Source organism: Drosophila bipectinata, chromosome 4 (assembly GCF_030179905.1).
Source record: "Drosophila bipectinata strain 14024-0381.07 chromosome 4, DbipHiC1v2, whole genome shotgun sequence".
Classification (NCBI taxonomy): domain Eukaryota; kingdom Metazoa; phylum Arthropoda; class Insecta; order Diptera; family Drosophilidae; genus Drosophila; species Drosophila bipectinata.
This window is the reverse complement of record NC_091740.1, coordinates 11,002,195-11,072,811: the sequence shown is the minus strand read 5'-3', so window position 1 is coordinate 11,072,811 and position 70,617 is coordinate 11,002,195. Positions and strand designations below refer to the sequence as shown.

At 37.7% G+C, this 70,617-nt stretch overlaps 2 protein-coding genes across 7 annotated transcripts; both read left to right on the top strand.

Annotated features, from left to right (window-relative positions):
• The first annotated feature begins 21,521 nt into the window (after positions 1–21,521).
• LOC122322076 (high mobility group nucleosome-binding domain-containing protein 5-like) lies at positions 21,522–22,320 on the top strand. Its single transcript, XM_070282516.1, has 2 exons — positions 21,522–21,593; positions 21,865–22,320. Exons 1-2 carry the CDS (start codon positions 21,522–21,524, stop codon positions 22,318–22,320), a joined length of 528 nt encoding a protein of 175 aa, XP_070138617.1.
• Positions 22,321–42,835: 20,515 nt separating this feature from the next.
• On the top strand, positions 42,836–61,443 carry LOC108120614 (uncharacterized). Of its 6 annotated transcripts, XM_070282302.1 has the most exons (6): positions 42,846–42,945; positions 49,212–49,346; positions 49,398–49,947; positions 56,426–56,643; positions 56,706–59,292; positions 59,364–59,524. In XM_070282302.1, the coding sequence occupies exons 2-6, from the start codon at positions 49,319–49,321 to the stop codon at positions 59,380–59,382; spliced, it is 3,402 nt and encodes a 1,133-aa protein (XP_070138403.1). In that variant the 5' UTR covers positions 42,846–42,945; positions 49,212–49,318; the 3' UTR covers positions 59,383–59,524. The 6 variants fall into 6 exon arrangements, with proteins under 6 accessions (XP_043069252.1, XP_070138403.1, XP_043069248.1 ...); XM_043213317.2 differs by having other exon boundaries at positions 42,836–42,945; positions 49,251–49,346; positions 56,706–61,443; XM_043213313.2 differs by having other exon boundaries at positions 56,706–61,443.
• The last annotated feature ends 9,174 nt before the right edge of the window (positions 61,444–70,617 follow it).

Sequence of the window (70,617 nt, the reverse complement as noted above, 5' to 3'; positions counted from 1 at the left end):
TAGGGTGCACTTCGTATATCTTTAGGAGCATAATTCCTGGTTCGAGCTCAACCTTAAAGAGTGGCTGCGGCTTTCTATCCCTGTTAAGGATATTGAATACTGTCTTAGCGCTAAATCCCTTCTCTTGTAGCGCCTTTGTTATCTCTGCAGGCGATACTTCGGACTCTATGCCCTTAAGTACGACTTGCAGGCCCTTGCTGCTTTTTAGCTGATACGTGTAAAAGTTATTTTTTTTAACGGTGAGGTATTTTGATAATACTCTGTAATTTTCTTCAGATTTCGTTTGTACTTTTATTTCCTGGATGTTGCCCTTTACGAGTGGTATTATGTGGAAGTTATCCTTGCCAATATAATGGCAAGCTCTATAATTTTGTTGGCAAGAACGTTGGAACTTTTTTCTCGTATGTAAATTGGCGGGGGCTTAGGCTTCTTTTTTTCGACTTCTGTAGATTCGGCGTCATCCTCATATTCTGCCAAGATTTTAAAGCATTTTTATTTCGTGGGCGTTTCTATTGCAGCTATTTTAGCATTGCCACGGGTTATTTTGCGTTGAGAGTTTAGGGGGCTCAGCTTTTTGATTTAGATGTAGCGATCCATACCAGTCTGCACAGCCGGCTTAATATTTTCTTTGTTTTTGTTCTCTTTTTCGGGCAGCGCAGCGGCATAAGTATTAATGATTGCGCTGCTACCTGATGATTAGGATCTTTCCCTACACAAGTTGTGTTTTTAACTACTTGCGCCGCATCGCTTTGGAGATCCGATGGCTGAATTCCAGTCCAAAGATTTTTTTTAAACCTTCCGATGTAAGGCCTCGGACAGTGCTGCGCTAAACAAAAAACGCACTTATTGCTCGATGGCAATTCTCACTCTCTGTGTCCCTTATCACTTGGGGGGAAACAACAGAGAACTACGATTTTAAACTAAGCTCTTTTATGCCCAGTTCGCAGCCAACTAAGCTACCTTGGACTGAGTGTGTCAATGCATATCTAGCCACTATTTAGGTGCCAATTTAAATAGAAGTCCCAAAATACGGTTGAGAATACTCCATGAGCCTTTTTTTTTAAACATTTTTATTATTGTTTTCATACCCTTGCAGAGGGTATTATAATTTTGTCCAAAAGTGTGCAACGCAGTGAAGGAGACATCTCCGACCCATACTTTATAGGGTATTATATATTCTTGATCAGGATCACCTCCTGAGTTGATATGAGCTTGTCCGTCTGTCCGTCGGTCCGTCTGTCCGTCTGTCTGTCTGTTTCTACGCGAACTTGTCTCTCAGTTTTAAAGCTTACGACTTGAAACTTTGCACACACCCTTCTTTCTTTTGCACGCAGTATATTAAGTCGGAACGACCGGGATCGGCTGACTGTATCCTATAGCTGCCATATAACTGATTGATCGGAAATGATTTAACTTTGGTGTTTTTAGAGTTAAAGAGTTCAAATTTGACACGGGAGCTATATTTGGCAACACATTACGACATGACAAATTTCATAAGGATCGGTCTAATTTATCTACTATATTATAGCTGCCATATAACTGAACGATCGGAAATGACCCAACTTTCGTGTTTTTGAAGATAGAAAGCTGGAACTTATTACAGATTCTATTTTGATCAGTTGATCCAACCTACCAAATTTTATAAGGATCGGCCGACTATATCCTATAGCAGCCATATAACTGAACGATCGGAAATGGAATAACTTTGGTGTTTTTAGAGTTAGAGAGTTTAAATTTAACACGAGACACGAATTTTTTCGGCAAAACATTACGAAATGCCAAATTTCATAAGGATCGGTCGACTATATCTTATAGCTGCCATATGACTGAACGATCGAAAACGACCAAACTTTCGTGTTTTAGAAAGCTGAAATAAATAGGTGAAAGCTGAAATTTAGTACAGATTATATTTTTGGTCAGTTGATCCAACCCACCAAATTTCATTAGGATCGGCCGACTATATCTAATAGCTGCCATATAACTGAACGATCGGAAATGGTTTTTGGTAAAAATACCAACCTTGGTATTTTTGAAGATAGAAGGTTGGGACTTTTTATACCCTTGCAGAGGGTATTATAATTTTGTCCAAAAGTGTGCAACGCAGTGAAGGAGACAATTCCGACCCTATGAAGTATATATATTCTTGATCGTAATCACCTCCTGAGTTGATATAAGCATGTCCGTCTGTCCGACTGTCTGTCTGTTTCTATGCAAACTAGTCTCTCAGTTTTAATGCTATCGTCTTAAAGCACCATAAGCTGGTCTATCAAATTTGATCATACCGTTTCAACTGTATGCAGAAAAAAACATTCTTATAAAGATTAGACAAATTAATTTGAATTTTTTTTTTTAACGGGCTGTCATTGAAAAATCTCAATGATCATTTAATTGGTGACCCCGACGTGATCTAGTTAATATAATGAACTATAATTTAAAAAAACTTAAACTGAACCAAGCTAGCCCCTTTAAAATATATGTGGTGTATATGAAACATTAATAAGTAGTGGCTAATAAGCAATCAGTTTTGTTTATAATAATAAATAAATTATCTATTATATAAAAATGGATTTTATATCCTGTATGACGGTATAACTCCAGAACGCACGAACCGATTTTCACGGTTTTGCATTCGTTGGAAAGGTCTCAGGCTTTAACATACTATACTATAGCTACTCATTGTTCTCTGCTGATTTCATGTGACAAGCCGTCATTGTGTTTTCCGTCAAATTCTGAACAAATTTAAAAAAATAAGTTTTTTGTTTCCTAACATTTCAATTGGAAAACATCAAATCAGTCACGTGTATTTTTATTCAATTTCAAGGCATTTGTCTTTAAGGTGGTAAGTTGAACTGTGTAAATTATGTGGATCGTTCATTTGAGGTTAAATTTACCACCATAGTCCAAAATGCCTAGAGGACCACAGTCGAACATTGGCCGCCGCGCAAGACATGCAAGCCAGCAAGGAGTGTATTTACACAACTTAAGCGAAGAAAGACGAAATGTAATAAAAGAAAATGCACGATTGAGACAGCGCGTGGACACACGAAGATCATTGGCATCATACAATCGCTTGGCATTCCAATATGATCCCACTGAAAACTATTGTGATGATAAAAATTTAGATATTGTGGGGTGGAAATCTTTACAATTCCTGATTCCTAAATGATTCCTCAGTGAATACCCTACAAATCACTGCTATTTTCTCAAAGATTCCTCAGTGAATACCCCTACAAATCTCTGCTATTTTCTCAAAGATTCCTCAGGGAATACCCCAGCGATTCCCAGGGGTATTTAGTTGAAAATTCTCTTCGAACTAATGCAGGAATTCTGCAGTATTCTCTGGGAATTTCTTGGGGAGTTCGAATTCCTCGATTGGAGGAACTCTTCTATGGAAATTCCTTGATGGTTTGTATAAAATATACGCCGAGGATTCCTTGGGTGACAATTCCCTAAGGTTTCCCTAGGTTCCTTGAGTAATCCTTGAGGAATGGTACTGGAATGGAATGGTAGGAGTGGTTTAGCAATTATGTGTATGTGTGTACATTTTTTTAAAATTAAACATCACGTAACAAATAAATAAATCGCTAGGGCTAATATATAAAGATTTTTGGTTATATTTTGGTTTTTGGTTATGGATTTTGGTAATTTTGGTTTCCTTTCTGCAGTGCTATGAATTAATAAAAGCTGTAAGCTTATAATTCAACTTGGGAAATCTGTATTGTCTAAGTGGATGGTTGTAAGGTATAGGTTATGTAACTGGGTGTAGTCACAAACCAGATTTTATTTTTTGACACGTCTTATCGGACCGGGCCATCTTTTCCCGTAAGAAGCTCGTAGTTGATTCCCCTTTTCCAGAACTCTTGCTTTCGAGTCTCGTCTATCATAATTACTAGGTCGCCTAATAGGAGCGAGTTCGCTGGTTGACTGTGCCATTTGCGTCTATATATGAGACTAGGTAGATTCTCCTTCAGCCATCTCTTCCGGAACCTGTCTGCGATCTGACCTGCAATTCGATAGCTCGAATTCCAGCTCGATGTGTACTGCTATAACTGTCAGGCACGTGAAGCGCACTCCCCATTGTTTCTCGCGGCGCCAAACGATCCTTCGATAGAGCGCCCATCTCGGGGCTCTCTGGTGTCACTCGATTTTTCCTGCATCACTGGTATGTCCTCGCCATGTGGCGTTCACTGGCTCTCAATCCAAGAATGCAGTATAGTATAGACCTCACTTATTTGGTGGTGAAATTTGCGGTGGAAGTGGTCGATTAACAAGCTCGTATTTATGTGTAATTTTGGTAGAAACACTGATTTTTTCACAAAAAATGGTGTATATCCGACTCGATCGACGCGCCCTCGTACTCGTAGCACGTTGTCGTCGACTAGGTAGGGTGAAAACTTGAAGATTCTGCTCCTTCTTTGACGACGGTACCCGTCTCCACTCCTTGGGCTCGGAGCTCTCTCAAATGTTTCCTTTCTGCAGTGCTACCAATTAATGATACTTTCGTGTTTCGGAACGCAACCAATACGATTCGTTCTTTAATCGGTCCAAAACACGCGTTTTCTTCGCTTCGAAAGATAGCCTTTGTGCCATAAACTTGGCTAGTCCTAGTTCTAAGATGGCTGCGATTAGTTCCAGTCGTAGAATAGATAATAGTTTCAACGGTCCGACTCCTGTTTTTGATGCTAGTAGTGTACAATTTACAGATCCTTGCCATCCAGTTCGTAGGTAAGCGACTGCTGAAAAGGCGTTTAAACTACCATCTACAAAGATATGTAATTGAGAGTCTTCTCCATTTTCGACTGGTTCGTTCCAGCCCATCGCGGATCTTCATACTGATAATCTTCTTCATACTAATCTTCTGATCTTCATACTTGCATAATTAGTTTTGCTTGTATAATGTAAAATTCTAGTAAGCCGAGAAAAAGTTTCGTAAATCAACAACAACAAATCAACAATATTGATTAATTAATTAATTAATATAAAACATAACATTTAAAACTCGAACAAACTTAACCTCGATTGCAATGAGTCTAAACGACGTTCCCACACAACGTCAACGTGAGCAAGACGAGAGACGCCTCTCAGTACAAAGAAACAACGCTTACTTCTCTTTCAAAGCAACCGAAAGTGATGCAAGCTCTTCCCAAACACGGTCAATTACCCCCAACTTGACCGAATTCTTAAACGTAGAGAGTGAGAGAGTGCGTTTTTGCTCCCCTCTCCCCCCCCCCCCCCCCCACTCCCCATCGATGTCTCTGCAGCCAAAGAGCGCAGTAACTAGCACCGCAACTTCTTTGACAACGTCAACCGTAACAACAACAACAACCGCAACTGTAACGACAGCGCATTTAACGATTTCATCAGCTAGCAGCGCAATCATTAATACTTATGCCGCTGCGCTGCCCGAAAAAGCGAACAAAAACAAAGAAAATATTAAGCCGGCTGTGCAGACTGGTATGGATCGCTACATCTAAATCAAAAAGCTGAGCCCCCTAAACTCTCAACGCAAAATAACCCGTGGCAATGCTAACATAGCTGCAATAGAAACGCCCACGAAATAAAACCGCTTTAAAATCTTGGCAGAATATGAGGATGACGCCGAATCTACAGATTTACATACGAGAAAAAAGTTCCAACGTTCTTGCCAACAAAATTATAGAGCTTGCCATTATATTGGCAAGGATAACTTCCACATAATACAATTCATAAAGGGAAACATCCAGGAAATAAAAGTACAAACGAAGTCTGAAGATAATTACAGAGTATTATCGAAATACCTCACCGTCAAAAAAAATAACTTTTACACGTATCAGCTAAAAAGCAGCAAGGGCCTGCAAGTCGTACTTAAGGGCATAGAGTCCGAAGTATCGCCTGCAGAGATAACAAAGGCGCTACAAGTGAAGGGATTTAGCGCTAAGACAGTATTCAATATCCTTAACAGGGATAGAAAGCCGCAGCCACTCTTTAAGGTTGAGCTCGAACCAGGAATTATGCCCCTAAAGAAATACGAAGTGCACCCTATATACAATCTTCAGTTCCTGCTGCACCGCAGAATTACAGTTGAGGAGCCGCACAAAGGCAATGGCCCGGTACAATGTGCGAACTGCCCAGAATATGGTCATACAAGGTCTTACTGTAAAATGCGTCCGGTGTGTGTAGTTTGTGGTGAGATTCATGTCTCCGCACACTGCCCAGCGAAGAAAGATGACCACAACTCGAAAAAGTGCGGCAACTGTGGTGGAAATCACACTGCTAGCTATAGAGGTTGCCCAGTTTATAAGGAGCTGAAAAGTTGCATCCACCTGAGGCGAATTACTGCCCACACCTAAAATAATCAGTTGATAGCCTCCAGGTCAAACCCTGAAGTCTTCTTCTCGACTGCAGCGAGATCCTCACTAGGACCCATAAACTCTGCCAAAAATGTCACATACGCAAGCACTTTAAAATCAGGACTGGCTACCCCAGCCTCAAAAAGCTCACTGCCGCAATCAGCACACCGAACCGAACATGGCTTAGCAGCATCAGCCGCCGGAGCAACCAAAAAGTAACTTTGAAGCTATGATATGCAGTCTACAACAAAGCCTTACGGAGTTTATGTCGTTTATGCCTACAACTATACAAGATCTGATGCGAAACCAAAATCTATTAATACAAATGCTGGTTTCACAACAATCAAAATAATGACTTTCCTACGGATATCTACGTGGAACGCTAACGGCGTTTTGCAGCATAAACTCGAGTTAGCGCAATTCCGACTAGACAATCAAATCGACGTAATGCTCCATTCAGAAACACATCTTACAAACAGATACAATTATAATCATATTATAATCATCTTCCCCATAGCACACACAGGCGGGTGGGCGCTCAGCGACGCAGACAGAGCCAGCACGTTTGCCAAACACCTTAAAAATGTCTTTCAACCAAATCCTGCCACCAATGCGTTTAATTTGCCGACTCTATCATATGAGCCCCAGCCTCAACATGAGCCAATTGAGATTCGCCCAAACGAAATCGTTAACATCATCAAAAGACAACTGAATCCGAAAAAATATCTGGCTGCGACCTCATAACTCCCAAAATGATCATTGAGCGCCCATTCTGCGCCGTTTGCACTCTCACCCAGCTCTTTAATGCCATCGCAAAACTGGGCCACTTTCCAGTGAGATGGAAAAAGTCAATTATAATAATGATCTAAACTCTTTGAAAAATGCCTAATGACTCGGATAAACATACCTGAGAATCCAGGAAGGAATCCCGTCACACCAATTTGGGTTTCGTAAAAAATATGCAACAATTGAGCAGGTCAACCGAATAACATCAGAAATTCGGAACACGTTCGAAAAACGAGAGTACTGTCTAATGTACAAGATCAAGACAAAGCTCCCCTACAGCACCCACAAGATTTTAGAGTCTTACCTTTACGACAGAAACTTGGTTGTGAGGTGCAACACTGCTATATCTGATGATTACACTGTTGGAGCTGGAGTTCCTCAAGGTAGGGCCAATGTTACATGTCCTCTACACAGCAGACATCCCGACAAGCACACGACTAACAACATCTACGTTTGCCGATGACACAGCTATTCTTAGCCGTTAAAAATGCCCGATTCAAGCAACTACGCAGCTAGCTCTTCATATGGTCGATGTTGAAAAATGGTTATCAGACTGCCGAATTAAAGTGAACGAACTAATATGCAAGCACGTTACGTTCACTCTGAACCGGCAAAACTGCCCGCCAATTACATTAAACAACACTCTACTCCCACAAACAATCGAAGTAACATACCTAGGAGTACATTTCCACAGAAGACTTACATGGCGCCGGCACATTGAAGCCAAGAGAACACACCTAAAGCTAAAAGCCTGCAGCTTTCATTGGCTTATAAAGGCTCGGTCACCTCTTAGCCTTGAATATAAAGTCCTGCTGTACAACTCGGTACTAAAACCTACATGGATGTACGGCTCCCAGTTATGGGGGAACGCCAGCAATGTCAACATTGACATAGTTCAGAGAGTTCAGTCGTAGATCTTGAGAACAATCACCGGGGCACCGTGGTACGTTCGCAACGAAAACATACACCGCGACTTAAACATTATACCATCAAAGAAGTGATCGCAGAACAGAAGGTAAAGTACTTAACCAAGCTATTGGTGCACACAACCACCTGGCGAGAGGTCTAACAAGGTTGAGCAACCAAACACGCCTTCGTCGCAATGACTTACCCACCCAGCGACCGACCTGAGGGAGGCGCAACCAGAATGCAGTTTTAGTATACCGTTAGTTAAATTTTAATGTTAAGATTCTTCAACTTATTGTTAGTCTCAAAATTAAGAAAAAATTCAATAAATAAAAGCAAAGCAAAAAAAAACCCTGTCGTCAACGAAAGTATTCGTAGTATCACGTCTGATGCATCTGGATACTCTTTCCATGCGCGACTCTAGGCACGCAAGTCGACGCTTTGCCATCTGTAGCGAGGACGGTAGCTCTATTTTGTCGTAGCGCTAAAGAAGACCTGTTTTCCATCGCTTTTCGTCTGGAATGTGTCTGGTTGTCTTGTCCAGGATTGAGTTAGCTGTTCATCTTTTGGATCTAATGGTCCCGTTGTTGGCACACACACCAAATGTGTATTATGAATAGGTCCCCTTGCTTAATATTTAAGAATAAACTGGGCGAAAACGAAAACGAAAGGTCTTGTCTCTTGAACGTTATAAATTCGAGTCTATTTTCTAATCTTTCTCTAATCTTAAGCCTAACTTATCTATTGCGGCGAAGCGGGGCGAATTCGCACAAGAGCGAATATGAGCTTTCGCTCCCGCTCCGCCCTAAGCTATCTAAGAGTAAATTTACAGACTAACAACTAACAAATACAATTCAGCTATAACTATAATTCAAATTTTTCGACTTCAATAAAATACAAATTTTCGACTTTAATAAATGTAAATCAATTTACACCGGCCCCGTTGAAGGCCTCCATCAGGCTTCAACTAACTGGCATCCGCGCCAGCTTGTGGACCGCTCTCTTATATTCCGCTCCAGAGCTAGTTCGGACGACGGCGACCCTGACCCTTCCGTCCGCGCCGGCGTGTGTTGCTCCTACTCGTCCCGTGAGCCACTGTTGTGGCGGCTGGTGATCCTCTGCGATCAGGACCAGCTCGCCCGTCCGGATGTCGTCCTCCTGGTGCTGCCACTTCGACCGCGCCTGTAGGCCCAAGACGTACTCCCGGGACCATCGCTGCCAAAACGTTTGCTTGATTGACGAGACAAGCCGCCATCGCCGCAAGCACGTTAGACCCTGCTGGTCCGGGGTCCGCGGTGCTGGTGGGGCGATGAGCGGCCCGCCTGTCAACAGGTGCCCGGGAGTAAGCGCCTCGCCGTCGCTTGGGTCCTGACTCAGAGCCCCCAGGGGTCGTGAGTTCAGGACGGCCTCGACTCCAACGAGGACGGTCTGCAGCTCCTCCGCGGTCAGTCTGGCGTTCCCTACCGCTCGTAGGAGTAGGTGTTTTGCAGTCTTCACACCTGCCTCCCATAGTCCGCCCATGTGTGGAGCCCGCGGCGGTATGAACGCAAATACGCATCCGCTTTTTGATGCGTATTGCGTGACCGCGTCGACCTCGTCCTCGATTCTCCGACGAAGGTCTGCGAAGTGGCGACTCGCTCCGACGAAGTTCGTCGCGCTGTCGCAGTGCACGATCTGCGGACATCCTCGGCGCCCAACGAACCTTTGAACAGCCAATAAAAAGGAATCAGTTGAAAGGTTGGAAACTACTTCTAAATGAACTGCCTTGGACGCAAAACAAACAAATAAGGCAATGTAGGACTTATAGGGTGGCCTACCACGAATTTTCAATGTCGTATCTATAGGGCCACAAAAATCAACACCACATATGGAGAATGGGCGGAGAGCACGAATTCTATCTATGGGTAAATCACCCATGATTTGAGTCATCAGACGAGGCTTGCATTTGAAGCAGCGAATGCATGACCGTACTGTCTGACTGCAGACTTCCTGCGCATTTACGATCCATATGCGCTGTCGCAAAAGACTCACAAGTGCTCGTGGACCCACATGAAAATTCGACTCGTGCAAGTATCGGACGTAGCTCTGAACAAATTGAGAGCGTTTTGTCAACAATACTGGAAACTTGGCATCGTACGATATAGGAGCATTAGCTAGTCGCCCCCCAACCCGCAACAACGAAAAGGTAAGCCCAGCCTCTGAAGATTCGTGTAGAAAGGGATTTAACTTTTGTAGGCTAGGGCTAACACTTAAATTTTTTCGGATCTTTTCTATTTCATCTTGATAGTCGTGCTCTTGGACTATTTCGACTATTTTCTTAAATGCTTCATTATATTCGACAGGTGAGGGAACAATATCAGAATTCACTACTAATTTCTTCGATTTCCTTATAAAGCGGAACATATAAACGAACACTCGCAGCAGTTTTAGGTGAGAGGAATAACCTTCTATCACTTCCAATAAATCTGAGGTAGATACGATTGCGGTTAATCCGACCGCATTCTTTTTCGCTTCCATCTGTAGAAGTTCTGGTGACAGATCAAACCGGGGGCTCGTCGGCCACTTATTTTCCGGTTCCTTTAAAAACGATGGACCTGTAAACCAGATCGTTTCTACAGTCTCCTTTACGTCTCCACCTCTGGACACTATATCTGCCGGGTTCTGTTTAGTTGGTACATGCCGCCACGTGCTATCCTCTGACCACTCTTGAATTTCAGCTACTCTATTCGATACGAACGTTGACAACGACGATGGATGGGAACGAATCCAATGAAGAATTACTTCTGAATCCGACCAAAATACACTTCGTTCGATCGGAACTTTTATTAGAGGCTTTATCTTGCGGCAGAGATCTGCGAGAAGGTGAGCGGCACATAACTCAAGACGGGGGAGCGTCTTTGTCTTGAGCGGCGCTACTTTGGACTTTGCCGTCAACAATGAAACTTTAATACCTTCTGCAGATTTGCAACGAATATAGACGCAGGCTCCATAGGCTCTCATCGATGCGTCAGAAAAGGCATGAATTTGAATCGGTGACATCGGCTCGGTAATCACGAATCTCGGAATTGAGATGTCCTCTAATTGCGACAGGGCAACTTGTATTTTATTCCACGCTGTTTCTAAGTGCAGTGGAATTGACTCATCCCAATCTAGCTTATTTAGCCAAAGTTCCTGCAATAGGATCTTTCCTTTTATAAGTATCGGGCTTAATAGGCCAAGGGGGTCAAACAACTTCGATGTCACCGAAAGGATGTTCCGCTTGGTCGCCCTTTGACCCATGACTGAAGCATCAATTTCAAATTTAAATGTATCTTCTTTAGGAACCCAAGCGATTCCTAATGCTTTAGTCAGTTCTGAGTCCGAAAGTGTTATTGGCTTAACCGTGCTCTCGGATGCAGTAATTTCAGGCGAGTTTGAAAACCACTTGCTCAATTCAAACCCAGCGTTTTGAAGAACCTGAGTTACTTCAGACTTAATTGTCTTTAGCTCCTCAATGCAACCAGCACCCGTTAACATGTCGTCGACGTAAAAGTCGGACCCAATAACTTCGGCAGCTCGAGGGAATGTATTTTTCACAGATTCACTCAACCTCTTCAAACACCTTATGGCGCAAGCTCAGCACCGTTACATATGGCACTGCGCCAACCATCAACAGATCGTTAAGACACTTATGTGTTGATGTCTTACAAGACGCATCAAACACGACTCGTAATTTGGTCGATGTGCTTTGAGGCCGTAAGACACACTGATGGGGTATGACGTAACGTGGAGTAGCAAGAACATCATTCTTCCATGAATTCCACATACATTTTCTTTAAATTCGGATCTCGAGATAATCTTCTCTCGAGCGACAAAAAACGGCGTTTGGCTACCTCGAACGAGTTTCCCAAAACGCTTGGATCCGATTTAAATGGAAGCCTGACTTCAAATCGACCTGAAGGCAGCACAACTGTATTTTTCTGATAATGTTCCTCACATAACTCTTGTTCAGGTGACAAAAGCTTTTTGGAAGTTGGTACTTCTTCCAACGACCAGAATTTTTTCAAATTGCCATCTATCGACTCGAGTAATTCTTTTTGGCAATTCAGGCTAGAGACAGGCTGTTGAGGAGTTGAGGTATTTGCCTTATATTTTCCCGATACTATCCATCCAAGGAGAGTTTTTTGGAGGATGGGATGGTTTGGCCCTTGTTTTATTTGGCCAACGGACAACAATTCGAAAAATGACTCAGCTCCAATTAACATATCTATCCGCTGAGGTTTGTAGAAATATGGGTCTGCTAGCGGCAAGTTCTTTGGTAGGTCCCAATCTTTCACGTTCACTGACTGGTCATGGTGATAACCCGAGATAGTTCTCAAAATCCAAAAGTCGAACGGAAACTCACTACCATTAATCGTTGACTTCACCACAGTGTGTATCTTTTTCTTAACCTGGGAATTAGCTTGACCAATTCCAAGCAAGTTGATACACGATTCCTCCCTTCGGATCTGTAAGCGTTGAGCAAGTTCTTCAGTAATGAAGTACATTTGTGACCCAGAGTCAAGTAGTGCTCGGGCCAATATATGCTCGCCATTTTAAGTTCTAACGCTTACGATCGACGTCGCTAAACAAACCCTTTCTAGAGATAACGCATGCAAAGCATGTGACGTAGAAGGGCCTTTTAAGATATAGCGCTGGAGGAGGATGTTCATTTGGTGGTGGTAACGCCAAGTTATTTTCGGTCACAGTAAATCGGTGCAGATGTTTGTGGTCTTGTGCGTTGCAACAACAGCAAGCTTGTTTGTTGGAAGCGGAGCAAGCCAACGAACTCCTATTGCGCTGCTTCCCGAACCTAGTTTTCTCCTGTTTTAGCTTGCCTGTCTCTTCAGCGGACAGGTGCTGGTACCTTCGATTTAATATTTTTTCGAAATCGGACCACAGCGGCAATTCCTCATAATCCAGTGACTTTTCCCATTTTCTCTGGTCACTGGATCTACTCTACTCAAAACTAAGTGAATGATCATTGAATTTGCAATTTTAGTGTCATCTCCTATGGTTAATAGTGACCCATAGATCGATGACACTGTGTCGATGAGACCTCTCAACGACAACGCAGACGGCTGGGAAACTTTCGGAAGGCTGAATAATTTGCTTATTTGGTTCTGAAAGATGAGACATTCGTTATCTTAAACTCTTTTCAGACTAGCAATAGCTTTGTCATAATTACTCTCGGTGACTTTGAATGCCTTGATAGTTCCTAAGGCTTCACCATAGAGGCAAGAAATTAAATGGTTAAATTTCTTGATAACAGGAATGTTCACATCCTTGTCTACTAATGTCTCAAAGAGACTCATGAAATTTTTAATTCAATTCAATAATTTTGCTTTATTTTCCAATATCATTTTCAATTTTGTTTAAAGCTAAAAAATTTTTACTTAGAGTTTAGACCTATTAACTATCTTTACAACTATAATATTCTATATTTTGTTTATTTAATATTTATTTGTTCATTTTTATTTACATTTAATAACCCAAGAAAATGGTAAAACTTGGCTCAATGGGCTTAAAGAATAAAGATAAAACTAAGACTGGTGCTTCGTGGTTACTAGCGTAATACTAGGAAGGGAAGGACCTGTCAGCACGCGGATCTGCGATATAGGATTTGCGAATGTTGAATTTGTTTGTTGAATGAGAGATGAATGCATCGATCATTTTAATATCTGTTTTTAAGTGTAGACGGTTGGTCGCATAGAAAAAAGGTAAATTATAGATCATTTTTAAGATTTTATTTTGAGCAAGTTGTAATTTATTTATATGGGTCTTGGCACTACAGCCCCAGATTTCAGATCCATAAAGCATTATGGGTAAAAATATTTGTTTGTATATTGTCAGCTTATTGTGAATTGACAGATTTGATCTGCGATTTATAAAAGGGTACAATATTCGGATGGTCCTATTTATTTTGTCAATGGTATGACTTATGTGGCCATTGAAAATAAGTTTTTTGTCAAAATTAATGCCAAGATACTTTATGGAGTTTTCCCATTTATTGTCAGTGTTATTTAGTTTAAGTTCACTATTTGGCAGAAAACACAGTTTCCGTTTTTTGGTGAAGAAAATGGATTTTGGTTTTGAGGCATTTATTTTAATTTTCCATTTATAGAAATAAGAAGATATTGCATCTAAGGACATTTGGAGCTCATTTTCTATCGAATTATAAGTAGTGCCAGAGCTAAACAGGGCTGTGTCGTCGGCAAATATAAGTGTATGACATCTTTGAAATAGGGGGATGTCATAGGTGTAAATGTTATAAAGAACTGGTCCGAGCACAAAGCCCTGTGGGACACCTGCTTTGATTAGTTTTTTATTCGAATTAGTACCATCAAGACTGACGTAAAAGTACCTATCTGAGAGAAAACTTTGGATGATCTTTGTTAAATATATTGGGCTGTTACAAGTGATAAGCTTATGGATTAGACCATTGTGCCAAACAGTATCAAAAGCAGCTTCTATGTCAAGCGTTACCATGCCAACTGACTCTTTTCGTGCAAAACTTTCCTTTATATAGTTAGTGATTTGATCAAGTGGGTGAATACAGTTCAGAAAAGCACGAAAGCCATATTGGAGATTGAGCCTAGATTTAATTAATCTTTAAAAAATTTTTGAAAAACCACATAGCAAACTTATCGGACGGTAATTGTTTGGACAATCCGGGGGCTTCCCTGGCTTAGGAATTGGAATAGAATTGGAATTGGAATAACGAGATTAGTTTATCTCACACTTCAAGTAACAAAACAAAAAAGGTGGCTGCTTAATATTTAAGAATAAACTGGGCGAAAACGAAAACGAAAGGTCTTGTCTCTTCAACGTTATAAATTCGAGTCTATTTTCTAATCTTTCTCTAATCTTAAGCCTAACTTATCTATTGCGGCGAAGCGGGGCGAATTCGCACAAGAGCGAATATGAGCTTTCGCTCCCGCTCCGCCCTAAGCTATCTAAGGGTAAATTTACAGACTAACAACTAACAAATACAATTCAGCTATAACTATAATTCAAATTTTTCGACTTCAACAAAATACAAATTTTCGACTTTAATAAATGTAAATCAATTTACACAATGCCTTCGTGCAGTATTGCATTACTCGTGCACGGATGCTCCTATTTTGGTCGCTCTTCTGCTCTTCTGGTCGCTTGCTCGCCCGTAGACCTACCAAGTCTTGATTTGGCAGCGATAACACATGCACCGACTGACTCTATGATCGTCAATGGCGCGCCTAGCTTAACGTTATCCAGCCCAATTATAATTTAAGCTCTTACATCCTTGTATGCGCGTATCGGTAGCTTCTTCAGGTGCTGATGATTGTGGAAAACTGACTCCTTTAAAGTCTGCTCTGGTAAATCCGAGTGCCTAACGGTTTTTACGTTGCGTATCTCAAACTTGCGCAATGTCTTTGTCGATGATATGGATAAGTTTATCCTCTTTGATTCCGGTTATCGTTGTGTCTGATGGACCATCAATGCCTAGTTTTTCAGCTAGTTTTGACTCGGTAAAGGTGAATGCTGATCATTCAGTGCAAACGTTTCTTTCGAGCAGTTTGGTCCGTAAACAACGACATGAACATATCTAAACAGGGTTGCTCCTTTTTGTCCGGCGTGCTTAACTACACCTGGGAACCTCTACGGTCGTCTTCGCCCAATCCATCTTCGGGTCGAATGGCAGCTTCTCTACTAGCTCTCGTAGTAGCATCGGGTCGTTTAAATAGGTCCTTAGTCCTATTGCTTCGACTGTGGCGCCAGAGCCAAGTTTTGAACAGCCAGAGTCAAGTGAACTAAAGTGTCTATGCAGTTGGGCTTTACAGTTGGTTCTGATCATTGTTTTGCTTGCAAGATGTGATAAATCAACTCCGAACGTCCAGACAGCATACGTAGGGTCTCCATGGCCTGCCGGACTGTGGCTGGTGCATCGGTTTTTCTCGTACGGCTTTCATCGCTGCTACTTTTAAGCATTTCTGCAGTCAACCATCGCATAGTTGATTGATCGTAATTCACGATGAAAATCTGGCACTCTTCGGGATTGCCGATGAAGTATGGTAAATCCTTGCTTACAACTTGTCTTGTAGCAATCTATGGTGCTGTGAGGAAGGAGCTCGTCTTCATAGGAGTCGACGTAGGGTAGCTCACGGGTGGATTGGGATTATACATATACTGACTTTTTACATAGCTCGGTACATAGGTTGAAGTATAGAACTGTAAACGAGGCTGTTTGGTATTGTTGCTACTGGTTCTTCTAGCAGGATAGATGCTGTTATTGGAAATGATCCACTTAGCTTTTACATTAGTCGTTATGGGCTGTTCGTTTTGCTGTACGAAACCCATGTTTTCAATCGCAGGATAATTGGCTGTTGCGCGGTTCCACCCTCCTGTGTACACGATGGATTTCAGAAAGCTGCCAATTATGGACTCTCCTGGATTGCTTGGTAACTCTCTAGCCTTTGTGCCCTGAACTGGGTACGAAGCGTTTTCGAAGATACTCGGCTGTACATGAAATCCTAGATTTCTTCCTTCCTTACTGGCGAAATGACTTGATCCTTTTGATTTTGAAATATAGGGTTTGCTGGTACTCGTTAATTTTTTGCAGATAATCATGGTTATTATTATAAGTTATTGTCTTGTCGAAGATGTGAGTTCCTGAAACAATTCAAAGTGTGTCAGATTTTTAGTATAATTAATGGAATTGTTATACGTAAATATTATTTCTTCCATTATATCGTTGTGCTCTACGTCCATTTTTTTTTTCTTTATTTGTTGTTAAAATAATTCTGTATATTTCCGTGATAGTCAAATGTATCTTTACTACTGTGGAATTGCTGCTAGACTGTTGGAAAAGGGTCAAATGGGGGATGACATTATATTGGCTTAAAAAATGTTAAAAATTTACTCCTGCGAATTTTGCGCCTTGATCGTAAACAATTTTTTTGGGATGCCAAACTGACTAAAGAATGTTTTAATTGAAGGCCTGTTGTCAAAATGTATGCTTGTGCAATTTTGAGAATTTTAATTTCCATAATTGTATGGTGTAGATTGTGATTTATTGTGTATATATCTATGTGCAATATACCCAAAAATTTGGAAAAAAATTTATGTTGATAATTTTCAATGCCAGCAAAATAAAAAGCTAATTGTATTAATTTAAACGTTATAAAATCTTTATTTGGCCGCATATGAAATTGGGATCTTATATATGTGTGAAATATAAGACGAACGAGAGTGACGCCAACCTTCGTTAATAGGCAAAGCGGATGCTCGCTAGCTTTAGATCAGTAATCGGCACGGCCCTATCCCGAGGGTAATTTCGCTGCCCGAGCTCTGCCACACACACAGTATAAATGTGTGAAACGTCATGCTCACATCCTACTTTCTGCTATTCGTTACTAACAATAATGCGTTAAAATCATATCAATGTATTGGCCCAGCAAGCAAAATTAGGAGGGCTCAAAATTATGTGTCTGAAAAGTGCCGATTTTAAGAGTGTTTTCTGAGTAGACACATAAATAAGAGCCTTTTCTGAGAAAATTTAATTTTCGCTGCATTCGGAGCATCGGTAAGTAAGTGCAAAGTAAATTTTCTCAAATTCATTCATTTCGGACATTAAGAGCAGTAAGTTGGACGTGTTAAGCAAGTGTTTAAAAAAAACTAATTTATTATTTCTTTAACTGTGAAGTGTATAATTTAAAGATGAAATGAGTGTTAACAGATCAAGCCGGTCGGAGTGCAAAAAAATAATTAATGCCCTGAAGGCAAAGAATCGATGCTGTGAGGAGCCTCTGCCATCAGATTCCACCAATGAACCGCTAATGGATTCAGGACATGTTTTGGAGGAAAATTTTATTGAAAATGAAAAAATAGTGACCTATCTGAACCTTCGGAAGACCTTGAGATCAAATCTCTTCGGGACAGTTGTCGAAGTCCATAAAGTAGCAGACATTACACTTAAAGCTATTATTTTAAATCTTTTGTCTAATGAATCTAAATCTAATGAACGATTTCAGCGAGCAATTTTTGAGCACAGATGAATCAACTTCGGCCAATGAAGTTGCCTATACTAGCTAATACTAGTTTCTAGCTATGCAAATCAATCCACATCAAGTAAGTATAGGTTTGAAAATCTATCTTCAAAGAAAACTAAGTAATTTTTCTCATTTTAAATATGTTGCAGCTTATTTATGACGAACTGAAAAAAATTAAACAAAAATGTAAAAGGTATAAAATAAATAATTTTCCATTTAGAGACTAAACCAAAATATATTTTTATAGATATTAATGAACGTTTAATTAAATTGGAAGCTGATAAAACTAACATTCAAACTCGCATATTAACGGAAGTTACAGCACAACGAAAGCTTGTTCAAGGAGGAAATAAGCCTCGTATGTTGCTACCACAAAAATCCTTCAATAATATTGAAGGCATCGACAAATTAGAAGCGGATTTAAATAAATCAGCAGAATTGTTTGAAAAACTGGTAAGAAAAACTAAAAATGTTCTGTAATTTTTAATAAAGTGCAGTCGTTTATTTTTTATATTTCCATTTCTTTTTTAGGAATCAGAAATGAAAAAATATAATTTTTCTGATCCTGCCAAATTTTTGCGCACGATGTTTAAGAAAATATTTTCAGATGAGGTTGCACTGATGTATTCGTCGAAGCGGACTCACGCTATGAAATGTGTAAAGAGCATGACGACAACGGCAGCCGTGATAAGTAAGAATTGTTACACTTAAAATATTTTACTTGTATCAATTTTTCCATTCTTTAAACTAACGTTTTTTTACTTTTTTTGAATGCTTTTAATAAAAAATTTGCCCTTGATGACAATCAATTTTCAATAATAAAAAGCAAATGGTTTCAAACCGCTAAAGACAGAGTAAAATATTATACAGTTAAGAATAATGTAAATAAGGTAAACTAAAAAATGAATTAAAATTATATATAAGTAATATTAATATATATAAGTTAAATTAAGATTTACTTTAAAACAAATAAAAAAAATCTGAATTCAATTAGTAAAATTATTCCAAAAAAATTATTATTCTTCAATTAAGTGTCTGAAATGATCCTTTTTAGAGGCGATTTAGGTGCCTAAAAATGCTTCAATTAAGTGTCTGAAATTATCCTTTTTAGTGGCGATTTAGGTGCCAAAAAATGCTTCAATTAAGTGTCTAAAATGATCCTTTTTAGATTTCGGTGCTTAAAAATGATACTTTTATGAGCATTTTCTGTGCATTTTCAGTGTTTGATTAGGAGGGTGAAAGCACTTATTTCTCTGTCAAAAAAGAGTCATATTAGACTCGGGAATCGACCCTCTTAAAGAACGACCGTTTTCAAGAAAAACAAGAAAGGAAAGCTAACTTCGGGCGGAGCCGAAGTTGATATACCCTTGCAGTTGAAACCGGATATATATCGCAAAAATCGGATATAGTTGGCCGATCCTTATGAGAATATGATGATATAACCCAATTTATTATAAAATAAAATCTAAAAAAAGTCCTAAACTTCTTTCTTCAAAAATACCAAAGTTGATATTTTTATCAAAAACCATTTCCGATCGTTCAGTTATATGGCAGCTATAGGATATAGTCGACCGATCCCTATGAAATTTGGCTTGTCGTATTATTTTGCCAAAAATAGCTCTCGTGTAAAATTTGAAAACTCACTAACTCTAAAAACACCAAAATTATACCATTTCCGATCAATCAGTTATATGGCAGCTATAGGATATAGTCGGCCGATCCCGTTCCGACTTATATACTGCGTGCAAAGGAAAGAATGGTGTGCGCAAAGTTTCAAGTCGATAGATTTAAAACTGAGAGACTAGTTTGCGTAGAAACAGACAGACGGACAGACGGACATGCTTATATCAACTCAGGAGATGATCCTGATCAAGAATATATATACTTTATAAGGTCGGAAATGTCTCCTTCACTGCGTTGCACACTTTTGACCAAAATTATAATACCCTCTGCAAGGGTATAAAAATAGCAACTAGCCTTCTAGAAAACAAAAACGGGCAAAACAAGCTTTGCTGGGATTGCTAGTTAACAATATATTAAAAAATATTTATTAAAACTACATCAAAAATAAAATGGCTTTTTTCTGGTTCTTTGTTAATTTGATCTAGCCGTTTCTAGCAGGTTTTGAAGGTTACTTTAGCATTTTATTGTCCGGTAAAGTTGCCAGCACTGGTTTGGACTTGAGACCAATGAGTAAAAGCTGCTAGTAGCAGGTTCAGAAGGTTAAACTTGAGCCCTCATTCTTGCTAAAACCCATTTAAAAATATTTTTGCTCAATAATCACAGAGATGCAGACAATGCGGGGGGCTTCAGCCGACTCCAATCCGGGTGCTGTCATCATACATGGCCTACAAAAGTCCGGAACCCACAGACGAGCTAGTGACAAGGGTAACGAATGATAGCGAGAAGCACGACATTGGCCTCCTAATAGGATGTGATTCCAATGCTCACCACACTCAGTGGGAGAGCACAAACATTATTATTTGCCTTATTTGACAGCACAAAAATAAAAAAAAAATGAGAGAAAAATTTCACTGAGAAAAATTGTCTCTGAAATTTGGTTGGAACAAGTTTTCTTTATAAAAAATATAGATAGGGAAGCGTAGTTTTTCAATTGTTAAAAAACTGTTGCGAGAAATGCTTTCTTTAATATAAAATTCACTATTTTAGTGCCCAGTCAAACTTTTAAATTAACGGAAAATGAAATAAAAAACTAGGTTTTTTTGGAATCGACAGTGTTCAAGCATTGAACACGATTTTAAATACAAATTCTAAAGATAGAGCTTCAAGAGATCGGACCCTTGGAAATAAGAGATAAACAGCATGGTCCAACATATCCGTTGCAGCCTAACACAAATATATAAGTAGTGCGCTTATCACTGGAAATTATTAGATAAACACTCATTCTCCGACCACAGATACGTAGAAAATTGTATACTTTTTAAAAGCTCAAAGTCAGAAATTTTATAAAAGCCCCGGAAAACTAACTAGTCTAAATATTCCCAAATCCATGCAAACAAAATCACACCACAAACACCAGAATTGCCACAAAACATAGAAAACCTGGACACATAATATCTGGTACATAAATTCACTTAAGCCTGCAACAACTCCCTTAAAAAGGTTGTCAGAGCTAGCTACTATAGCTATTACTATAGCTACTACTATAGACAAAAATAACACGACCCACCAAATTTCATAAGGATCGGCCGACTACTTCCGATGTTTGCGATATATATCCCGTTTTATCTGCAAAGGTATATCAACTTTGGCTCCGCTCGAAGATAGCTTTCCTTTCTTGTTTTTAAAAAAATTTTGTTTAAACATTATTTCTATTATTCTGAAATTTTCAATTTAAATTCATTGTATATGTGTAATTCGGTGTTGCTGCTTGTTGTCGGTTCTGGCTCTCTCTCTTGTGCTCTCATCGCTCTCATTGCTTTTTCAGCGAGCTATGAGTGTTGATGTGGATAGCGAGTTGAGAGCGGAGTCAGTCGAACACCAGCAGCGATCTGAATCGGATTTAGTCATAACTAATAAAGGAATTATAAAAAGCAGTGTATTGGTGTTCTACTTCAGGGACATTTGTTATATCTATACAAAATACAATAACAATTACAAGTAAACAATTAAAAAAAATTAAGTAAAACGAAAATGGTCGTTAACAACGCATCAATTGCGCAATTAAAAAGGTGGTTAAGTGTGTTACGGCTACCGACCACGGGAACCAAGCGCGAATTAATATTGCGCTTAAATAAAATTACAACGGAAACGCGAAATTATCTGGAATCGATTAGGAATCAAGACCAAACGGTGATGGAAATAACGGTGAAGACGAATATGAAGAAGATCTGGAATTAGAGAACAACGAAGATGACAACTATAATGGCGACGACGATGGAGGCAAAAACAACGACAAAGCTGGAGGCGAAGGAAATGACAAACACGGAGGTGAAACAAAGGGAAAAGATGGCGATAAAAATGAGAGCAAAGTTGGCGGCGATCGAAGTGGAAAAGACGAAGGCAAAATAAACAGCAAAGATGGAGATGAAAGCAGCAGCGAAGCCGGCAGCGAAAAAAACAACAACGATGGCGGCGAAGGAGAAGACAGGGTGGAAAATTATGCACGGAATAACAGGAATGAAGCTAGCAGCAGCGGCGCAAAAGAAGGCGCCAGTGAAGAGGTGAAAAAGCAATTTCACAACCCAAGCACCGACATTTCGTTGTGTTCAAGCATTGAATCGGACCCATGAAATACGAGAAAAACTGCATGATCTAAAACCGATCCCCTTCAGCCTAACACATATACATACATAAGTGGAGCGCTTATCGCACTTGAGAAAGGGTCGCATAGCAGGTCAGCGTGCAGTGCGTTGATAAGTAGTTTTAAATAGATTTAAGATTTTCATGTAACTTACTTATAAGAGAATTTTACAAAATAAAAACAGTTTCTAAATGGAATTCATTGGAGAAAGACCTTTACTTTGGGCTCCTCTTAACATTTGGTCCTTCGAGACACCCTAAAGTTTCCCCCCTGTGGTAAGAGACTCAGGTTTTAAAGTGGCACCTATAAGTGGCTGCAAAAAAAATAAAAATTCTCAGCCCATGGTAGCTAAAAAATAAGGCTAAAAAATAAGAACTTAGAGAATAAAATTATAAAAATGCCAATGAGTATCACGTAATAAAATAAAAAGATTTCAAATCGAAAAGTGTGTTTTTGTTTCGGAACTACTCCGAAATTAACAAAAATTACACAATGCGACAAAAAAAAAATTGGAGGAACTTGTAAAGAGACCTAGTAGGAATTGTTTATTAGGTCGAATATAAAACAAAACCGTGTTTGTAACACCCTCAAAATCTTGATTTATTTGGAAAAAACCGTTTTTCGTGTTTTTTTTTCACTTAAAAATTCCTAAACGCGTAATATTGAACCGATTTTAAAATTACCGACGTTTTTTATTAGTTAAATGTTGTTGCTTTAAAAAAAAAAAATGTATCTTAAATTTTTTTATACAAACCTTTTTTATACATACTGACCTTTTGGCATTTTTTTTTGTGTTTTTGGGTAACACAAACTTAGAAGAACTTACAAGATATGCTATCATTATACCCTTGCAGAGGGTATTATAATTTTGTCCAAAAGTGTGCAACGCAGTGAAGGAGACATTTCCGACCTTATAAAGTATATATATTCTTGATCAGGATCATCTCCTGAGTTGATATAAGCATGTCCGTCTGTCCGTCTGTCTGTTTCTACGCAAACTAGTCTCTCAGTTTTAAATCTATCGACTTGAAACTTTGCGCACACCATTCTTTCCTTTGCACGCAGTATATAAGTCGGAACGGGATCGGCCGACTATATCCTATAGCTGCCATATAACTGATTGATCGGAAATGGTATAATTTTGGTGTTTTTAGAGTTAGTGAGTTTTCAAATTTTACACGAGAGCTATTTTTGGCAAAATAATACGACAAGCCAAATTTCATAGGGATCGGTCGACTATATCCTATAGCTGCCATATAACTGAACGATCGGAAGTGAACAAACTTTTGTGTCTTTGAAGATAGAAAGGTGGAACTTGGTACACATTCTATTTTTGGTCAGTTAATCCGATCTACCAAATTTCATAACGATCGGTCGACTATATCTAATAGCTGACATACAACTGAATTATTGGAAATGGTTTTCGGTAGAAATACCAACTTTGGTATTTTTGAAGATAGAAGCTTGGGGCTTTTTTATACCCTTGCAGAGGGTATTATAATTTTGGTCAAAAGTGTGCAACGCAGTGAAGGAGACATCTCCGACCCTATAAAGTATATATATTCTTGATCAGGATCACCTCCTGAGTTGATATGAGCATGTCCGTCTGTCCGTCTGTCTGTTTCTACGCGAACTAGTCTCTCAGTTTTAAAGCTATCGTCTTGAAACTTTGCACACACCCTTCTTTCCTTTGCACGCAGTATATAAGTCGGAACGGCCCGGATCGGCCGACTATATCTTATAGCTGCCATATAACTGATTGATCGGAAATGGTATAACTTTTGTGTTTTTAGAGTTAGAGAGTTCGAATTTGACATGAGAGCTATTTTTGGCAAAACATTACGTCATGCCAAATTTCATAAGGATCGGCCGACTATATCCTATAGCTGCCATATAACTGAACGATCGGAAATGACCCAACTTTCGTGTTTTTGAAGATAGAAAGGTGGAATTTAGTACAGATTCTATTTTTGGTCAGTTAATTTCATTAGGATCGGCCGACTATATCTCATAGCTGCCATATAACTGAACGATCGGAAATGGTATTTGGTAGAAATATCAACTTTCGTATTTTCGAAGATAGAAGTTTGGGACTTTTTTTAGATTTTGTATTGTAATAAATTGGATTATATATTCCTATTCAGATAAGGATCGGCCAACTATATCCGATGTTTGCGATATATATCCGGTTTTAACTGCAAGGGTATATAAACTTCGGCTCCGCCCGAAGTTAGTTTTCCTTTCTTGTTTTTAGATATTTTATTGTAATTAATTGGTTTTATTATGATATTCTCATAATGATCGGCCAACTATATCCGACGTTTGCGATATATATCCGGTTTTAACTGCAAGGGTATATCAACTTCGGATCCGCTCGAAGTTAGCTTTTCTTTCTTGTTTTTGACACATATCAATATTTTCGCATTAATCCTGAATAAAACGAGACCAATTTGATTAAGAAATTATGAAAATTGTTGAAGTTATAACGCTTTTCCCAAAACAAGTCAGTGAAATTTTATTAGCGCTACAGAGTAAAGGTGTGTAAAAGAAAGGAATAAGCGAAATGGAAGGGCACCTTATTGCTCCGAAACGCTAGCAGGATTGCACTGAATTGTTTTAGGAAAAGTATTATAACTTCAACAATTCTAATAATTTTGTAATGAAATTTGTCTCGTTTTATTCAGGAATAATGCGACAATATTAATATGTGTCAAAAATAATACCATTTTTGGAAGTTGTACCGAAAAAATGGCGTCAAAGTCCAAAAAACACGACAAAAATTCAAAAATGTCAGATTCTTGTGTAAAAATCGTATTCTATTTGTTTTAATTAATTAATTTTTTGAAAGCTACAACATTTAACGCTCGCACACGCACACGGGTCTGGCCAGGCATATTTCGTTAACGTTAATTTTACTTACTCCCAACTAAGATATCGAAAATTGCTTCCAGGTAATCTCCACAAATTCTATTGGCTTCCGATATGTGCATTTTATAATTGAAAAAAGTCCTTAAAACAGGACAAAAAAAAAGATTTAAAATCCGCACCTTTCTACACGCACTTGGTGCCTGGCCAGACCCCTATATATTTTTTACGGAAAAATACGGATTTTACATAGGATATTTGTTTTCATGCATTTCGTCCTTATTAACGATCTTATTGCTTATTCTTTTATTTCTCGTTCTTGTTTTGTTTTCATGTGTGAGTCATTTTTCGATAAAAAGCTGAACAGAAAATAAATACTGTCAGAGCTGAAAAACTTTTTTCGCTGTAATTTTTCGTTTGCTTGTTTCATTTTTGTCAATCATAAGTGATGAAGTGGAATTCGTTTATAATATGCGATCGCGTTACAAAAATCAAAGTACGGATTTTCACGCACGTTTATCAGCGGCGTCGAAAAACTCGATTTTACTGCTGTAAATGTACGAATCGAAAATCGAATATATATGCTTCGCATGCCTTCCCCAGAAGACATGAAGAAATTTGATGTTATGTTTAACTACAAAACTCATTACTATTCCATTTCTTTTGTATTAAAAACTTTGTTGTGGCTCATAATAAATGATAAAAAAGAACGAAAGAAAAAGTTGTTTTCTCTCACATTCTGGATATTTTTGCAAGTTTATTTTTCCTCACATAGGAACTCTTATCTAAGTCGAAATAAAATAAATTGGTCAGAAATAAAAATATTTACCTATTCAAGATAAAAATTCGACCGCATGCAACTCTAATTCCCATACAAATGCATGTAAACGTATAGGGGTCTGGCCAGGCACCATGTGCGTGGAATAAGTTTTTAAAATATGTGCGTGTACGAAGGTTAACTATTAAAAAACGTCGGCAAAAAAGTCCCGAAAACGCGTTTTTTCTAAATAAATAAAGATTTTTATAGAACGGTTTGTTCTATGGTATATTCGACCTAATAAACAATTCCTACTAGGTCTTTTCGAAAGTTCCAAATTACTGTCGCACTGTGTTATCGCAAAATCACTGTGTTATTTGTGTATTAGCGAGTCCGAGGCTCTACATCGGAAAAATACAAATTATAAAAAAAAAACAAGAAAGGAAAGCTAACTTCGGGCGGAGCCGAAGTTGATATACCCTTGCAGTTAAAACCGGATATATGTCGCAATCATCGGATATAGTTGGCCAATCCTTATGAGAATATGATAATATAACCCAATCTATATATATAAAAATGCTCTGTTCGTATCTACTTCCTTTATAGACTTGAAAAGTTCTGAAGCGTTTAAGGATGTAGTCTCATGTGTGAGGTTGAAAAAATCGATTTTTTTCACATATTTCGAAAGTACTGTTTATTAAGAATGTACTGTTAAAGTTTCAAATAAAAACTTCAAATAATGACAGAGATACAGCCCATAATCGAGAGCGTGCCTAAACCGAATAGTATGAGTTACTCGGTAGCGTCTAAACTTTAAACGCGTTTTTCTCGGAACGACATTTTTGTGTGCGGCGCAGGTGATTCACAAAATTCTATGGTATAGTCCTTTACGTTCTTCTCTCCTTGGGCTGTTGGACTCTTTTTTTTTTTCTTTTTAGAAACGCTCTAACACTTGAATGTCGGACTCACCAAAGGCGGCCCTCTAACTCAACGCTACAAGCTTCCTCAAAAAAAAAACTAGTCACGATTCGCTCCAATGGGCCTCCTTACATATTAATTGGAGCACCCATTAGTCCTCCTAGATACTGCTCCTGCCGTTAATCCTTCTTCCAAAATCATGCTACTTTCTTGTTGGCGGGTCCGTCCGTGACCGCGCGAAGTTGCTATGCGGACTTTGCGGGCCCGCTACACTTTATGTCGCCCCCTCCACTCCTTGCTCCACCGTTGATGCCAACCCCGCCGCACTTTCTAAACAGTCTGCTTTATCCCGGCGCGCTGCCCCCCTCACTGCTCCTTCTGTCTCATCCTTACTTTTCCCCATCTCCCCGCACTGCATGTGTAAAAAAGCCCCAGCGCTTGACCGCTTTCGCACCCCATTAACCTCCCTTCCTTGACTATGCCCCATGCCACCTGTCTTGGCGTGTGGGGAGACGAAGTCTCCTCACAATCTTCTATCATTATTCTACCTATTTTACAAGATACTTAAAGCCTATACATAGATTCCTTAGGAAAGTCATCTACATTATAAAGTGGTTTTATTCTATCTATGCTATGAAAATGTATTGGTTAGTTTGATGCTTTAACATATACTTACTCATATGGACAATACTCATGTGCCATAGACTGTGCCCTAATGAAACAGTATACAAAATATTGGATCCATATGTCCCAATCAGTTTTATCTACTGAAATGTAGGATCGAATGAATTCATTAAAAGTTATGTTGCTTCTTTCGACTGTTCCAACTGTTTGATGTTCAAATTTTTACATAACTCATCTATTATTGGATATTTTTATTCTGTCCCCATGTCTGTAATGAACGTGTTCATTGGACCCTATTTCAGATTAAAATCCTCAAATATAGCTTTAGCTACTGTTTTTGCACGTTTCGGTTATAGTCATTGTTGTCTTTGTGTTCTTTGTCGTTTTCGACTTTTTGGCATTAAGAACATTTGCTTATATAATTTAATACATATCTCGTTATATTTTTTCAAAGAGCTTGTGTTCTAGCTATGCCTGTATGACGTCCTTGTATTGGAGCATGGAATGTAAACAGCATGGCTTTTATTTCTTTATCATTATTTGATAATAGGGTTACCGGCTTGAGTAGCGCTACTCTTAGAGATTTTAATATTTTATTGTCCATTGTTTTAAAAGATTCTATTGAGATAGTATCAAAGATGTTTTCGCTCGGTGCCACTTTGAGTTGGCTGATATGAAGTATACCGGCTTCGTTTTCAAGCCTTTGGAAGAATTGACTTTAGTCGAGAACTCCATTGGAGTACAAATTGCTAGCATCAATTTTTGCTATATCTTTCTTTTCATGTTTTAGTAAACATAGTGAATCTGTTATTCGCAAGGTCACTACTTTTCGTACCTCATCATTAACAATACCTTCGTATACGGCTTACAAGCTTTATTAGGAGTTTGCTTATGCAAATCTATTTTTATACCCTTGCAGAGGGTATTATAATTTTGGTCAAAAGTGTGCAACGCAGTGAAGGAGACATCTCCGACCCTATAAAGTATATATATTCTTGATCAGGATCACCTCCTGAGTTGATATGAGCATGTCCGTCTGTCCGTCTGTCCGTCTGTCCGTCTGTCCGTCTGTCCGTCTGTCTGTCCGTCTGTCTGTCTGTTTCTACGCGAACTAGTCTCTCAGTTTTAAAGCTATCGTCTTGAAACTTTGCACACACCCTTCTTTCCTTTGCACGCAGTATATAAGTCGGAACGGCCGGGATCGGCCGACTATATCCTATAGCTGCCATATAACTGATTGATCGGAAATGGTATAACTTTGGTGTTTTTAGAGTTAGAGAGTTCAAATTGGACATGTGAGCTATTTTTGGCAAAACATTACGTCATGCCAAATTTCATAAGGATCGGCCGACTATATCCTATAGCTGCCATATAACTGAACGATCGGAAATGACCCAACTTTCGTGTTTTTTAAGATAGAAAGCTAAAACTGAATACAGATTATATTTTTGGCCAGTTGATCCAATCTACCAAATTTCATTAGGATCGGCCGACTATATCCCATAGCTGCCATATAACTGAACGATCGGAAATGGTATTTGGTAGAAATATCAACTTTCGTATTTTTGAAGATAGAAGTTTGGGACTTTTTTTAGATTTTGTATTGAAATAAATTGGATTATATATTCCTATTCCCATAAGGATCGGCCAACTATATCCGATGTTTGCGATATATATCCGGTTTTAACTGCAAGGGTATATAAACTTCGGCTCCGCCCGAAGTTAGCTTTCCTTTCTTGTTTCATTTTTATTTCCTGCGCAGGAATTTTTCTGTTTATTTTAATTTCTAGTAGTGACTTTTAATACATTTCTGGTAATTTCCTTTGGTTTTTGAATAAGTGAATCATTTATAGTTTTCATGTTTGCTGAGTGAGTTGCAGAGCTTGGCTTTCTTAGCGGAAGTCTTTCGTTAAAAAAATCAAGCTCTTTGTAAATTTTGTTTACAGTTTTTGTTTACCTTTGCCCATGTGGGTCTCTCTGATCTGATCGTCTCTGATCTATTATATCATTTCTTATCAACTTAGTGTAGTGTTTCCTGCCAGGAGTGTTATTTAAACGATTTAGTCCAGTTGTTTGTTGATTAAGGAGCAGACGTCAGCCTGCCACTGGTTGGTTCACTATGAAGCAGTGAGCAGCGCTTACATACATATTTTTTCGCTTATTATGTACAGAAACGGGAAGGTAACTGGCTAGCTAAGGGAGTCATGCGCGCACATATGTATACACAGCGATGGTCAAGCGTGGGAACGCTGACTTGGCTAACCATATTTCGTCTGCACTTGAGTATGTGCAGAGAGCACTTAGCGCTGCGACGAAGTTGCTGGTAATGTATGATTTCTGTTGGCATAACAACAAGGTGTTCCTGCCTTATTTATATGTTTGTGTCGGAGATAAGTTAGATTTAATTTCAAATACCATATTTACTGATTAATTATAAGTTAAGTGTATACTCTAAGAGGAAATAAATAAGCATTGCAAATGAAGAGAGACAAGCTTTGTGAATGAGAGCGCGGTGTGGAAAGAGAGTAAAGCCCTGCTGAGCGTGGCGCAATGATGGAAAGGAGGAAGAGGAGAGGGAAGGCAATCAAGAATAGCCCTCTGAAGTGAACGGACGTACAAGAAGATCATTGCGACTAGCTGCGCGTTGTGAAATACAAAATGACAGAGGAAAACCTCCCCCATTTCCCGGCATCAGAGTGGGATCACCGCCCGTACAAGATAACTCGGAAAATAGCTGGCGCAGGCTATTAGAATCAAAAAACTGAACTGAACTGAACTGAACTATTAAAAGTAACGCCGCAGCCTGACACGCGCGCCGCATGAGCTGGTCGCAATTCCGAGAATTGTTCATGGAACGCTACGAAGGCAACGAGACGTCGGATCCCTAGTCTTAGCCCATGCATCCCAAATTGACCCTGGACTGCAGCGTGTAGCGTTCACCACAAACATAAAAACGTGTGCTGAACTGCAACAATACCTTAAGGCGCACACGTTCAGCAGAAATGTAGAATTTTCTGGACCAGAGGGACCCGAAAAGAAGAGATTCAAAATGCAGACGCCGATTAGATGCCACAATTGCGGTAAACTTGGACATAAGGCAATGGAATGTCGCAAGAGGAGAACAGAAGAGCGAAACGAGACTAGACCAGGCCATAGCAACAACAGGACAACGATGAGAGAGAAATCAACAGTAACTTGTTTCAAGTGTGGCGGCGTTGGACATATCGTGTCAGTGTGTACGAGGGGAACAGCAACAGCGAGCCGAAGCAGCACCGAAAGAAGGGTAGACATGTGCGCAGTACATCAGCCTAACGGGACTGCAATTCAATTTGGTGAGAAGTTTCCATTTTCCTTTGATTAGGGATCAGAATGCTCTTTGGTAAAAGAGACAGTCGGCGCGAAGCTGGCCGGTAAAAGAATTCATTACATGATTGTTTTGAAAGGCATAGGCGACAACGTTGTAAAGAGCAATATGCAAATTTTGTCCACCATACTAGTCTCTAAATTTAATTTTGAATTGTTATTTCACGTAGTAGATATAAAGTGCCTTAAATATGATGTGATAATTGGACAAGACATTTTTGAACTTGCTTTTGGAGTAACTTTAGAAAGAGACAGATTCGATTTCTACAGAACTCACACCGTATTATCTCTAAACAACGACAAAAATGTAAATGCGATAGATCATAAAAGTAATGTTAATGTGGAATTAAGTAATAGTGATAAACTAAAATTAAACGACATATTGGCAAAATATTCCAAATTTCTTATTGATGGCATTCCAAACTGACGTGTAACTGCAGGTTCCTTAGAAATACGTTTAGTAGACGTAAACAAAACGGTACAGAGACGACCATATCGTCTTAGCGAGGGTGAGAAGGAAATAGTGAGAGAAAAGATTCAGCAAATGCTAGAATCCAAAGAAATTCGACAAAGTAGCTCCCCTTTCTCTAGTCCAATGTTACTAGTAAAAAAGAAGGACGGCAGTGATAGACTATGCATAGATTATCGAGAACTCAACGCAAATACTGTGTCAGATAGATACCCCTTGCCATTGCCCCTTGATAGATATTGCCTGCAGGGCGGTAAATATTTCTCTAGTCTAGACATGGCCAGTGGCTTTTATCAGGTGCCAATTCACCCCGATTCGGTTGAGCGAACTGCATTCGTGACTCCAGAGGGTCAATATGAATTTTTAGCCATGCCCTTCGGCCTCAAAAACGCTTCTTCTGTCTTTCAGCGTGCCATAGTTCGAGCTTTGGGGGACTTGGTTAATAAATACGCAGTAGTTCACATTCATGACGCATTAATTGTTTCTAGTACCACAGAGGAAGCATTTGACAGATTGGAAACAGTTCTAAGCGTATTATCAAAGTCAGGCTTTTCCTTTAACATTAGAAAGTGCAAATTTCTGCAAACCGAGATAAAGTACATAGGTTTTCTTATAAGAGATGGCGAGCTAAAGCTCAATCCTCGAAAAATACAAGCACTAACTCAAATGCCCAAACCAGAATCAGTTACACAAACTAGACAGTTTATAAGTTTAGCATCTTACTTTAGGAAATTTGTCCCACATTTCTCAGAAGTAATAAAGCCGCTTTATTTGCTAACATCAAAGATGAACGAATTTGACTGGAAAGAAAAGCATGAGGAAATTCGTAAAAAGATTATTAAGGTGCTAACTAGTGACCCCGTGTTGACCATATTCGATCCCAACCTACCAATAGAGCTGCATACGGATGCTAGCGCCAATGGGTATGGCGCTATGCTATTACACATGGTAGATGGTCAGTGCCGTGTAATTGAGTACTACAGTAAATGCACCACAATACCTGAATCAAAATATCACTCGTATGAACTCGAGACATTCTCGGTGTACAACGCGATCAGATATTTCCGACATTATTTAAGCTGCAGAAAGTTTACAGTATATACTGATTGTAATTCTGTAAAACCAAGTCAAAAGAAAGCGGCATTGACACTGCGGGTTCATCGTTGGTGGTCATTTCTGCAGGCATACGAATTCCACGTGGAATTAAAAAAAAAGAGTCAAATGGCTCACGTTGACTGTTTGTCTAGGAATCCTGTCCCTAAAGTAGAGCAGAAAAGTTTGAGTAAGGTAGTGGAGGTACGAGTTGACTAGGCAACTATAACCCACAACTTGCTTATATCCGAACAGAAGCGTGATCAAGACATATCGCCAATCATGGCCGATTTAAATAGTGATGAAATGCAGAAAGAATTAGCAAGTTCTTATGAAATCAGAAATAGTTTGCTGCATCGTAAAATTCAAAGAAATGATAAGACACAATGCTTGCCAGTCGTACCCAGGGCATTTAGGTGGTCAGTAGTTAATCAGTAGTTAACCCTAGATAAGATTTACGAGCAATACTGGTTCGATGGAATGTCAAAATACGTGCGAAGATTTGTGAAAAATTGTGTGACATGTAAATTGTCAAAATCAGTGTCAGGTAAAATACAATCGGAGTTACATCCCATTCCCAAGGTAGAGATACCGTGGCATACGGTACACATAGATATTAGTGGGAAATTAAGCGGAAAAAAGGACGAGAAGGAATATGTCATCGTTCAAATTGATGCCTTCACCAAATTTGTTTACCTGTACCACACCTGGAACTTGGACACGGTGAACTGCATACAGTCAGTAAAGTCTGCGATATCAGTATTTGGTGTTCCTAACAGAATCATAGCGGACCAAGGCAAATGCTTTACAAGTAGCGAGTTTCGATAATTCTGTTCCAATAACGAAATTGACCTCCATGTAGTAGCAACGGGTGCCAGTAGAGCAAATGGCCAGGTGGAGCGTGTCATGAGTGTGCATGAGTGTCATGGCTGTAGAGACGAGTAAACGAACATGGCAAGAGGCATTGGGCGAAGTACAATTGGCAATAAACTGTACCATGAACCATGTAAATAACCATAGTCCATTAGAGTTGATGATTGGCAAAGAAGCGAGGCCCCTGGGAATGCTCACTGTAAATGAGGAAGAGCGAGTAGACCTGAATAAGGCTTAGAAAGGAAGCTAAGGAAGGAATAAGTAAGAATGCTCAATATGATAAGGCAAGAGTGGATAAAAAGCTTGCGCAGGTAGTAAGGCATAAAATTAGCGATCATGTATTACTGAAAAACGAAGAGCGGCACCAAACTAAGTTGCATCCAAAATTTAAGGAACCATTCGAAATTGTACAATTGCTAGATGGTGACCGATACCTATTAAAATCATTGACAACTAAACGAGTGTACAAATATCCACACGATAGTGGGCGTAGTGTGCCTAAAGATCGAGAGACATTAGAATTAGCGGGAGAGCTTGATGATGGCAAAAAGTAGTGCGTGTAAACAAGAGATCTGTGACCTAAGGGGGTGCAGAGAGATTTTTATGCAGAAGAGAACGTAGTACTCTGATTTGTGTGTGGGGGTGCAGAGAGATTTTTATGCAGAAGAGAACGTAGTACTCTGATTTGTGTGTGGGAAGCCTGCTAAAATAATTTTTTGATGATAATTGAATTGATAACCAGAGGATTGAGCTTGAGCGGAAGAGAGCGTGTACTCTAAAATATGTAAAAGAGAAGAAAGTTATCCTGCTAAGCTAATCTCTGATGGACATCCAAGTGGTTGGGTTTGAACGGAAGAGAGCTTGTATTCTAGAGAATTTGAGAAGTGTTATCCCGTCAAACTAACGCTTGAAGGCACAAGAGGTGCAGTTAAATTTGTTTTAAAAAATAATTGAATTTTGTAATCGTAGAAATAAGATAGGTAATATAGGATATTGATAATGATGTGTTAGGATAAGTCTTGTACTATGCAGAGCAACACGAGGACGCGTTATAGTCAGGAAGGCCGTGTCGGAGATAAGTTAGATTTAATTTCAAATACCATATTTACTGATTAATTATAAGTTAAGTGTATAGTCTAAGAGGAAATAAATAAGCATTGCAAATGAAAAGAGACAAGCTTTGTGAATGAGAGCGCGGTGTGGAAAGAGAGTAAAGCCCTGCTGAGCGTGGCGCAATGATGGAAAGGAGGAAGAGGAGAGGGAAGGCAATCAAGAATAGCTCTTTGAAGTGAACGGACGTACAAGAAGATCATTGCGACTAGCTGCGCGTTGTGAAATACAAAATGACAGAGTAAAACCTCCCCCATTTCCCGACATATGTATATACATATGTACGCATGCTACATTAGTAAGGTCTAAGTCTCATAGCAGCGGAAGAGACGTTTATATGGAGCGCGAGGAAGTATGAATATGCACCAGAGTTCATTTATTCAAGGTCAGCATGTGACAGTTTATGCTGTAGAAGTAGCCTACAGAAGTAGCTTTATAGCCAATAAAGCAGACCTTAAGCTGTATAACAGAGAACTTTGTAGTCCAAAAAGGAAAGCCTAGACCAGGTTCTGGACAAGCATTCAGGGGACCTCGGAGGCCTCCCGCCTAAGGAAGGTCATCCCTAACCTTCACTGAAGGTCATCACTGCACGCCTAACATGTAGGTACATTAAAACCTTGGATAGTAGCTTGACCACGTCCAATACAGAAACCCGTGAGGCTCTCACAAATGCACATTACCTAGGGTGTTCTCAGGAGAAAACAATCCAGGAAACGCTGAGCCAGGGGACACCTCCCTCCTCCCGAGCCAATTCGAATACCTTCTAAGTCTTAGCAAAGATTATAAGTACAGTAGAATCCGGCTATATAGACTCCGCTTATAGCGGCCGTCCGCTTATTGCGACGAAAACTCGATGGTTTACTTTGTCCCCATACAAACTTATATGAAAGGAACTCCGCTTACAACGTTTTAACTTTTAGCATAAGCCGCTTATACCGACGAAATTTTTCGCAATTCAACTGGATATTGTGAAGTTCCGAAAAAAATATGTACAGCAAATTACATTAAACGACGCTGTTATAAATATATGTATTTATAGGTGATCGGCACCCTTGCCTGTGTGCGTAGCAGCGACACAGAGATTCTTACACTCTCACTACTCTCTGTAATTTCTAAGTAAGTTTTTCTCTGTAAGTTGCGAGGTGAGGTTGCTACGTGCAGGGTCCCCCTAGTCCTTATCCTTTTCCTTTTCCGAAGCCTCTCAAGGCCTGTCATTGTTCAAATTTACAGTTTTTCTATCACGTTAGTAACGCTGCTGCAAGATAGTCAAAGTGCAATATTGAATTAAATTTTATTAAATTTTTTGGTTTTGATTAAAAAATTGATTTGTTTTATTTTAGAAACCTATTACGAACATGGCAACCATATAATAATGAACAAAATTACTTTTTTTGCTCCTTTTGGTTATAGCGTCGTCCGGATATAAAGACGGTCCCTTGAAAGTCGATATAACCGGATTCTACAGTACATAGATATACATCTCATATACATATACATTTTTCGCGAGACAACGAATGAGGAATAGCCGAGTGGTAGAGTGCTTGGCTGATGTGCAAAGTAAAACGAGTTCAAGCCAGGCTCGGGACATCCAATTTTTTTTTAATTTTTAACCTATTTTTATTATATTTTTATTCAATTAATGTGTTTTTCTAAATTTATCATCCAAAAAAAAAAAATAAAAAATTCGTAGTGGAACCCGCTGTAAAAATGTATATAAGTGCGGGTCTTTGGCATTTTAGCAGGCCGCTCTCAAATGTTTTCATTTTTACAGCGGGTTCCACGACGGGAAAAATGAAAACATTTGACAGCGGGTTCCACGACAAACGGATGGCAGATGAGATAGGCAAAGAGAGAATTCTATTTTTAGATCGTAACATCTTTGGAACGATGAAACTTTGAAACGATCAAGAGCAATGTTAGAGCAAAGAGATCAGGAATATCTTCTTCCTTACTCTTCAGCTCCTGACTTTTTGCGTAAAGCAATTGAAATCGAATTTTGTATACGCTGCATTTCGTAAAATTAATACATGTATAAAACTTTAGGAACTACAGCGCAACGACGGTCGTAAAATCGGATTTTAGATCTGGCTTTTTTTGCATAGGTGGTATTTCCTTTAAATATTTCTCCGCAAGAAATAGTTGGCAAGGAATGTTCCTCTGCGTCTTCTTCAAGCGCTAAGCTGGTTGTCGACGGCCTTCACCCGGTGCCAATGCAATGCGCTGAATTGCAGTATAATTATTTTCCAACAATGTTTCATGGCATCCGGGATTTAAATTTGCTTCGAGCTCCGCATCATTTTGGGATAGGTGTTGCTGCTGAGGAAGTTGTTGCTGAAGAAAAGCTGCGGATCCTTTCAACATCCGCCATAATTTCATTTCGAAATTGTGTTATAGGAAAAGCAGGGTTCCTATAAACAACAATATAGGATGTATCGAGATATTTGACGGCAATTGATTGGTATGTAGTTCTTGAGCTTAAAGACTTATTTGTCTCAAACAAGAAAACTACATTTTCGGCAATATTTTGCTTGGCATAAATTATAATTCCATTTTTGCCAATACCATTCAATCGATTGCTATTAATTCTTCTTATAATGTCGAAACCTTGTAAAGAAAAGTCTTCGCTGGGAAGAGTCCAACCTATAATTAAAGTATCGAGAGCACGTCACTGGATCGGATCGAATTAACCGAGAATTTTCGGAGCTGGATTGAGCTGGCGCTTCTTTCTCGTTTATAGCCCTATTGTCCGATAGATAGGTAGGGAAACGATAACTAAAAGATCATTCCACTTAGTTTCAGCAAAGATTATAAAGTACATAGATGGGACATCTCATACAAAGAAAAATTTTCTTTGGCGGGTTCCAGCAGTGGAACCCGCTGGAACAAGCGGGTAAATTTATAATCCAATAAAAAAAAAACACAAAAATGTAAAATCACCTTTACATCGCCTCAGTTCGTAGTGGAACCCGCTGTAAAAATGTCTATAAGTGCGGGTTCTACGGCATTTTGGCAGGCCGCGTCGCGGAACCCGCTCTCAAATGTTTTAATTTTTTCCGTCGTGGAACCCGCTGTAATAATGAAAACATTTGAGAGCGGGTTCCATGACAAACGGCTGGCAGATGAAAGAGGGAAAGAGAGAATTCTATTTTAGATCATCTTTAGAACATCAAAGATCATTTTAGAACATCTTTGGAACGATGAAAGTTTGAAACGTTGTAATCGAACCAATGTAAGAGTAAAGAGATCAGAAATATCTTGTACTATCCTTACTCGTCAGCTCTGTTTTTGGTATGGATTCTAGCGCCTCCTTTAACACCAATTTTAAGTATTATAAAATCAACTTCGAGTGTAGCCTAGATGGATAGTGTGCGCTCCTTATTCTTGGGGTCCTGAGGTCGCTTTCATTAGTGAGCGGTTGTTTCAATTTTGAGAGTGTTTTAGTTTTATGATTATTTTTATATTTACTTTTATTTTTTTTATTAATTTTATTTTTATTTTTACTTTTCATATTTACTTTATTATTATTATTTTTAACTGCAAAATGCCGACAGGACTCCCTTGAAATTTTATTAATAAAACAATTTTACAATTGTAAAATAAAAGAAAAAAAAATTACAGTAAAAGAAAAAAAAAATAATAATTAAAAAGAAAGAAAAAGTTCAAAGTCCTTGCTAGGATTTGAACACAGAAATTATACATAGAGTAACTACTCTATGCATTACGCTACCACCCTGTCTCGATCTCCAGCGATTTAAAATACTATTTGTTCCACTAACTACCACATCGGCGCATTGAAATCAGAAACGAGAAATTGAAATTGAAATATGGAAGCAAAAACATTTTTACACCGTCGTGCGAGCAGTCACACATACATACAAAGGCTCACATTTTTGTTGACGGATACATGTAAAGAGTTCTAAATATAAAATCGTATGCATGTGCGTGCCCCCCTCACCATCAAGGTCGACGAAAAAAGTTGACCGTTTTGGGCCCTGATGTCCCATCTATGTATGTACTTCATAATCTTTGGTATTAGGAATCTCAGTTGGGCGATAAACAGTTTTAAACCCTTTAAGTCGTCAGGCCCAGATGGCATCTCCCCGGCACAACTAACCAAAGCCGAACTGCTCTCATAAGAACTTCAGACCGATAAGCCTGTCGTCCTTCCTCCTCTAGACATTGGGGAAACTTATCAGCCCCCACATTCATCTTACCATTAACCCAGATGACATTTCGGTATCACAGCACGCGTAAAGCAAGGGCCGATCCATGGAGACGGCTCTGCACGAGATCACTACGTTCGTCGAAAAGCCTATTCTGAGATTCGTCAGAAGAGCCCGTTTGGAGGAGTTTGGCTTATTATTGTCTTCAAGGTATGTATTACATTACAAAATTAGCGGTCTATAAATGTGTAGGTCATAAAACGTAGGGGAAATTAAGTGCATTAACAAACCGCTTTAGCGTACACCCGTCGTTCGTTGAGTAGAACATACTGTATTCACCCCTATTCAGTCTAACTCTTTTACTAGTCGGAAGTGTGAAACATAATGCGTCCAAAATGTGTAATATGAACTGATATTACCTGCTATCTTTCATACTATGGTACTTTTTAGGCACAATGTCAGAAGCAAAAAGGGATATTGTTTTAGTATGGCACTGAGAAGTCATCCAAACCAAGGTATTTTTTGTCATGGAAAACTTTGTCTTTGGTACTGGAAGAGCACATCGAGATTGGCAAAAAATTGCGAAATTTTTCTAGAAGGCTTATAGTAAAATAAAAATACTTTGGAGGAAATTCGGATTTTTTCAGAAACAAAAACACAGGAATGGGTAGATACGCCGCTTGTATTAATTGAAAGATCAAAAATATTCTACGACACGCCCACAAAAAAGGTATTTCGGAAAAATGCAAGTCAAATAATTTTCAGGTGTTAATGAAGATGTACGACATTTGTTACATTCTAGCTGCAGCTTGTATAATGGTGAAAAACGCATTGCTTCACAGTTGGTGACAATGCTAAACTCCGACGAAGAGTTAAGCGCAAGATAATGAAAACTTTGACTACTTCACAGCATTGACTACAGAAGCCGCCAAAGGACACAACTCCGATATATATCCATACTACGATAAACTACGTTGGGCGAAAAAAATGCCCATCCCAGTGTCATCGAGGTCACTGAGCATTTTGCTGAAGCAGCACTACAAAGCTAGGATTGCTAAGATTATTAAAAGGAAGTTTTCCAACCCATATTGAAAATAATAATAGCACCCAATTAACTACTTCATACAACTGGGACTGTGATGGCAGCAGCGGCCCTTCTATATACAGCCAAAAATTTCTCCATGTTACCATTGACAGTGCAGAAAGGACCGACAGTTTTATACACATCCTTCTTCAACTCGATATTGTCGACCCTGTCAGGTCAAGCAGCAGCACGGCGTTTAATGTTTATGTTTAAATAATGTTTAAATAATGTTTATGTAATGTTTAGTGTAATTATTAGTGTAATGTTTATTTATTAGGGTTAAGTTTGTACAAAGGCTTGTTGATCGCAAGCCGACTCTTTCTCGGCCGCTCGACTCAACAAGCTTTCCATAGAGAGTTTTAGCTCGGCAATGTCTAGGTCGGGCCGCCCTCTCCACTTTCGAGATCTTTAGCTCGAGGTGACTTGTCGGGCCGCCCTCTCTCTGTATTTACTTGAGTCCCTGCATGCACCATAGCTGGTCTATCTGCGGATCATCCGGCTTGATCTGCATGCAGAAATAAATATTTATAACGTTCAATTTAAATACAAAATCGTCTTTATTTACGGCATTGAAAACGCTCAATGACCAAACAGACCCATTTAGATACTTTGCGAGAAAGAATTGGTAGACTTGGCTCGCAGAGAAAGTGAAAATATTAAATACCAAGTATCAAATATCTTACCAACATTAGTTAGTAGCTTACTATTGTCGACATATTAAGATACATTTCGAGAAAGAATCGGCAAATTTGACTCGCAGAGAAAGTAAAAATATTAAAAGCCAAATGTCAAATATATTTGGCTATTTTTCAAACCAACAATAGTGAGTAGCTTTAGAATTGATCACCAATTTCATATGACCATGCTTGATGACAAAACGTTTAGTGGCATATCGGAATCCTCTTCGCAAATCTGTAGCGCAATTCATAAAAATATAAACGATCTGAATTTGGTAAAAATCTTTTCTATGAATATTAATATGACCTATTTAAATACAGCTTATCAAGTCTCCACGCCTTGATTAGGTTTTTCGAGTGTGTTTTGCACATTTCATATAGAATTCCTTTACAAAAGTGGCAACATAAAAAAAAACTTCAGCAGAAGATGAGAGAAGAAATGCATTTGCTGGTAGATATACCAATTGCTACTATCAGTACAAACAACAGAAGCACTGCAAAGAGGTTTTTCGAACAACCAAATCTGGCTCATTCGGATCTTTCGCTTTGGAAGCTGCCGAATTATTTTTGAAAGCGTATCCCTTGTTTTACATTCTGTACACAGAACTTTAATTCATGAAGCATGATGTCCGGGAAAGCTCTTGAAGCCAGAAACAACGACTTCCGCGACAGCAATACGAGACAAAATTGGAGGAAAAATGCCCTCGAAGAGATCTTAAATGCTTTATTAGTTTCTTCCGACCTTTGGATATCTTCATTGTCAAATGGGTATCCAATTTCTTCTCCAAAAACTTTTATAATAAAGCATCCGGAGAATAAAAAAAAAAGGTAAATAAACATTATGGACATATTTTTGTTTTTAAAATATTCTATGATTTTTCTCTGCGCAGTAAAAAAACTGACCTAAGATCTCAATTTTAGTTTAGAAGTTACTAATTTAATGCCGTTAGGGAGATCAATACGTCCACTTTGCGTGGCGGCAAGGAGTAAAGGGTTTCTCTAATATTTCATCTTATATAGAGCCTAAACCACCTGGTAATCCTACTGACGTTTATCCTTTTTTTTTTAGTATCACGCTACACTCTCGTTGGCGGGATCTTTACCATGCCTTTTCGGTCCTCTCGGCCACGGACCACTGCTCAACTGCCGCACGGACCCGATGGTCTTCCAGGGATTGCTACGTTCCGCTTAGTCCTTCACTCTTTGCTCCTCCAATCTCGTTCACCCAGCCACGCTGCCCCTTTAAAGAATGTAACTTTCCAGGGCGTTCCACTGCGTCTCGGCTTTCCTTTTCTGAATGAATTAATTTTGTGAAAAAAGTGATAAAAAGAAAAACAATGAGAGCTATTCAATGCTAGAATAGCCAAATCACTGTGAAACGGAGAAAATGTGGTAAATTCAATACCAAATTGGCTTAAAACTCTATTGGATTCATACTGAAATTCACACTGAGTAAACAAAATCACACAAAATGTTTAACGAGATTGATTTATCTCACACTTTTGAAAATAACAAAACAAAGGTGGCTGCTAAATATTCAAAAAATGCGAAAAAACGAGAATGAAAAGAATGGTCGTGCCTCATCAACGTTATAATTTCGAATGTATTTCTCTCTAATCTTAAGACTAATTTATCTATTGCGGCGAAGCGGGGCAAATTCGCACCAGAGCTAATATGAGCTTTCGCTCCGCCCTAAGCTATAATAGAGTAAATTTAAAAACTAACAACTACAAAATACAGTTCAACTATAAACTATAATTGAAATTTTCGACAACTTCAATATAATAGCAATGCAATTAACATACTGGACCCTGCGTGTTAGCTCGTTATTTCGTTTTTCGTTAATTCAAAAGTTCAATTGGATATTTAAATAGTTCCTTTTCATATTTAAGAAAGCTTTTCTAGCAATAATTCTTATACAAAAGAATCACTACGGTTCCTCATCTATGCTTTCTATGGTGAAAACTTGTTCCTCCCAAATTTCTGAAATATGTATCTTAGTGAATAATTTTCTTTTCTAAAGTTTGGGCTGTTAAGAGAGGGAAAAGTATAGCTAAAGAAAGAGCTTCCAAGAAATTTGAACGTGCTCAAACTGTCGGCAGCGCTGTAGCAAAATTTTCGAACATATCACGCCTGCTATGGAAAAGAAGAGTTGCACACCACTGAATTAGAGTAAACATTAAAATTTTATAAATTAATAAGGTGTCGCAAATGTAATAGAAATGAAAATTGATCTTCTCGATTCTTCTACATATGTTTTTTACATAATTCTGAACTGAATCTGCAAGTCTCAATGTATAATAACTTCCTTTGCAAATAAAATAAAAAAAACGAAATGTGGCATACAGTGATTAATGTTATGATTTATTCTTCAATTTTATTGTTTTTTTTTTTTTAATGTGATAGAATGACATAAACAAATGTGATAATCAAGTGTAAATACTGTATTAGAGAATCTTTAATACATTTAAAACAATACTTAATAATCCAAATTATCGATTAGTCATCGATTTATTATTCGCCATATTGTAAATGTTTGTTGCGCAGAGAAAATTTAAGACGTCACAATAATAATTCTTTAGTGCTAGTAAAAAATCGAAAAATAAATACATTTGAAAAGTATGTGTATGTGAACCCTATACCCTTAGAAATTTTAAATTGGTATTTTAAAAGAAAAGAAGCAATACATTTCTCTAGTTAAAAAGCTCAAGTCAATTATCTTGAAAGTCTTTAAGCATACATACATAATTATAATTAAACTAGTTGAAATGTTATTATGTGGTATGGATTTTATATGATTTAAAATAAATGAATGCAGACAAACAGCAAAATCGTTCGTTACATATCCAGAACATTTAACTGATGTGATTATATATATAACAAGTGTTACATTGTATACATACGCAATGTTTAATAAGTATGTATGTATTACAGTTTAGAAGCGAAGTCGGTATGTTTATATGTATGCAAATACATTTTATGTTTTGGGAAGCATTTATATCTTATTTAAATATTTACAACAAAAAAAATAATGGTTTTTCAATTTAATTTTGTTTTACCCTCTTTTTAACTAAACAATTTCATAGCCCTGAAAATCAGTAATTCAATTTTTTGTTATAACTGTTGTTTAGCCAACCAATAACACCGACCTGGTAAATTTTCTTATTACAAAGACGGACGTTGTTTATATTCAATGTTTATTCTTGGTTAATAAATGACTAATCAGCACGACGAGAAAAAATGTTAGTTATCTTCTCCGTTTTTAGGAATTTACCTAGCTCACTTTAAGTAAGGTGTTTAATTTTTGGAAAAAAAAAAATACTTTTTGACCCCATTAAGTATTAACAATGTGTCGACATATATCTGCGAAAATACCGTATGTAACTTTTTACAGAAGTGGAGATTTTAATGCTTCGTTTTTATAAAATACATATTTATAATAAAATATATTATATAATATTTTTATAAAATAGGAAAATAATAGTAAAACGACATTATTTTATTAAAGAGTCAGATTCGATTCTATTTTTCCATTAGATTCTTTTGGGGAGTTTAATTTGTACACCCTTGTATGGTAAAAAAAACACAAATTAATTGTCCAGATGTTTGTTATTCATCGAAGAAATAAACTAATTCAGTGGTCCGAAGGGCCCTATTCCACGGGCATAGGAAATTTTTCTGCCCGAGCTCTGCCGCACACACACAGTATAAACCAGTCGTCGGCAGGGCCTAATTCCAGGGGCATAGGAAATTTCTCTCCCCGAGCTCTGCCGCTCACAAAAAAAGTTTTAATTTTTCAGTAGAAAATGTTTGGAAAAAGAAAACAAGAAAAAAATAAACCTTTATTATACCCTTGCAGAGGGTATTATAATTTTGTCCAAAAGTGTGCAACGCAGTGAAGGAGACATCTCCGACCCTATAAAGTATATATATTCTTGATCAGGATCACCTCCTGAGTTGATATGAGCATGTCCGTCTGTCCGTCTGTCTGTCCGTCTGTCCGTCTGTCTGTCTGTTTCTACGCGAACTAGTCTCTCAGTTTTGAAGCTATCGTCTTGAAACTTTGCACACACCCTTCTTTCCTTTGCACGCAGTATATAAGTCGGAACGGCCCGGATCGGCCGACTATATCCTATAGCTGCCATATAACTTTGCTATAACATCCTATAGCTGATTGATCGGAAATGGTATAACTTTGGTGTTTTTAAAGTTAGAGAGTTCAAATTTTACAAGAGCGCTATCTTTGGCAAACTAATAGGACATGCCAAATTTCGTAAGGATCGGCCAACTATATCCTATAGCTGCCATATAACTGAACGATCGGAAATGACCCAACTTTCGTTTTTTTGAAGATAGAAAGCTGGAACTTGATACAAATTCTATTTTTGGTCAGTTGATCCAACCTACCAAATTTCATTAGGATCGGCCGACTATATCCTATAGCAGCCATATACCTGAACGATCGGAAATGGTATTTGGTAGAAATATCAATTCGTATTTTTGAAGATAGAAGCTTGGGACATTTTTTTAGATTTTTTATTTTAGTTAATTGTTTTTAACTGCAAGGGTATATCAACTTCGGCTCCGCCCAAAGTTAGCTTTCCTTTCTTGTTTTTTTTTAAATTTTGAAATAATTGACGTGAAATTTTGCACACCCTTCTTTCCTTTGCATGCAGTGTGTAAGTCGGAATGGGATCGACCGACTATATCCTATAGCTGTCATATAACTGATTGATCAGAAATCCCATAACTTTTGGTTTTTTAGAGTTGAAAGATTGGAACTTACTACAGATTCTGTTGTTGAACAATTGATCTGACCCATCAACTTCCATTAGGATCGGTCGACCATATCTTATAGCTTTTATATAACTGAGGCAGTCGGAGATAAGCCAATTTTGGTATTTTTAAAGAAAGAAGCTTGAGACTTTTTTAAATTGTTAATGGTTTAATAATGAAATTCTCATAAAGCCAACGTTATCCGATATTTTCGATTTGTATACAATCTTTACTGCAGATTGGAGATGGGAACTGAAGATTGAATAAGCTCCGATAGATTTACACTGTACGCGTTGTCGCATTGCCAGACAAAAGCTTATGTAAGGCCAGAAGGTGGTTATACCCGGTATTCGTAGTCACTAACCATACAGCATATAGACAACCCATTCCATACAACGAAAATGGACGCAAAAATTTCTTGCCACAGGCTTCAGCAGGCCCCAGAGCGAGTTCTTACTCTCTTTCTTACGCTCATCGTTCGTTCATCTTACGCTCATGTTTTCATTGAATGCTTTGTTTCTCAGTCTCTGACAGGAGCGCGTTGAAGAAGGTTGGTCTGCGATTGGATTGATCTTTGTATGTATGCGGGTCACAGATTCACATACACTGGTGCATGTGTGGGTGCGATTTCGTTTCGAAGCCAGCGCACAAAATTTTGATTTTTCTAACTTTTCAGGCTGTCTACCCTAACAAAATTCGGGTATTCGTTATTTGGTGAAATGACAAAAGAAATTATATGAAAATTTTAATATAATTTAATATCCTTTAACATTTTAAATCCTTTCTTTGGACGAAAATTTTTCTTAAACATCTGGACAAAGACTTCAAGGGTAAAATAATAAGTTAATCCCTCTACAAAGCTAAAAATGGCTTAATGATGCAATTATAAAAGGTGGATCAAATGTTGATATACACTTGAAGCTACGAACTATGGTTCAGACAACCCGTTTATGTAGCAAAAATCAATTTTTTAAACTTTGGAAATTAATAAAGTTATCCATTTTGAGAAACTGTAAAGCAAATCAGATGTTACAGTCTTTAAATTGATTAAAAACCGCATTACACCATGATACATAAGATAGATTCAAAAACTATGTTTTGTGTCCTTATCTTAGAAATCAAATGTGATATGCCTACAATTTGTGTTTAAAATTTAGACTAATTTAGAAATACAGGTTTACAGGTAAAAATTTAGAAATACAGGTTTACAGGTTTACAGCTACAGGTTTAATTTAGTGTAGATTTCTAATGTTTATGAAGAGATATAAGACGAGTTTAACCTAGTCCAACCATAAGATATGGTTCATGTTGTAGGGTTTTTTTTATTATTTTTGGATGCATACTGACTGAAAGTGGTATTTAATCACTTAAAAAAAATAATAAAATAAAAAGCTTGCTTTGAGATGAAAAATACTAGTTTTTTGACTCATAGTTGTCAAATTGTCATTTGTACCATTCCAAAAAAAAGAAATTAAAGAAAAAAAATTAAGAAAAAAGAAAAGCAAAACAGAAATTAGGGTTTTAGGTTTTACTTTAAGGGGTTATATACCTTTTTTATTTTCAATAAATCGAAAATTTTTTTTATTGCTTTATCTTAAAGAACAACACCCTAAGAACATTTTTCCAAAAATGTAATTCGATTTGGTGTTTTAAGAGTTAGAAAGTTTAAATTTTACATGAGAGCTATTTTTGGCAAAATAATACGACATGCCAAATTTCATAAGGGTATAAAATGAAATAATACATAATACATGTATGTAAAATAAAGAAGGAATAATCTCTGACCCCATTAAGAATATCCGCAAGGATCCGAAAGGATCTCTGATCAGAACGAACAATTGTTAAATTGTTATTAAATAAATAATTAATTAAATAGTAAAATTTAAAATAGTAAACAATTTTAAATAGTAAAAGATATTTCTGATCTCTTTACTCTCACATTGGTTCGATTACAATGTTACAACTTAAATTGTTCTATTTTACAGAAAAAATTTCATTACGAGCATTTGAAAACAAATTTAAAGTAAATCGGTTCAGTAGTTTTCCGCCAATCCATATCCATAAGAAATGGTATCATTTTTGACACATATCAATATTGTCTCGTTAATTCTGAATAAAACGAGACCTTGGAAGTTGTACCGAAAAAATTGCGTCAAAGTCCAAAAAACACGACAAAAATTCAAAAATGTCAGTTTCTTGCGTAAAAATTTTATACTTTTTGTTGAAATAAATTAAAGATCTATTTTTTTTCAAAAGCTCCAACATTTAACTATGGAAAAACGAAAAAAATTTTAAAATCGGTTTAAAATTACGCGTTTAGGAATTTTTAAGAGCAAAAAAGTCCCGAAAAACCGTTTTTTCCAAATAAATCAAGATTTTGAGAGTGTTTGAAAAATTTCAAACATGGTTTTATACTATACTCGACCTAATAAACAATTCCTACTAGGTCTCTTCAAAAGTTCCAAATCACTGTCGCATATCGTAATATTATGATATTCTCATAGGGATCGGCCAACTATATCCGATTTTTGAGATATATGTATATCCGGTTTTAACGTGTAGATGCTGAGAATTGTTTATTTGTTTTCTTCATTCATAACAGGGCAGCAAGGGGTAACTGTGATACAGTCGGTAACGACTCATACACTCCAAGCAGTAATAAGCATTTTAAATTCTTAGTAAATTAATAGTTGTACAATTCATAATCAAATCTTAATTCTATGTTCTCACTTTTCGTCCGCTTCCCTCGAGTGTCAAATAGAAAAGAAAGCTTAGGCAAATGGTTAACGGCTGACTTAACAGAGATTCAACACCCTCTTAAACTATTGGTTCTGCAACTTCGGCGTTGCCTGATGCCGCGGGAGCGGTTTTACTATCTATCGTAGCAGGTTACATCGTCTATTTGTAGTTTGAGGTGTTGAAGCTGCTCTGGCGATTGATGCTGCTGAGCCGCATTTGGTGTTTGGTATGCTGAGTGCAGAAATTAACTTTTTGAGGCAGGGGTAGCCAGTCCTGATTTTAAAGCGCTTGCATACGTCATATTTTTGTCAGAGTTTATGGGTCCTAGTGAGGATCTGGCTGCAGTCGAGAAGAGAAGAAAATGATCCAATTGTATTATATATTGAATTAAATATTATTATTTACTATTGGCCGTGTAATTCCGTTGAATTGCGTTGTTATACCCTTGTAGAGGGTATTATAATTTTGGTCAAAAATGTGCAACGCAGTGAAGGAGACATCTCCGACCCTATAAAGTATATATATTCTTGATCAGGATCACCTCCAGAGTTGATATAAGCATGTCCGTCTGTCTGTTTCTACGCAAACTAGTCTCTCAGTTTTAAAGCTATCGACTTGAAACTTTGCACACACCCTTCTTTTCTTTGCACGCAGTATATAAGTAGGAACGACCGAAATCGGCCGACTCTATCCTATAGCTGCCATATAACTGATTGATTGGAAATTGTATAACTTTGGTGTTTTTGGAGTTCGAGCGTTCGAATTGTACGAATGCTATTTATGGCAAAATAATACGACATGCCAAATTTCATGAGGATCGGCCGACTATATCTTATAGCTGCCATATAACTGAAAAATCGGAAATGACCGTGTTTTTGAAGATAGAAAGCTGGAACTTGGTACAGATTCTATTTTTTGTCAGTTAATCCGACTTTTTGTCGGATTTATTATATTATATTCTCATTAGGATCGGCCAACTATATCCGATGTTTGCGACATATATCCGGTTTTAACTGCAAGGGTATATCAACTTCGGCTCCGCCCGAAGTTAGCTTTCCTCTCTTGTTTTACTTCGACTTGGTACGCATACATTTAAAAAATTATATGTACTAAAAACATTGATAGTCAACGCCGATCATTCGTTATATGGTACAATTTGATCAATTTCTTCTCTTAGGTAAAACGCGGAAACTGTGGGTGATGGAACCTATGTTTGTTCTGGACATTGGTTTAGTGGAGCCTAATGGTTTTGAAGCAGTTAAAATTATGCGTGGAGAACAATAAATTGAGAATGGTCGGCTTGTGTTATTATAATTATTTGTGTATGTATTGTACCTTTTTCTTAATTGTGAATTTGTTTTTTTCATTAGGTAACTCAATACATTTTTTAAATTTTTATTGTTTTGAAGAATGATGGAAACTAATATTTTAAAAGTTTAATATTCGTGCATCAGAGGAACCGGAGGTTCCTTTGAAAATGGAGGAACTATGTTTGGTCGAGAAAGGTAAGTGACTTTGACTTTGTTTTTTCTAAAATAATTTTTTGTACTTTTTAGCCAAACAGTTTGACATTGTCTATGAGTTAAAGGAATATCAAGTGAATGTTAATGCAACGCCAATGCATAGTTCTGTTTCAAGACCCACTACAGTATTAAAAAAGAGGAAAACATCTCTTATTTATATAACCAAAATTTTCGCTCTTCGAGGCAAATCAAACAATAGTTGGTGCAAGCATCGATTTCGGACGGCTTTTTTTATTTTTTTCAATATGCGAAATATGCTTCAAAACCAAGGTCGGCTGGGATTTTACATATTTTTGCTCTTTATTGCGTTTCACCACATTTCCTTATCGCAGTCGCAATACCTTGAAAATGATAATTTACTGGGTAACAGAACATATTTCCAAACAAAATTAAATGGACAAGTCAATAGCACCAAAACTGAAAAGGACTATATGGAAAAGTATAGCAAGTTTGAAAACAGTGTAGCCGCTGTGTTGATAAAAGTTGCTTATGGCACTACATCTACAACAAAACGAAGTATCCCTGAAAATAATTATGGATTAAGTCTTACCACCGTTGCCACACCGTTTTTGACAACTCAAAGGTAAGCAAATAAAAAAGTTTTAAAAATAAATTTAATAACAACAAGAAAGGCCTTTTTTATTAACGGTCGAAAAGACCGTTTATTGAGAATGTACTGTTGAAGTTTCAAATAAAAATATCAAATAATGAAAGATACAGCCCATAATCGAGAGCGTGCCTACACCGAATAGTATGAGTTACTCGGTAGCGTCTAAACTTTAAACGCGTTTTTCTCGGAATGACATTTTTGTGTGCGGCGCAGGTGATTTACAAAATTCTATGGTACCGATTTAGCTAAAAATTTGGATATGTTGTTCTAAAAAGTAACTCTTCTGTCCCGTACTATAATCATTTATTTTTAATGATTAGTTTTTTTTTATAATTAATTTAAGATACTTTTTTATACTCTTGCAGAGGGTATTATAATTTTGTCCAAAAGTGTGCAACGCAGTGAAGGAGACATCTCCGACCCTATAAAGTATATATATTCTTGATCAGGATCACCTCCTGAGTTGATATGAGCATGTCCGTCTGTTCGTCTGTCTGTCCGTTTCTACGCGAACTAGTCTCTCAGTTTTAAAGCTATCGACTTGAAACTTTGCACACACCCTTCTTTTCTTTGCACGAAGTATATAAGTCGGAACGGCCGGGATCGGCCGACTATATCCTATAGCTGCCATATAACTGATTGATCGGAAATGGTATAACTTTGGATTTTTTTTTGTAATTAATTGGTTTTATTATGACGTAATCATAAGGATCGGCCAACTATATCCGATGTTTGCGATATATATCCGGTTTTAGCTGCAAGGGTATATCAACTTCGGCTCCGCCCGAAGTTAGCTTTGCTTTCTTGTTTTAATTTAAAAAATTTTATTTTTTGTGAATTTGGCATTTTGTTGTTAATTGAAAATATGAAAATATTTTATTCTAGTACGGGTCAGAGCCATAAGCTTACAAAACAATAATCTTTTCTAATTTTTTCATTAGGATGGGCCGTCTATATCCTATAGCTGCCATATAACTGAACGATCGGAAATGGTTGTGTAGGGGGGCGTTGCTTTTTGGTAGAAATACCAATTTTGGTATTTTTGAAGATAGAAGTTTGGGACTTTTTTTTTAGATATTTCATTGTAATTAATTGGTTTTATGATGTAATCATAAGGATCGGCCAACTATACCCGATGTTTGCGATATATATCTGGTTTTAACTGCAAGGGTATATCAACTTTGGCTGCGCCCGAAGTTAGCTTTGCTTTCTTGTTTTTTATTAAGGATTTTCTGGAATTTTTTTGGCCAAATGAAAAAGCCAATCAAAAATTTGTAAATGAGGTTTTACTATATTATATTTAAAGTACAAAATACATTTTTTTTTTAATAACACGAAAACAAAATGGCGGCTCTGCAGCCTTTATTCGTAGGCCCTATTTTTTTTTAAAGGGGGTCCATGGCCGAACACCTAACGTCCTTAACTTTTGATCTAGAACAAAAAATCAAGTTTGGTTAGTTTCTGTACATCAATGGCTATCGACACACGTATGATTTTTTCGATATATGGATTTTTTGCAAAATGGTGAGTGATTGAAAAAAATTTTCATTTTTTACGAACAAAAAACGTCACAAAATTGTTGATAAAAAAAAAGTAAGCAATATAAAAAAAATCCTACGTGTGTCTGAGTATACTGTCAAAATTTTAGATCGATAGGTTAAGAGTTGTTCAAGTTATGTGTTCGGCCAACTCAAAAAAAGCGGTTTCGAGAAAAACGCGTTTAAAGTTTTAAGGGGTTATATACAGTTGTACCGCGCAAAAATATGGATTTTTATGGATTTTTTTTTGACACCATAGAAAATATTTATGAAAAATGTTTTACCGACATTGTTTAGTACATGTTTCTGGGTACTTAATTAAATTTTTTCATAAAAAAATATTACATAACAAAAATGTTATAGCCGAATTCCCGAATCGTCTTTTTTCGATGGTGTCTTGCGGTGGACATGATTTCTCGAAAACAGTTCATCCGAAATCCAAAATTCAAAAAAGTTTAGTTAGTATATTGTATTGTCTAGTCCGTGAACGAGAGATTTTTAAAAATTTTGATTTAAAAAAAAATGGCGACGTTTTTAACAAAAAATGTACTTTTTCAAGGTATACGATTTTCGTTTTTTGTGCTTTAAAAAAGGAGTTTTCAAAAAAATTTAAAATCCCTCGTTCACGGACTAGCTAATATCATAATAAATAAGTGGTCAAAATTTGGTGTTGATCGGATAAGTAGTTTTTTAGTAATCGTGTTTACCGCAAAGGTAATTTCCCAAAAAAAAGATTCTGAGATAATCGCGTTTAAGGGGTTATATACAGTTGTGATATATGAAAAAATCGATTTTTTTTTTATTGCATATTCTTTAAGTATATTCTATTGGGAATACTCTCACAAGTTTTATATGCAGATAGTGCGCTATAAATAGCTACAGCTTAGGTTCTAATGCTCCGATCGTTATGAATTTTAGTGAGAGTTTTCCCAATAGAATATACTTAAAGAATATGCAATAAAAAAAAATCGATTTTTTCATATGTATATCACAACTGAATATAACCCCTTAAGTACTGTGGGATATATCTGTGAGGCATCGCCGCAGAAATTTCGACACTTTGGTCGGACTCTATCTTTTGATATGTTATGTTTAAGACCCTAAAAAATTTTTTAAGCGAAAAAAAAATTTTTCGATTTTTTCAAAATTCTACTCAGATGTCCCCCCTTAAAAAAATTTTTTTTGAAATAACCTCCAAAAAGTAGGCCGGAACGTGAGACTACATCCTTAAATTGGAAATAATGGATCAAGTTGTCCGATCGTTATGAGAATTTCATTACAAAATCAATTTCATTGATTTCAAAATCAATTACAAATCGAAAAAACCCATTTTTGGTAATATCCAATCGTTATATGGAAGCTATAGTTGTCCGATCTTTTTGAATTTTGGGAAATAGGATTAGTTGGTCACATAATAGAATATTTATGGTACTCGAAGGTTGGTACTCGTACAAATAAAAATAGAATAAAGAATGCCGATCCCGGTCGTTCTGACTTACATACTTCGTGCAAAGGAATGAAGGGTGTGTGCAAAGATTCATGTCGATATCTTGAAAGCTTTTTTTTTTATCTTTTAATTTTGTTTCAGAATGTGAAATTTGTAGAACGCAGAGAAGGAGACATCTCCGACCCTACAAAGTATTAGGTTGTTTGGTAATGACATACCGGTTTCTTTATTGGTTTTTGACGACGATTTTAACATTTAACATTGTCCGATTTAAGTGCTGTATGTGCCTCTACCTTCGATGATTTTCTGTCATTTTGATGGTTACTTGTATATGCCTCTCCTAAAGAAGTCCTTGTCCCTACTGGCAAAAAACTCGGAGAGCCAATTTTCACAGGACTCTCTTGTGGCCAACTTCTGACTACCAAGCGCGTTCGCCATGGACAGAAATAGGTGGTAGTCACTTGGTTTTAGATCCAGACTATATGGTGGATGCAAAAGAACCTCCCATCCGAACTCCCGGAGCTTCTGGCGCTTCACCAAAGATGTATGAGGCCTGGTGTTGTCATGATGGAACACATCGCCCTTACGATTCACCATGGCTGGCCGCTTCTGTTCAAGTGCAATCTTCAATCGCTCCAGTTGTTCACAGTAGAGGTCCGAATTGTTGGATTGGCCATAGGGCACACTTCATAATGGATAATTTCTCTGATATCCCACCATACACTCAGCAACACCTTCTGAGCCGTCAGTCCTGGCTTTGCCACCGTTTGAGACGACTCACCGTGCTTCGACCAGGATCTTTTACGCTTTATGTTGCGATATGTGATCCATTTTTCATCCCCAGTGTCTAACCGATCCAGAAATGAGTCGAGTTTATTACGCTGCAACAAAGATTCGCAGATTGATACACGGTTGAAAAGGTTTTTTTTGGGATAACTCATGAGGCACCCATACATCGAGCTTTTTTGTTAGATTTTTCGACTTTAACTGCCTATGGACGGTTTCCGTGCTTAGTTGCAGCTCCTCTGCGATGGTTCTAATAGTCACATGACGATCTCGATCCACTATTTCCATGATTTTATCCGTATCAACGGTCACTGGTCGTCCGGAAGGCTTGGGTGTTTCGGTATCCAAATTGCCACTTCGGAATCGCCTAAACCACTGTTTGGCGGTTTGAATCGAAAGTTTGTTATCTCATAAGACCACAATAATCTGTCTGCGAGATTCTGCAGCAGTTTTCCCCTGTGCGAAATAAAATTTCAAAATTGCCCGAATTTCTGCGTTTGTGAACTCCATTTTAATCGATTGTAATTTTTTTAACGTGAAAGCTCATGTAAACATGTAAACTGTAAACTGTCTGTCGGTTTCTTCTTTCCTTTGCAAGCAGTATATGAGTCGGAACGGCCGAGATCGGCCGACTAGGGACTTTTGGGACTTTTTTTTATTTTAGATATTTTATTGTATTTAATGGGTTTTATTATGATATTCTCATAAGGATCGACCAACGTTATCCGATTTTGGCAATATATATCCGGTTGTAACTGCAAGAGTACGTCAACTTCGGCTACGCCCGAAGTTAGCTTTCCTTTTTTGTTTTCTATTCTGTTTTGTTCTGGTTGAACCAAGACCATTTTGTCGCGTTCAGTGCAGCAATAGGTCTTTTGCGTCTGTTTTGCAGAATAAATATATTAATAGCGATCGTGAATTAAGTGTGTGAAGATCGTTTGCATTGGGTTTTTTGGGTCAATCGCACTTTACCACTGCTCATTGAAGGAGCAACATACGAAGAGCTCAATGACAGCAAGAGTCGTTGACTTATATAGTCGTTGACCTGCTTTTGCACTAAATGTGAATTTTGCGTTAGTGTGGTAGGAGCGCGAGTTATTATATCGAGTTGAAGTTAAAAGCATTTTTTTAATTATTAAACTTCTTGTTAAAAATTTTTTTTTTTTTTAATGACTGAAAGTGTCCAAGGGGCCAAATCTTAAGCTTCCGAGGAATAAGCTCTAACGTTGGAGTTATTAGGTCCTCTTTCGAGGATTTCCTACCAAATTTTGAGAAAGCCAGAACTCTTGCCAGGATCAGGAAAGAAAAAGAAGACCAACTACCACGAGGATCGAATCCTTTTACGATTAAGCATGACTGATCGTTTCAAGTAAGTTTTACGAGTCGAAAGGAGTCAAAAAAAGCACTCCAACCGTTCTAAGGAACATTGAGAAGAGGACTTCATGGTCGGCGAACAGCGAAAAACCCAGTCTTGACTGCAAAAATGTTCCAGAAAAGGCTACAGTTGGTCAAAATGCACGAATCTTGGACAGTACATGATTGGCGGAACGTCATTTTTTCTAACGACACTAAAATAATCCATTTGGCTTACAATAGTGTGAGCTACGTGCGCCCCAAATGCGACAAACCCTTTAAAAATAATTGCTTACGGCGAACGGCCAGGCAAGGAGCATGTCAAATGGTCCGGGGATGCTTTTCTTACTATGGCGTTGGTGATTTGGCATTAATTGATGGAACTGTGAATGCCGAAAAGTTCCAAGGTGTTCTTAATCGTCGCCTTCTACCCTCTTTAGAAGGAGCATCTTTCTTATGCCCCAAACATAATCTTTCAGGACGACTCAGGTCCTTGTTATCGTGAAAAAAGGGATATATATTTCTTTAAGGATTTGTTTAAAAGATAATTAAAGATTTAAATTTCTAGTATTTTTTTTTAAATTTAAGCCTAGTACTGAGTTGACGAAAATCCGCTGTTGAAATTCCGCTAGCGAAATCGCACTTTATTCAGCTACCGAGCTAGTCTGACCAAAAAAATTAAGAAAAAGGGTAATACTGAACAGCTGTTGTTTGTAAACAAAAAACCAATAAGGAAAAATGAATTCAAACCGATTGGATTTTGGTGTTTTCTTTATGTATTTCGCCGCTAAGGAGCTGATTAAGAAAAAGAAAACTGGGTCAAAATCAAAATCAATCACAAATCATTTCAATGCCATTTTATGGCGTTAAAATGCCCCTTGTGGGTCAAATCCCATATTATGGGTTCGCCTTGACCGCACTAATAAATTTCAATTTATCCTCGCGCGCCGAAAATTTTTCGGTCCGACGATTTTTTTCTTTCAAATTTTCGAATATTAATTTCATCGACTTAAAACAAATTTACTCCATAAAGTAAACGCTGGGTGAAAAAAAAACCCCAAAAAAAGAAGTAGTTTCTGCCGGTCCTGGTTTTATTGTCCGCTACTGTATATACTTTATAGGGTCGGAGATGTCTCCTTCACTGCGTTGCACTCTTTTGGACAAAATTATAATACCCTCTGCAAGGGTATAACAATCGGAAATAAAAATGTAATAAAACTCCAATTTTTTTTATATTCTCATAACATTATTATTATTATTTTTTATTTTTTTTTTTGTTTATAGAAAATACCCAATCCTTAGCCTAATATTTTTTTTGTTTTATCAGGTACAATCCTGCACACCAGCAACATGGAGTCAATGGTCGACAAAGAAACTATGAACTAGATTTAGAAAGAGATCATGCATTACCAACTTCTGCCCCCAATGCTGACATACTTAAAAGTAATAACAATCCGACTTACCCAAATCCAAATCGTCATCATTCTCATGAAAGAGATCGACACCGAAATAATTTGCAGTATAATTCTACACCGAATCCGTTAGGTAAGTAAATCGATATTTCAATTATTTGAACTTTTTTGTAACACATTTTATTTTCTTTTTAGTCTCTAACATTATAAAAAAAGCAAATGGAGCGCAACCTCCTACAATACCAATGTATTCAGGAGATGTCCCGTCATATTCTCCACCTTCGAGAACATTTTTCACTCCACCGCTGCCACCTGAATTTAAAAACCCATTTGCTGACAAACCAACATTGCGAGGCTCTAATAATGAAGGACTCTTAACAATTAACAGACGACCGATTCCACCCCCAAGCCTAATGCCCAGTCAAGACAGAATACCCATACGACCTCCAGAATTGTCTGGAAACAGCAACGATCCAATATTAACATCTTCAGAGGATGTCAGTTCTGTCAACGGTGGCTTAAATAATAAAAAATCCTATTCGTTTAACAGTGAATTTGGTACAATGCCAGATATCGACGGATTCGATAAAAAAAAGAACCTTAATACACCAGCACGCGCAAGCAGTGAACAATTGTTAAATCAAACGGTTAAGTCAAGGGGACCAGAGTCCCAATTACAAGATACTCTTGATCCTATTAAAAAGCAGGAAGTTTTGCCTAACATAAGGCGTATTCTAGGATCAACTGGAAACAATGGGGATATACCTGCGGTTCTGTTAAAACAAGTAACCCAGCGACCCATTCTAAGCGTTCGTCAGCCACCATCTTCTCCAAAAGTACTAAGCGAAAACACTTTAAAAAACGATGATCATTTTGATGGTGATCAATCTTCAGGGGCTAGTCAAAATATTAATCAGAGCAAAAATGTACCAGGCCACTTAGACTTTTATGATAAGGCAAACCAAAGCACAGGTACTACGCCATCGGCAGCAGCTGCCATTGGAGATTCGTCAGCTACTTCACTTTCATACGCTACTACAAATGCAGGAGATTTAGAAAAGACCTCAAAAATTAGTAATGAAAAGGAATCGGAGGCGAGCCGTGGAAGCCGAAATCGTGAAGTTTCTGCTGCAGCAGCTGCATCTGCACATACAACATGGACTTGGGCATGGAACATACACATTTATCTGTCGGTTGTGCTATTTACTATCTTATCTGTATATTTGTTTTACAAACTCCTTACATACAATAAGCTCACACATTTATTTACACAATCTTATTTTGTGTGTATCAATCTAACACTTATTGTTATATGTATAATGAGAATATTTTTTCTTTGCTTCGATGCTTATAACATTCATGGTACCTTTAATATATTTTCGGCCGAGCTATTGTTAAACCTCCCGTCAACCTTTTTAACAGTTGCATTTTCTGTGTTGATATTATTCCTGTTTTTAAAATCATTGAATCACAAAAATAATCGATATTCAGCTCTAATAAGACCATTGACTGTCGTTGTGGGCTGCGGCGTTCACGTTGTTCTTTGCGTTACTCTGCATTATGTTGAATCTTATACTTTACGAAACCAAAATTTATACTTTCAACAACAACAGCAGCAGCAATATTTTCGTCGCCAGCAACTATATTATCAACAAAATCAAGGTAATACACCAGGGACGCCTTCCACTCTGGTCAGCTTACCTCAGGCTCCCCGTGTATTGACTCTTATCTGTCAGATAATTTACATATTTATATGCCTCAGTTTAGGGTTCTTGTACTTGTACTTATACCGCATTTTGAAACGCATTCTGCGCAGTAAATCTCAAAACTATATTCATGGCTACCAGAATCTTTCTTACGCCATACACATCACAATTGCAACTGCTTTGTTGTTTGTACTTATGGCAGGTTTACAAATATTTGGGGCTATATGCATCTCAACATCCCGTCAAACTAACATGTTTGATGTCGATTGGCTTCAATGGGGATATCAGTTCTCCTTACGCCTCTTAGAAATTTCTATAATAGCACTTATTTCATGGGTAACTGGACTTAAAACCAATATCGGACACAATTCGCAAAATGTTGCAAACGGTGAAGTTCGCACAACTGGTGCTAATATGTCCGCCATGGGGGCATACGGCCAGGCAGAAAATCCTAGTAACAATGTTATGCGACAGAAAAATATCGCCAACGGAAATGGAAACCACAACTCAAATGTTACAAACTTTTTTTTGCCATGCACATCAAGTTCTAGCCAGGAGCACTTTGAAACCGATTACCCTGCTATTTGTAATACAAATACGAATCTTCATACTTATACAATGCGTACAGGGAAACTTATCTACGACGATAGCTACGCTCTGAATTCCATTGGTTCAGTTCCAGGCACATCTTCGCACGGCTATCAGCTGCAGGAGCCAATGTATCAAAGACCTTATGATACGGGGTCCATTTGTAGTACCATTAACAGCCAGAACATAGGGGAGTATGCGTCTCAAACAACACAAAAATACCACCATAATGATCAAACACATCAAAAGCGTTTTCAAGAAGCAGCAGGTTATATAAGTAAAGACTGTTTGACCGATTCCACCCCAGACCACTATGAGAACCCAAATTTTAATTTACGTTCGAATTCCACTAGTAGCAGCATACAAAGTAAAAGTAATGATCAAAATAAAATCGGTGTACCATCCTTTTCGGCATCAAAATTTTCCCAGCAACAAGTATTACTGGAATGCGATAGCTATTCGGAACCGCTTAAAGAGGAAAACACAAGGTATGAATTCAACACTTTCGAGCGCCCCGTATTTAAAGATAAATGTCTTAAAATTGTTCAATCTAACATAGAATGCAGACAGGAGCGTGACCACCACAATGGGCGAGACCAAAATCTTAACAGAACACTGGAATGTAACAATTTTGAAGGTGACGCTTCCCTACCTGGCCCTGGCGATGGGCGGTGGGCGGTTAGCTATAATTCATTCGACCAAGGAACTTTTAATGGCATAAGAAAGAGTGGCACATCAAGCAGTATTGCTAATAGTGGTAGTGGAATAGCTCTGGTTGGAGTGCCGCACGTCTTAGATTCGCCAATCGTAATAGCTGGCACTAATCACATAACAACTACTTGTGCCCAGACGATATCTACTAAAAATAGAGAGAAAGCCCATTATTATCAAAAAGCTCGTCAAGGTAACGGCAGAACGTGTGGTAATGAGTTTTTTAAAATTAATTCTCGGAAGCAAAACCAACTACATGAACTGCCTTATGATCATGATTCGGAAGAAGATGAGGAGGAAGATGACATAACATCAGAAAGTAATGTTGAGTGTACAAACTTAATAAGTAATGAAAACGGGGATTTATTTACTGCTGAAGTGAATACACAAAATTCTCATTCCGTTAATGGCAAATCTTCAGTGATATGTGTTGCTCCTGCTCGAAACTTTTCCCATGACCCTCTGTCAAATACGTATGTTCACGGACATGGACACCTTAAAAATAATAAACTATGCTCTGAATTGAGCACGATTTCCTCAGCTTCGGTTGCATCTGTCTCTTCCAACTCGTGCGCAACTTCTAGTGCATCAGATAGCATGTTAGTGACAGATCAAGGATTTCTACGTTTTCGATCAATAGAAGATTCAAAAAGCTCTCAAATAGGTTTAGAGGCAAATGATAAAGAGACCTCTCGTCGCCACAAAGGTTGCAGTGCAACCGTGAACGGCATCGATTGCTAAAATTTTAACCCAGAGATACATAGCTTGGCGTGCAAGCAGGCACAAATCATCTTTTTATAAACAGCTACCAAATCAATATTCTTTAAATTGTCCGTTTATGCCAATAACAGTAGGTAAACCCCTCACTTTCTACTATCTACAGATATGTGATATACATAGATATAAAAAACGTAGCGAACTTAAGCTAAATTAAATAATCACATAAACAATTTTTACGATATGCCAGAAAATTTGTACATTGATCCCTCTTAAAATTAACATACACTAAAAAAAATAATTCATTGAAAACACATATTAAATATATACTTACTAAGCGTCTTTAACTAATAATTTATTTAAATAAGTGATATCCAAAACAATTTTCTTACTCCAAATCTACATTACATTATATTGAACATTAAAACAAATATATTACGTCTAAAAACATAAAAAATTTTATACTTCATCTGCCCGCTTGTTTACTTAAAAATATGTTTTCTCTTGTTTAAATATTTAATTTAATATTGTGCAGAGTCTTTGTAGTTGAACAATTTATTATTCTGATAAAAATATTGAAACAAAAATAAGCTATTATTTTTTACAAAAGAAAAAATACATTTTTTTATTAGAACTTATTATTGAAATGAGAAATCGACGATTTAAGGTTTATTAAACCTACTTGTAAATATTCAATACATACAAAAATGAACACCGAAGTACATAATACTGCAAATGCGCTTGCGCTTTGTTTGCTTCGTCTAGGCCACAAAATATACATTTTTAAACAATTTTAGGATTAAGCAAATTCATATGCTTTTAATATGGAATAAACAGCCTGTTAAAATAAAACGTTAATATATAGTACTGATTAGTTAAGGCTTTTGCATTTTCTATTGTTAAAAACATGTATTCTAAAGATAATTACTATTATAAGAGTAAAACTTAAATTAATAATTATATGGTTAAAATTATAATGAAGCATATTTAAGCACCTTATCATCAATCATTAAATGGAGTGTCATGGTTAAAATTCTTTAAATGAATTATAATAAATATATCTATGTATACTCTATTTGTACGTACTACCAACAGTCTTTCTAAATTATTACTCTACTTTGTACACATTGATAGAGACTAGAAGGACACATATTTTCGATGTAACTAATTTTAATACCCTAGCCAGGAAAAATAAAAATTTGAAATATAAACATTTTGTCTTCTTCTTGACGATTTGGTGTAAAGCCGATGGTGCACATTTTTTTTTAAATTGGTCCCTGTCTTTGGAAAAACACCGACAGAAAAAAATCTCCACTAGTAATTTCTGTCGAGCTCTGTTTATTGAGATCATTTTATCTCTCACAAATAAAAAACAAAAATTAATTTTATTGGTGGCTGCTAAATATTAAACGGGAAATTAAAGATGCTGCCTCTTCAACGTTATAATTCGATCTATATATTTTTCTCTAATCTTAAGGGGTTATATACCTTTTTTATTTTCAAAAAATCGAAAATTTTTTTATTGCTTTATCTTAAAGAACAACTTCTTGAGAACATTCAGAACATTTTTTAGAGATTGGAGCAGTAGAAAAAAAGTTACAGCGCTCCTAACCGCGCGCCTCGTCGCGGCCTTGAACTGAACTTAAATCTTTAAACGCGAATATCTCGAAATGGTGTTTCTTGAAAAATGACTTTGCGGTGACATGGATTGGCGGAAAACTACTGAACCGATTTACTTCAAACTTTTTTTTAAATGTTCGTAATGAAATTCTTCTGTGCTTGAGCGATCGACTTTTCACGCACAAACTTTTTTTTCGCCGAAATGAATTTTTTAGTGAAATTTCTAGAGACCAAAAAGTTTATTTTTAGCATAAAACGTTCCCGTATGCATAAAAAAAAATTTTTAAATCGATCGTTCAAGCACAAGGAATTACACTAAACTAATGAAATTTTTTTCTTTTATGGTTTTAGTTGACCTGTTCGACCTGGGGAACTGTCACTGCAAGGCTGAAAAAAAAGTCCTCTAAGGGAAACAGCCACCCCTTAAAAACTATTTAATATGTTTCCACGAAATTTTGCACAAACATTGTTAATAAAGTGTACTATCAAAAAATTAAAACATCCGTGTAATTAAATAATTGCTACATACCTAAAAAAAAATCCAAACTTTCCTCTTTTTCTTCGACAAAGGAGGTATATAACCCCTTAAGCCTAACTTATCTAGTGCGGCGAAGCAGGGCGAATTGCACAAGAGCGAATGTGAGTTTCGCTCCCGCTCCGCCTTAAGCTATCTTATACTAAATTTAGATAAATACATAACTAGAGATAACTAACAAATTCAAGTAAACAAAAAAAATTCAATTCAAAAACAAATTAAAAATTTATAACAAATTCAAATTCATAAACAACTCTAATTATAAAAACGGCGTATCCGTTGACACCAGCCCTGTTAAAGGCCTCCATCCGGCTTCAACTAAGCCCGCCTGTCAACTCAGAGTATCCAGGGGTCTTGATTTCAGGACGGCCTTAACTCCAACGACAACGGTCTGAAGCTCCTTCCCGGTCAGCGTTGCCTACTGCTCGAAGCAGTAGGAATTTGATTGTGTGACCGCGGTATTGTGTGATCGCGTCGACCTCGTCCTAGATTCTCCGACGAAGCTCCTCGAAGTGGCGACTTGATCCGATGAAGTTCCTCGTACAGAAAAAAGCATACATTTACCATTTCGCGATGGCCCTTGAAAAAAAATTTGTTTTTGACAGTAGAAAATTTTTAAACATGTTATTAGAATCAAATCCCAAAAATGGATTTTAAATTTTTAAGTCAAGCTTAAATACAAAATAAAGAAAGTTTTTCGTTTGTCAACTTCCAAAATGCAATAGTTTCCGCGAGAATATCGAAATATTTTATATAATTCTTATTACACCAGCTGATAAATTTTTCTTCTTAGCCTTCAAATTATAAATTTTGCTATACAGCAGACCTCCAGGCTTTTTGCCGATGTTAAGATCTATCATGCACTTCCACAATTAGCTCTAGTTTAATTTAATTATCGTTTTTAGTAACTTACCGGCGAATAAGGAAGCAAACGCTTCTCAGTTTATCTTTTTGAGCAAGGAATCCATACGGCTATACGGCTATACGGCCGAAACGTCTAAAGCAATTCTAATGAAATTTTGTGAGCGTATTGAATAGGTCTGAGAGTCCGCCAATGTCTATTTTTCATCCTCTTAAATCCGGTTCGACATACCAAAAATCGTATATAAAGTAAGCTACTACCTCATCACACTGACAAACTCACGCCACCATAGCATTTTAACTCAATTTAAACTGGGGCAAAAATCCTTCATCATTAAGTAAATACATTAATTCTATTTATGAGTGTTTGCCAAGAAAACGCAAAGGGTGTGATTTGAGCCGTGATACAAGTAGATCTCAAAACATGCGAAATAAAATATCCGAAAGAACCGACGAACAAATCCAGCAACAAAATACTGATGTACGTGTTAGAATAGTGCAATTGCATCAAGTCATTCAAAAATTAACCAATGAATGCGATTGGTCATTCAAAAATTAATGAAAAACGTGATCGAAGCCAGAATTTTAAATGGAAAGTTCAGAGGTGAAAATATACTAATACCACGGATTCTTATTATACTTACAGATGCGCCAATTCAATTCAAACGTTTTCAGTTTCCGATTAAAAATAATGTTTACCTTTTGTTATTTTTATATTCTCTCATGGTTCACAGCGCTCCAGATGACTTTATAATACATACCTCAGGGAAAGAAGTATTTGTGCATTGAAATTATTTAAAAAAAAAAACCATAAAATAATTATATTAGGTTTTTGATTAAATTTATTTATATTGCTGGAATACATATTAACAAAAAAATAACAATATAGTTTTCGTAAACGTTTTGATTCATATGAAATAAGTAAATTCGAAAAAATTTTTCGAATTCGAAATACATATTGGAAAATTTTTCAAAAATTTTATGTACACTTCCTAATAATTTATATGACTTCCTTTCATAATAAAAATTTGATTATTACGATTGGGCATTGAATTTGCTGTTTTTCAGCGTTGTCGGATTAATTTGATCCCATTCCTTGATCAAATTCCTTGATCATATGAAATAAGTAAATGTGCATACTGGCCGACAAATTCGAAATACATATTGGAAAATTTTTCAAAAATTTTAAGTACACTTCCTAATAATTTATATGACTTCCTTTCATAATAAAAATTTGATTAATACGATTGGGCATTGAATTTGCTAAGTTTTTCAGCGTTGTCGGATTAATTTGATCCCATTCCTTGATCAAAGCCTTTTTAAGGTCATTAACTGTGTCGAACTGGCGACCATTCTTGTAAACTTTATAAGAAAAAATTCCCCAAAGATCTTCTATTGGGTTTAGGTCCGGGCTGATCGCTGGCCATTGTAATAGAGGTATTTTTCTAGCTGCCAGAAAGTCTTTTGTTTTGCGAGCTGTGTGGATGCGAGCTGTGCGCGTTGTCTTGCTGGAATATCCACTCATCTCCATAAATGTCTCCAGCAAATTCAATGAGCACTGTTTCTAGTAACTCTATATAAATTTCTGCATTTTTTCTAGTCGGTATAAAACAAAGTGGAGACTTCCCAGCATACCCAAATCCGGCCCAAACCATTAATGATCCTCCACCGTGGTTTCGTTTATGGCAGACCTGCCGTGGTTGCCTTTTGTCGCGCCAGTACTTTTGACAGGAGTCAGGGCCGTCTAAGTTAAATTTTTTTTTGTCCGAAAATATAACATCTTTAAACTCCTCCGACAATTTGTATTTCTTAGCAAATTGTAGACGAGCGGTTATGTGGCGCTTTAATAGCCTTGGTACAGGGTCGCGTGAAGCATATGTAACCATTGCGTTTTGGTTTAAAATTTGGTTTATACGTCTTTTGGACACTTCAAGATTAAGTTTGCCTTTTATCTCCATGCAAGACTTGTTGTCTTGAACTGCTAGACGCCGAATTATTCTCTTGCACCGCTCGTCGATTTTAGTGGGCCTGCCGCTTCGCTTTATTTTTCCATAACTTTCTGGATTTTTAAGGAAGTTACTAATTGTATTCCTGTGCCTATTTAATCTGGCAGCAATATAAGAAATGGTCTGGCCAGATTCAGCCAGTCCTTTGATCATGCCGCGATCTTCCTCTGACAAATGTAAACCACGAGGCATTCTACCGTAAAATCAAACTAAATATTCATTATTTTATTATACAAAGATAAAAAATATATTTTACTTACGTTCCGCTGACTAAAAAATATTTTTAGATCACACTTCTTAGCTTAATCGCTATCAATAACAGAGTAATCTCAATATGCACATATACTTATTTCCTATTAAAATCACAAGTTTCAGCACATGTTCTTAGAAACGGTACAACGAATGAAGTCCAAAGAGGACCGTTGAATTAGGATATGTTCATAAAAGATAAGAATACAAAACTGCGTACTTACAAAAACTGTACCTTTAACTTTAGAGAAAATACATGCAAATTAAAAAGTGCACATATACTTCTTTCCCTGAGGTAAGTAGAGAACCAGTCATCTAGTGGCAAAACAACATTTGATTTACACGATTTGTTTGGCATTCGTTGGAAACGGCTCAGGATGCGCAAGGTTTAACATACTTGTTTAGTCGTAACTTGTTTATAAAAATAATATGTAATACGTTGGGAAATAGAACTCGCAACTTGGGCTACTTAGCTATGAGACGGGGCATAGCAAGCTACGAGCAAATAAAATAGCCCCCAACGAGCCCGAGCAGCAAGATATCTACGTGTGTTCCTTACGCCCATGCCTTTGAGAAATATTTGAATTGTACCGCCTAAAGATATGATATCGAATGATAGAAGAGAAGGAGCAGATAGAAACTAGTAATAAATGAACTTCCATTGAATTCGGTTGATGCATTTCTACTGGGACCATAGTTGCTGGCCGGAAACAGGCATTTTCGCAGTTTGCCATTTGGAGCAGACAGTTTAATTATGCGTATTTCGGGTATGAAATATATTTTCCACATACGCTGATTCGTGTCATTTGTGCTGATAGTGTTGAAATAAGAGCTCAATTTCAAAATGATTGGGCCACTTGTGCTGAATTGTAAATCTGCTAGATCGTTGAAGACTTGTACTGCAGACGCGTCGATGCTCTGCCTTTTCAATGATGTTCTGCCATTCCAAGCACGTGAGATTCGAGCACGAGATTCTCTGTCCTGCAGACATACCAAAAAATTGTGGATATCCATACAGACGATGTTCTGTAGAATGGCATTTGCTGCACTTGTTTCCCTCTAGCGCAACCAACGAATGTGTGACCTTCATTGTTTTGTCACTAATAGAGGCTGTCGTTTTACCTCCAGTTGTTTCGCGTTTGCTTAGGTCCAGCTCGCAACGCGCAACGCTCATCCAAGAATTTAAAGAATTGCTCTAGTGTGGGTAAGTCTGACCCCACATTGCGTTCGATCCACCTGCGTCGAGTATCTGCGTCCAGTTTTTCCAAGGCTAGGTAGATAATCCAACATCTCGTCCTGTTTCCTCAATGGCATCCAAACCACGCACGATTTTGTTTGCGCCGTCTAATACCTTCCGCAAGGTTGCAGCATCAGACCTTGTTGTTGTTGGAAGCTGCTCCATAAATGAATTCACGATGTGCCGTGTACGATTATATCTTTCATTGAGTCGTTCCCGCTGTGTTGTAAGCTGCATCCGTAATAGTTAGTTGTCGCACCAAGTTTGAAGATTCGTCGGCCACTCCAAATAGTTGCCAGCAAACCGGTTTTTTTTTAGTTTTAGGCAATTTGCTTTTAGCTGATGCCTCTACAATTTGTGCGGTACCTGAATTCGCCGCACTGACTTCACGTCACCTCACCTCTTGGCAATTGCGCAGTGGCTCTATATGCCGCCAACTGCTCGAACAATTATTGTTGTTGTTGTAGCAAAGTAATTATTGCGTCGTTGTTGATTTGCAGCCCGTTGCTGCCGTTCTCGCTACTCACAGTGGATGGGCTAGGTCTTGTACCTGCCATCGCCGAAAGTAATGAATGCGCCCGTAGATACTTTCCCTGGTAGAATGCGTTGTCAGGCTCCAGATCCACATAGCCATCTACTTCGGGTAGAACAACTATTTCGTCACCAAATCGAATGAATTCCTTCCATGTTGTGTTGAGATGCTCCAGCCGGGAAGACTCCTCCGCCTATGTGGCGTCTGATTGGTGCGCGTCCTCAGCCCAAGACAAGATCCGTGTGATATTTGCCTTGAGTCTGGCGCGTCTCTTCACCGTTGCTTTTAATTCTCCATTGAAGAACAATTACCGTGAGAACCAATGCACAGAAAACAACAAAAAAATCCGGTTCAAAGGACCAAACAATGATCCTAAATGCGTAGAGCCTTTTTGTAGTGGACTGTATATTTTATTGTTTTTGATTGTTTCGTTGCCTAATTGATACTAAAGAAAATTGGCAATGTTACCATAGGTGCTGCTTATTTCTACAAGTAGTATGTACACATTGTTTCAAAGTCAAGTCAAGAAGCTAGAATAAATTATTTCTTTGTGTGTCGCGGTGTTTTTTTTTTCCCACCAGCCTTGGCATTTGCTCAGGAAATAGAGGCACAGCACGAGAGCCATGCATTTTCCATACAGTATGCCAGGTCTGTAGAGATCGTCCATTACGAAGGACACCCGATTCCAACCACGAACAGATACTTTATAAAATCCATATTAGGTGGTGCTGGAACCATTAGAACTAATGGTGGAACCATTGTTTATAATACACCATTCGAGAAGATGAACGTAGAACCAATATCGTCGAAAATCACGAATGTTTTGACTAACTTACAGCGCTCTCAGGCTTCTTCCGCGCTGCAGGCACTTTATGCACAGCAACACAAGATACACAACACAAGATACCGATGAACTCTCGAGGATTGCCTGACTTTAGGCGTCAAAGTGTTAACCATCTGTTTGAAGAAGACAAGTGTGGTTATTAGATTGCTTTTATCAGATCTCGTTCGTCTAAAGAACAGTAACGGAGGAGCCATGGAAGTTTGTAATAGACACGGGGGTTTCTAAAAGCAACATAAAGACATAGATTGGGTGGGCGACTACAATTCCCGTTGATTCTCAGTTTACTGTCAAATCGCTTCATGGGTTTAAAAAATATTACACAAGGGTCAGTTTTATTTTTTTGGCGTAGAGAGCTCTTTCGTCTTATTACCCGGACTTAAAACTTTTGACGGCATAATTGACCTTGACCTGTTAGCGCAAGTAGGTGCGACCATTGATCTTAGGATCCGCACTTTCAAAAATGGAGTTAGGTTAACTTTACGAAGATTGAGGTTATTATCGTGCCCCCAATAGTGCAATAAAGTTTTCAGCAGATGATGTCTAAAATGTCTTGGGGGGGCTCATAGCCTAGTGGGTAGTGTAGCTGCACGCTAAGCGATGGGTCGTGGGTTCGAACCCCACTCATGGCAATTATGACCTCCAAAGTTTTTCCAAGGTTTTTCGGCCTCATTATGCTTAGTGGTCTCTTTTCCGATGCTACTAAACATGTGAGGTCGAAAAACGGTATTCCCAGATATCGACAGGTGGCAGCCCCACCTCTGGGATAGGTTGCACCTGGCTAATCACCGGATCAACTGAAAAATCAATTGATTAACGAAACTAATACAAGAAGAGAAGAAACCAACCACCCCCCCAACCCGTTGACGACCAGGAAGCATCGTAAGAATGGCTCTGGAATGGAACCCACAAAGAAGCAGAAGAGTGGGTCGCCCAAAAAGATGACCTGGCGCCGTTCAGCACTGCATCCCGGAAGAACATCAGCTGGGACACAATAAAGCAAACAGCGGAAAAAATAAAGTTAGCTGGAGAGCCCTTGTAGAGGCCCTAAGCTCCCCAGAGGAGGAGTAATAAGGAAAAAAAAATGTCTAAAAACTCGGGGGTGTTTGCTGACCTAAATAAAAAGTTACATTTCAACACAAATGTTGTAGTGACTATTCGGACAGAGAATAATAAAACAGTATATTCATACCCGTTTCCGATTAGAGCTGCCTGTTTTGTCAATCAGAAGGTCAAATACCTAATAAAAAATGGCATTATTTTTTAGCGTCTTGGACTCCCTATAATAAGCCTATATGGGTAACTTTATATAACCTATAATCCTATAATAACCTATAATAAACTTTTAGTAGTCGATTTTAGAAAACTAAATTTGAAAATTATTGCCGGTAGATACCCAATGCCTATAAAAAATATGATACTGTCGAATCTGGAAAAGGGCCAAATTTTGTATTACCCTCGATAGAACTTGTTTTTCGGTCAACGGAAGCAAATACGAATTTTGCGGCCTACCTTTCCGACTAAAGAATGATCTACTGAATGATCTAATAGACGATGATCTACGGGAGAAAATACGTCTATGTGGATGACGTTATTGTCTTTCGAGTTCGACTTCCTTGGTTTTGTTGTTGCAAAGGACCAATCAAGGAGTCAAGCAATCAAGGAGTATAAACAGCCAAGGAATTTGTTTGAACTGAAATCGTTCTTGGGCATATCAAGTTACTATCGATGCTTCATCCAAGATTTCGAATCAATAGTGAGACCTTTGACAGAGTTACTTAAGGGTGAAGGAGGCCGGGTCAGCAAATATCGTTCAAAAGGCATTTCGGTGAGCTTTGATATGCCCCAGTCAAGCGCATTTGACAAATTTAGAAATATCCCTGCTTTAGAGGACGTTATCCTTCATTTCCCAGATCTTACGCGTCCATTTGACAACTGATGGTTTATCCTTTAGCATAGGTGCAGTCTTGTCTCATGGAAATAGTCCTATAACGATGATATCCAGAACGCTGTAAGATTGAGAATAAAATTATTCCACGAATGAAAAGGAGTTACTAGCAATAGTATGGGCCTTGGATAGTCTTCGTCACTGTTCCTCACCGCTATGGGAAATGACATAAACATACTTACGAACCATCAGCCCCTTATATTTACGGTCTCTGATAAGAATCCTGTGCAAAGAAAGTGGTGCAAAGGCTATGTATAAGCCAGGGTATTGATTCTATGCAAAGCTCAGCGGGGTCAGATCGAGCCACCATCAAATACCACGTCAAATAAGCGACTATTTATAGTGTTTGGTACTAAACTTGCCATCAAATGGATTCTTCTGATTGAGAGACATTAGTGGACTTCGTAAAAGACGTAGTAACGCCCAACGTCGTAAATGCCATACGTTGTAAGCTTCCACTCTTGGCCCGTATTTAAGATAGTCTGGTTCGACTCTTCCTGGCCACTAAATTTGGGTATTGGAAGTCTTGTGTGGCGGATTTTATCAAATCGGACAA

Excerpts from the sequence above, each read along its gene's own strand:
- LOC122322076 (XM_070282516.1), top strand. The coding sequence starts at position 21,522 with ATGAGTGTTGATGTGGATAGCGAGTTGAGAGCGGAGTCAGTCGAACAC. Across the intron at positions 21,594-21,864 it reads AGCGATCTGAATCGGATTTA|GAATCAAGACCAAACGGTGA; the intron begins GTCATAACTAAT and ends GGAATCGATTAG.
- LOC108120614 (XM_043213317.2), top strand. The coding sequence starts at position 49,319 with ATGGAGGAACTATGTTTGGTCGAGAAAG. Across the intron at positions 49,347-49,397 it reads ACTATGTTTGGTCGAGAAAG|CCAAACAGTTTGACATTGTC; the intron begins GTAAGTGACTTT and ends TGTACTTTTTAG. Across the intron at positions 49,948-56,425 it reads CCGTTTTTGACAACTCAAAG|GTACAATCCTGCACACCAGC; the intron begins GTAAGCAAATAA and ends TTGTTTTATCAG.